The following is a 72089-nucleotide window of genomic DNA, read 5'->3' as shown; positions in this document are numbered from 1 at the left end:
CTGCAGGCTAAGGCTTTATTCACTACACCACAGCACCAGCCCCAAGGCTATGTTTTTACGGAATCTATACCCAAGTTTCTCCAAAACATCTCAAAACATTTACCGAGACGCTATTTTGCAAGGTGATGCATTTAATTTTCTGCCCACTTAAGCCTCTGGGCAGGGCTGTGCAAGAAATGGAGACCTCAATTCACGTATTCACAACACACTCATTTTTTAATAATCATTTCCAGGCATTATATTTGATTCTGCATTTTGAAATTAAAATTTTATGTTAAGCTTTTGGTATTAGTCACTGAACAGTTTTCTTTATTTCCTTTTGTTTCCCCAGAAACCTTTTATTTGAGGTATGCAATCTTCATTCATTTCACAAATACAAATTTAGGAACATAGTGATTCTTCCCACCCTACCTGCACTCCCATCCATCTTCCTCCTTCCTCTCTTACTGGCATTCTTATTTTTTCCTAAGATCTATTTTAAATTAACTTTCTATACCTCAGATTAACCCTATACTAAGTAAAATGTTCAATGAATTGTATGAAAAAAAAAAAACACAAACTTCCTGAACTGTTGAGACAAGGGCTGTTCAAAATCAACACATCTCCAAGTGACAATTTCACTTCTATAGATTATTTTTTAGGTACTCTATTACTTACCACATATTCCAATACACTCTTGAAGGGAAAGGAGGGCCAGTGCTGTGGTGTAGTGGGTGGGGCTGCTGCTTGCAGTGCTGGCATCCCACGTGAGCACTGGTTCAAGTCCCAGCTGCTCCACTTCTCATCCAGCTCTCTGCTATGGCCTGGGAAAGCAGTAGAAGATGCCCAAATCCTTGGGCCCCTGCACCCATGTGGGAGACCTGGAAGAAAATCCTGGCTCCTGGCTTCAGATCAGCATAGCTCCGGCTTTTGCGGCCAATTGGGGAGTGCACCAGCGGATGGAAGACCTCTCTCTCTCTCTGCCTCTCCTTCTCTCTCTCTGAAATTGTGACTTTCAAGTAAAATAAATAAATATTAAAAAAAGGAAAGGAGCCAGGCTTTCAACCAGCTCTGTGTTCCCCCATGTTCTTTGTGCTATCTCATATTCCCAACACTAAAGAAACAAAGAGAAGAGTAAAATCAGCTCCTGCCAGCAGGGCCACCTTCATGGGTGTGGTTGCACACAGCCCTAGCTCAGAGACTTCCACACTTGGTTTGGGGTTCTTCTGTCATTGCCTTGAAATTATTAATTCCTAAACAATGAAGCCCATTTTTCATTTTATTATGATCTCAGCAAATTATACTGTGGGTCTTGAGTGTAAGTATAGCATGTAGGGGAAGAAACAATGCCTTTAAAGTCAACTTGAGGAGCCGTTGCTGTGGCATAGCGGGTTAAGCCACCACCTGCAGTGCCAGCATCCTATGTGGGCATGGTTTCAAGTCCCAGCTGCTCCATTCCCAATCCAGCTCTCTGCTATGGCCTGGGAAAGCAGTGGAAGAAGGCCCAACTCTCTGGGCCCCTGTACCTGTATGGAAGACCCAGAAAGAGCTCCCGGCTTCAGATCAACGAAGCTCCGATCATTGCAGCCAATTGGGGTATGAACCAGTGGATGGAAGAGCTTCCTCACTCTCTCTCTCTCTCTCTCTCTCTCGGCCTCTCATTCTCTCTCTGCATAACTCTGACTTTCAAATAAATAAATAAATCTTAAAAAAAATAAAGTCAACTTGAGGATGGTGGGAGAAAGAAGGCAGCTTTGTCAGTAGCTGCCTAGATAATCAGTCATAAAATTGATCTAAAGGCATTCTAGATATTTCAGGAAAGCGCTCAGATTTTTGTCATTTTTCTTCAGGGGAGATAGAAGTGAGATATAGCATTTGTCCCTTTTCCCTTCATATTTAAATGTTTCCCCTATTAATCTGTTTAATATTTGGAAGTGGGAAGTAATATTTCATACCAAATAAGAACTCTATTAGAAGAAACACTCTTGCCAGTTCCCAAAGAAGTCTCACATTTGGTGTCAGTTGACAGCATCCATTCAAGCTCTTTTCTTGCTTCAAAGAAATTAGCTGCTTTTCTCAAATCTAGAACACTGAATGACTGTAAAGACCAAGTCCGCTGGAAATGCAAAGGAGACTCACCTCTCCTAAGTTTTAAAATCCCCAGAAATCCTATGGATTTGAAAAAGAAAAAAAATTATTTTGCTGCTTTATTTATTTATTTTTTTTTTTGACAGGCAGAGTGGACAGTGAGAGAGAGAGACAGAGAGAGAAAGGTCTTCCTTTGCCGTTGGTTCACCCTCCAATGGCCGCCGCTGCAGCCGGCGCACCGCGCTGATCCGATGGCAGGAGCCAGGATCCAGGTGCTTTTCCTGGTCTCCCATGGGGTGCAGGGCCCAAGCACCTGGGCCATCCTCCACTGCACTCCCTGGCCATAGCAGAGAGCTGGCCTGGAAGAGGGGCAACCGGGACAGAATCCGGCGCCCCAACCGGGACTAGAACCCGGTGTGCCGGCGCCGCAAAGTGGAGGATTAGCCTATTGAGCCACGGCGCCGGCTATTTTGCTGCTTTAAACATCAACAATGCTCTCAGAGCCAACAGATAAAGATCTGGAATGCTGGGATCATTACCTGTGAGTTATAATAGTTATCCAACACTTCTGATAATCATCCCTTGTTAACATTGGCATTGGTGGGAAGAGTTCATCCCTTACAAGACAGTGACTACAAAGAACATGTGAGATTTTGCAGCCAGCCATGCACTGGAAGACTTGACTTCGGATGTGGGTGGAAGCCTGGAACTTCTGGAGGGAAGTTCTACTAATACCAACTAATTCCAACTTCTTAATTCCAACTTCTTAACTACAACGTGATAATGTACTTGGAATTCTAACACTGGAATATCATTCTTTGGGGTTAGAAATTGCTTTAGGGGTGGTGCTGTGTCTTACTAGGCTAAGCCTCTGCCTGTGGCTCCAACATCCCACATGGGTGCCAGGTATTCCTTGACTGATCCAACTCTCAGCTATGGCCTGGGAAAGCAGCAGAAGATGGCCCAAGCCCTTGGGCCCCTGCACCTGTTTGGGAGACCCAGAGGAAGCTCCTGGCTCCTGGCTTCTGATTGGCTCAGCTTCAGCCAATGCAGCCATTTGGGGAGTGAACCAGCAGATGGAAGACCTTTCTCTTTGTCTCTCCCTCTCTGTCTGTAATTCTACCTCTCAAATAAATAAATAAAATCTTAAAAAATAAAAAATAAGCCGGCGCCGTGGCTCAATAGGCTAATCCTCCACCTAGCGGCGCCGGCACACCGGGTTCTAGTCCCGGTTGGGGCGCCGGATTCTGTCCCGGTTGCCCCTCTTCCAGGCCAGCTCTCTGCTATGGCCAGGGAGTGCAGTGGAGGATGGCCCAGGTGCTTGGGCCCTGCACCCCATGGGAGACCAGGAAAAGCACCTGGCTCCTGGCTCCTGCCAGGATCAGCGCGGTGCGCCGGCTGCAGCGGCGGCCATTGGAGGGTGAACCAACGGCAAAGGAAGACCTTTCTCTCTCTGTCTCTCTCTCTCACTGTCCACTCTGCCTGTCAAAAAAAAAAATAAAATAAAATAAAATAAAATAAAAAATAATTTTTAAAAAGAAATTGCTTTATTAAACATCCTATCTTCATTGGTAACATTTACAAACAGATTCTTTTCTATATGGTTTGTAGGGAGGGAGAAGAGCAGGATTTCCAAAGGGGAATGAAAGTAAGTGAAGGCCACATTAAAAGAAGAAATTAAGCTTGGGACGGGTGCTGTGGTGCAGCGGGTTAAAGCCCTGGCCTGGGGCGCCAGCATCCCACATGGGCACCAGTTCTAGTCCCGGCTGCTCCTCTTCTGATTCAGCTCTCTGCTGTGGCCTGGGATAGCAGTGGAAGATGGCCCAAGTCCTTGGGCCCTGCACCTGTGTGGGAGGCCCAGAAGAAGCTCCTGGCTCCTGGCTTCAGATCGGCACAGCTCTGGTTGTTGCGGCCATCTGGGGAGTGAACCAGTGGATGGAAGACCTCTCTCTCTGTCTCTACCTCTCTCTGTAACTCTGTCTTTCAAATAAATAAATCTTAAAAGATATTAAGCTGCAAAAAATACAGTTTTTTCCACTCTTTTCTTCCCATTCAAGCCTCATAATTTTGCCTAAAACTAATGCAAAAATCTGATTTAGTGACCATGGCACAAGTAGAAACTTTAACATCAACAATATCAAGAATTATTAACAGTAAATTTTTTTTGGACAGGCAGAGTGGACAATGAGAGAGAGAGACAGAGAGAAAGGTCTTCCTTTGCCGTTGGTTTACCCTCCAATGGCCGCCGCGGCCAGTGAGCTGTGGCCGGTGCACTGCACTGATCCGATGGCAGGAGCCAGGTACTTATCCTGGTCTCCCATGGGGTGCAGGGCCCAAGCACTTGGGCCATCCTCCACTGCCCTCCCTGGCCACAGCAGAGAGCTAGCCTGGAAGAGGGGCAACCGGGACAGAATCTGGCGCCCCGACCGGGACTAGAACCCGGTGTGCCGGCGCCGCAAGGCGGAGGATTAGCCTAGTGAGCCGCGGTGCTGGCCAACAATAAATTATTTTTGAGTGCTGTGGATTATATTTTACTGGATCTATATTTTACATTATCTCATTTAATTCTCAAATCAAGTATATGGACATATTTGTATCAGTTCCATGACTTTCAGTTGCAAGGGTGAGAGAATTCAAAATGGTTTGAAAAATAAAAGAAATCCATTATGTCAAATAACAATACATGCAGAGCTGGATGGATGGAGGATAAAGTAATCTAACAATTCAATAATGACAGAAATGTTTCTTTAAAACTTCAGTTCTGCCCTTGCAGCACTGTTCAAGAATTTTCCACTTATGTTTTTGGAAATAGCTCACATGATCCAAAGAACAAAAGATAGAATAGAAAACAATATATATAGTATATTGATTTTCCCTGAAATTATTTGAAAAGAGTAGAGAACAACAATAATTTCACCAAAACCCTATATTTAAATGAGAAGAGTCAAAGTCAGATATGTACACTAAGTGAATTAAAATTATTAGATGACTGTTTTTGCCTAACTGGAAGAAAATGTTATTTTGATTACACAAGCTTCAGAGGAAAAGAAGAGCTAAATATTGTATATGAGTTAAACTGTTGGCAGTATTCTATACAAATACTGGCAAATAGACAAGGAGGTTAAAAAGCCTCCTAATGAATTGAGGACCTGAACGTACTAATATGTTAGCAAGAGGAAGACTCAGTTTTAGTTTTCATTCCTCATTTTTGCTTTCCTTTCCAATACACCACTGTTCCCATGCTTGCTTAAATTTTGCTTCTCAGGTTCTTCAAATGGATATTTTTTTAAGTCAAGCACAGTGAAAGATGGTTACAACGGAGATGAGTTTTAACACTCTGGTATATCTATAATAGAGTTATCAATGGATCAGGTAATGTCATTTTTTTTCCCAAAAAGAAATGGCTAGATATTTCGGTAAGCTTGAATATTTCAAAAAGATTCCAAGTGTATTAAATGGTGTATATTTTTCCAATAAAGTGATTTTTTTTGCATATGATCATTTTGAACATAAATATACATTAATATTAAATGTGCATCATGTATTTTATAGTTTCAAAGGAGAAATTTTTAACAATTACTATAAATAAGTACTTGTCACTTGATTCTGTGAGACATTTCACATTTAGATCATAGAAAAAGACAATAAGGAAATGTAAGTAGAATTGGTTAAGATTTTATGAATTTAAAGAATTCTAAGAAGACTGTTATATATTCTTACATAAGCTAGAAGTGGCAATTGGGAAATATAAAAAAATGATGGGACATGAAAGAGTAGTTTTGAACTCTGAAGCTTCTCAAAGGAAGGAAATGAGATGAGATAACCTCTTTCCTGGGACCCTGGACGCTGAGTGACAAAGAAGTTGTAGAGAGGGGATAGCAGAAAATGGACTTCAATTTCTTCCACTACAGTGAAGGTAGAAATCAAAATGGCTGGAGTTGCTGTTTCTCTTTTTTAAATATTTCTGGCCATTATACATAGGAGGGAATTCTTAGTAAATATCTTGTTAAATAAATGAATCAAGCAATGACATGGATGGCAATGTCACTAGAATCAACAAGACTTTCCAAAGGGCTTTTAAGGTAGACATTTTAGCTTTCTACAATGCTAAAAGAGATGGTTCTGAAATGAAACTGGCTAAAAAATTAATTTCTCACTCTGAAATACAAATTAAAATATAATCTGAATTTATTCAAAAAAGGTAATGAAATGGGATTGGGCCAATGAGGTCCTGAGGCAAAAAAAAAAAAAAAAAAAATTTGTGTTGCTAACAGCTTGTGTGTTTTATTCTCTAAATGGTTTCCATTTACTTATCTAATTTCCTCTTCAATGGAATGTGTGCCATGGAATGTGATCCAAGGAGAGTCTGTATGTCTAGTCCTTCTGAAAAAGTGAGTCTGATATAGCATCCACAGAAATCTACAATGAGCAGAAACATGGAAACAATCATTGCTGAAAATTGAATTAAAATATAGGTTTATTTTGGTGCAAAATCTTTGTTTAAAATTTATTTATTTATTTGAAAGGGAGGGTTACACAGAGGCTGAGAGAGAGAGAGGGAGAGAGAGAGATGGTTGCAACGGCCATAGTTGTGCTGATCCAAAGCTAGGAGCCAGGAGCTTCTACCAGGTCTCCCAGGTGGGTGCAGGGCCCAAGAACTTGAGATATCTTTCACTGCTTTCCCAGGCCATAGCAGAGAGCTGTACTGGAAGCGGAGCAGCTGGAACTCGAACCGGCATCCATATGGGATGGGGACACTGCAGGTGGACACTTTATCCTCTATGCCACAGCACCCGCCCCAGGAAATACATTTGAGGGCAAATCCCCAGTGACCTAAAGAACTCCCAATAGAACCATTTTCAGACGCCATAATTCGATCATATCTTTATCCTTCAGCCATTATTAGGACTTCAGAGTTTAAATATCTGCATGAATTTGAAGTCAAGTTCTGTTCCATCTATAACAGTGTCCCACTTTGAATAATAAAATATATAATTATTAACCACTTTAATAAGAGGGGAGATGATTTAGTTTGAATATAATGAAAGAAGTCTTTTAGAAAGTGAGCTTTCAGCTGAAACATAAGAATGTCAATGAGGTGCCAGGAGAAGAGTGTAGGATGAGGTGGAAAAGAGGGAGGAAGCCGCAAGCACAAAGTCCAGGGGTTGAAGGAGTTCAACCCATTTCAGGACCACACAGATCTTCAGCGAGTAGACAGCATTTTGTCTGAAGGACAATAGCAGAGTATACAGAACACTGGAAATAATTTTTTAGGGTTAGGATTTATAGCAATAGGAAACCACTGAGCTACAATGATAGTAATAGCTATTGTCCAGGATGTGCCACTACCTGTTTTACAAATGTTAAAGATATTAACTTACTTAACTGTACAACATTTGAATAAGTAGTACCATATCTCCCGTTTCTCAGATTAGGTCATGGAAGCACAAACGTGGCAATTTGCCCAAAGTCAGAAGTCAAGAAAGTGGTTGATTGACTTCCCACCAGGAAGGCTAGCTCTGGAGTCTGCTCTGCTAGTCAGGAGAGTAAACATTTTGTAATAACCTCATTGTACCCAAAGAATCCCAAAGATTTGAAATTTGTTACATAATAATTAGATGAGAGTGACACATTGAACTTCCTATTTGTTTCCCTCTCCAGGTTAAAGTTCTTGTTTGCAGAACAATCGAGTATGTTCCTGTTAAATAAAATATGAGAGGACACACATATGTATGTGTAGATATTAAATAACATAAAGGAAATATAAAAAGTTGCTAACTTTTCTCTGAGGATTTATTGTAATGGACAAATGCAAGGGTGAGGAATTTTAGTTTTCATTCTGAACTATTGATTTCTTTTGTGAAAGTACTTTTAACAATAAAATCAAAAAGTAACAATTAACATCCACAATCCTGCAGTAAGAAACACATAATGGTTTTTGTATTGGGCCCAAGCTACTTGTAAGAAAAGAATCACTTAATATCAGTCTTCACTTGTCCTGTGAGAACAGAGTAATTGGAAAAGACATCAAACAAACCACATAGAATGTTTGTTTGAACAAGAAATTAAGTATGTGCCTATGGCCAAGGTACTGTACGTTCTGAAAGACAGTATCATCATGCTCATTCCCAGCAAAGAGAAACTGAGGAGAATCCAGTGCTATCACCATCAATAGACAATGCAGCATTATCAGGACAATTTCCAGGTAGTATAAAATGATGTCAAACAAAGTTCTAGTAAAATTTTAATATAGTTGGGCTAAGTTTTACTTAAATTCCTTATATTTTACTATTTCTAAGACATTATTTAGATTGGTAGACTCAATCAAGGCCAAACAATTTTTATGCTTCATCAATGATTTTATATCTGTAATATGGGGCTGGATATATACACTTTTACTGAATCATGGTAGTGAATTTCAGATCACAGTATCTTTCCTAGATTATAAAGAAAAAACTGTCCTTTCTCTAAGTTAAGTTTTCAGTCTTCCCCTTTCACTTAATTAGGCAAACAAACTGAAAATTTACTTTGCTTTATAGATAATCTTGGGTCTAAATTTGTGTCCATTGGATATTTGGTACCTTCCATAATATTCATTGAAATGCTTTTTTTCTCAGAATAAAACTTCTGAATAGTGCCCATGTGTGCAATGTGCTAGAATGACAAAGACTTACTTATTATGGTTAATGATAATGATTAGAATGCTATAAGACTTGAAGTCTATAATAGGAATCTAGGATTTCCTAAGAAATCCACAAATTCTGGGGTGTCTTAGCCCCTCAGATCCTCAGACCCTAAGTTGTACTGATCCTTGTACATAAGGTGTGTTCTTTTGATTTCTGAAGTTGTTGCTTTTCTGTTATTCTGCAAAGGGTAGGTGCTACTAGGATGTGAAATACTCCATTTAATATTTCTGTCAGATTCAGTTGACAGCATGGCATGTTTCTGACTTCTAGCATTGGGTTTATGACCCAACACACTTTAAAAACTTACAGATATGGAGATCTAGGAACACAGCCCTTTCCTTTATTCAACAGGAATTTTGTTAGGTTTCATATTTAGAGAATCTTTTTATGTCTTTGCATTCATAGCATATTTTTCCAAATGCTAATACAATACTAATAACATTCATTTTTATTTCTTTTGTTGAATTTCTCTCATTCTAATTATATGTTTTGATGAGTTATTATTATTTATTATTATTATTAGAGTTCAAACACTGAACAGTCTCCAACATGTGTCATGGGTAGAATATGTGTCCTGTCTCATCCTACAAAAATGAAAAAACAACCATATCCATTCTTCAGAACCTAGGATAAAGACATAAATAACAAAACTACCAACATGCAAAAAAAACAAAAAACTGAACAGCAACATGGATATATTCCTAAACACAACTCTTTCTTCCTCAACAAAAGACAATCAAAATGGATTACAGTAAATACAAATGATACAGTCTCATCCAGAGCAATCCTTGGGAGACTCAATCACAATTCAAATCCACTTACAGCATGTTTTGGGCCCATGCTTACTCCTTACACTCCAGAAAGGATGACAATTTTAAAAGGTTTTGAGAATATAGATGAATACTCTATATTTGAAAATTTATACGACTTTTACAAATTAGTAGCTAATATTCTTGAGAGAGAGAGAGAGGAAATAGAGTAAATAGAATAGTTTCCCTATGATTTCTAATTACTAAAATGAGAAGTAGATTACATACATCTGTAGAATATATATCTGCAGACATATTCATCTTGGATGAGACTATGAAAAGCTTAAGAAACTATTTGACAATCATTGTCATGAATCTCCGCCTTATATCCAATTTACAAATGAGGAACTACCAGGTAAGCAATTCATGAAATAATCAGAAAGGGAATTTTTTAAACTATTAGTCCAGAATACCATTGAGTCTCATAATTTTATATCTGTCAAAAGTGACTGCACACTGAGGTCTGAGAAACCCATCACAAAAAATGTGGAAAGCGTAAAAACCTGAATACTTTCCTCCTAAGACAAAGACCAGGCACGGATGTGCTCTTTACAGATCCTACACAACATTTTTATGGAAGCCATAGATAGTGTCATAAGACAAGAAAATGAAATTAAAGCATACATACATAAGAGAAAAGAAGAAAGATAATGGTCTCTATGGAAGTTAAAATTATCATAGTCTCTAAATTTCTTTAATCTTCCTTTTCTTCTACATTAGTTCTGATTATCTAAAAGTTTTTTTCAAACCATTCATTTACTTCAGCCCAACTCGCCCTTGAGGCCAACGGGGGAGTGATACAGCAGATGGAAGACCCCTCCCCCCACCTCTCTCTCTGCCTCTCCTTCTCTCTCTGTGTAAGTCTGACTTTCAAATAAATCTTAAAAAAAAACGAAAGAAAAGAAAGGACTGTACTGATATATGCTATAATGCATGTTAAATTGTCACAAGTCAAAAGCAAAGAAAAATTTGAAAGCATTGTCTATACATGAAAGGAAAACACAAGATTACATGACAACTTATAAAATAAGAAAAATGTTTGTTTATTATATACCAGGTAGAGTGAATATCCAAAATATGCATGGAATCCTACACTTCAATAGCCAAAATCAGATAGCCTGATTTAAAAATGAAAAAAGAAACTAGGTATTACTCCAAAGAAGACATAGAAGTGGCCAATATGAAAAGATGCCCAACATCACTAATTATCAAGGAACTGCAAATGAAAACCATAATGAGATATATCCTCAGGCATGTTAGGAAAACTATCATAAGAATATTAAAAAGTGTTATTAAGTATGCAGAGAAAAGTTAATTCTTGCATACTGTTGGTAGGAGTGGAAATTTGTATAGCCAGTACAGAGAACAGTACGCGGGTCTTCAAAAAAGTGAAAATAGAACTACTGTATTTCAAAATTACTCAAAAAGTACCATATATAAAATCTATTCAAAGCAGTAAAACATTTTCAAAAGCAGAAATGGTTAGTAGCCATTTACATGAAACAAAATTTGTGGCTTTTCCAGCTATCCCTTTAGTAAGCTTACCTCTAACCTTATTATTCTAGCTCAGTGCTGCTTAGTACTTCCAGGCCACTTTTCAGCACTATCCATAGTACTTAACAGAAATATAGATGCTGGGACAGGCATTGGGCCTAGCAGATGAAATGCTTATTAGGACACCGACATTCCACATCAGAGTGCCTGGGTTTGATTATTAGTTCTGGTTCCTGATTTCAGCTTTCTGCTAGTGCTGGTCTTGGAAAGCAGTAGTGATGGTTCAAATAGTTGGGTCCCTGTCACCCATGTGGGAGACCTGAACTGAGTTTCTAGCTCCTGGCTTCAAACCTGGCCAGGGGCCAAAGCAGGCATTTGGGGAGTGAACAACCAGCAAAGAAGGAATCTCTGTCTTTCAAATAAATAAACACACAAAATTAAAACTGAGCTCTCCCTGGTTTTTTTGAAAAACAAAACAAAACAAAAACAAAATTGACACACCATTGGCCCAACTAACTAAAAAATGACAAGACCCAAAGCAATAAAATCAGAGACGAAAAAGGAAATGTAACAACAGACTCCACAGAAATAAAAAGAATCATCAGAAATTACTACAAGGACTTGTATGCCAGCAAACAGGGAAATCTATCAGAATCCTGGACACATGCAACCTACATAAATTGAACCATGAAGACATAGAAAACCTAAACAGACCCATAACTGAGACAAAAATTGAATCAGTAATAAAGGCCCTCCCAACAAGGAAAAGCCCAGGACCAGAAGGATTCACTGCTGAATTCTACCAGACATTTAAAGAAGAACTAACTCCAATTCTTCTCAAACTATTCAGAACAATCGAAAGAGAGGGAACCCTCCCAAATTCTTTCTATGAAGCCAGCATCACCTTAATCCCTAAGCCAGAGAAAGATGCAACATTGAAAGAAAATTACAGACCAATTTCCCTGACGAACATAGATGCAAAAATCCTCAATAACATTCTGGCCAATAGAATGCAACAACACATCAGAAAGATCCTCCACCCAGACCAAGCGGGATTTATCCCTGGTATGCAGGGATGGTTCAATGTGCGCAAATCAATCAATGTGATATACCACATTAACAGACTGCAGAAGAAAAACCATATGATTATCTCAACTGATGCAGAGAAAGCATTTAATAAAATTCAACACCCTTTCATGATGAAAACTCTAAGCAAACTGGGTATGGAAGGAACATCCCTCAATACAATCAAAGCAATTTATGAAAAACCCAAGGCCAACATCCTATTGAATGGGGAAAAGTTGGAAGCATTTCCACTGAGATCTGGTACCAGACAGGGATGCCCACTCTCACCACTGCTGTTCAATATAGTTCTGGAAGTTTTAGCCAGAGCCATTAGGCAAGAAAAAGAAATTAAAGAGATACAAATTGGGAAGGAAGAACTCAAACTATCCCTCTTTGCAGATGATATGATTCTTTATTTAGGGGATCCAAAGAACTCTACTAAGAGACTATTGGAACTCATAGAAGATTTTGGAAAAGTAGCAGGGTATAAAATCAATGCACAAAAATCAACAGCCTTTGTATACACAGACAATGCCATGGCTGAAAAAGAATTTCTAACATCAATCCCATTCACAATAGCTACAAAAACAATCAAATACCTTGGAATAAACTTAACCAAGGACGTTAAAGATCTCTACAATGAAAATTACAAAACCTTAAAGAAAGAAACAGAAGAGGATACCAAAAAATGGAAAAATCTTCAATGCTCATGGATTGGAAGAATCAATATCATCAAAATGTCCATTCTCCCAAAAGCAATTTATAGAGTCAATGGAATACCAACCAAAATACCAAAGACCTTCTTCTCAGATCTGGAAAAAATGATGCTGAAATTCATATGGAGGACCAGGAGACCTCAAATAGCTAAAGCAATCTTGTACAACAAAAACAAAGCCGGAGGCATCACAATACCAAACTTCAGGACATACTATAGGGCAGAACTTCCATTTTGACAATGACCTCGTTTAAATAAGATCGGAGTCGGCGAACTCAAAAGGCTTCCATAGCCTTGGAAACTCATGACAAGAGCCTAGGGAGATTACTGATGCCATAAACAAGAGTGTCAAATTGTTAAGTAAACAGCAGGAGTCACTGTGTATTTACTCCTCATGTAGGATCTCTGTCCTTAATGTGTTGCTCAATGTGAATTAATGCTGTAACTAGTACTGAAACAGTATTTTACACTTTGTGTTTCTGTGTGGGTGCAAACTGTTGAAATCTTTACTTAATATGTACTAAATCAATCTTCTGTATATGAAGATAACTGAAAATGAATCTTCAAGCGAATGGAATGGGAGAGGGAGCAGGAGATGGGAGGGTTGCGGGTGGGAGGGAAGTTATGTGGGGGAAAAAGCCACTGTAATCCAAAAGCTGTACTTTGGAAATTTATATTTATTAAATAAAAGTTTTAAAAAAAGAACTACTGTATAATCTAACAATCCTACTTCTGTGTATATAACCAAAAGAAATTCAATCAGTATGTCAAATGAGAGGTATCTACACTTAGATATTCATCTCAGCATTGTGCATAATAGTCAAAATAGGAAGGTAACTTAAGTGTTCATTGATGAATGAATGGATAAAATAATTCCTGGGGTTTTATCCATGAATACAATTAATATTGAAAATATTTCCATTGCTTATATATATATAGTCAAATTTCAGCAGTTTCACCCAATGCTACAAAAGGGTGACACCAGCTGCAATTATTATACAACATTTTTGAGACAATGTTTATAAGGCTGAACATGTTAAATATTTAGGAACATGTAAAATCAAATTTAAAAATTAATGGCAGTATTGTTACTAAATACATTAAATATCCACATACTTTAATTTCATATACAGAGATTAGCGGAGTGATTATTGCTTGTTTATAATGACTTTATTTTTAAGCTGCCAGTTGCAGTGAAATTTAAGGCAATTTCTTCCACAAGCTAATAATTTTTTAAAATGTTATTTACAATATTAAATTGCTTAGCAAAATCAACTAGAACTGATGCCATGTGGTGCAGTTTTACTTACTACAAATTCAATTCAATTTATGTTTTTAATCAGGGACAATATAGTAAAACAAAGTTTTATTCTATATTCGAGACACTTCTTAAAACTATATGGAAATTTTATGTCTCCATGAAGTTAAAGGTTTAATATTCTCCACTCAATTGAGCAACCAATTAAATTCACTGAACCTTGTCCTCCATAGAAAATTCTATCCAAAAAAGTACCCCATCTGACAGTATCTGCTTAGAGCTACAGTTTCTCAAAACATTAAAAAAATGATTTTCTCTATTTGCAGAAAGCCAGAATGACATGTAATTAATATTCCCATGCATACATGATGGATTGACATCTGCTAAATTTGAAGAAGATAAAGTCTGGGAAAAGAACCTATCCTTTGCAGCATTATCTGTTGTTCTGAAAGCTTTTATAATTGAAAACATGAAAAAAACAAAATGTATTCACAATTACAACCCGTACACATGCATATATACACGTGTACACATACAACCTTCACTGTTCCTACTATTTTAACTATGATCCAAATTTGAGTCTGGTAGGCAGAATAAAATCCACATTTTACTCCATGGAACCTGGAAATATGCTACCTTCCATGTGAAAGAGATTTTTCAGATGTGATAAGGCAGAAGAGGTTGAGATGAGGAGACTACCCTGGATTATCTGGATGGATCCAATGTAATCACACAAGTTCTTCAAAGGAGAGAATCTTTCCTGCCTGTGGTCAGAGGGAGAGATGACAAAGAAGGTTCAGAGGATGGAAGGAAATTCAGACAGAGAAACCACATGATGTATTTGAAGGTAGAGAAAGAGGGGTAGGCATGAAACAAGGGCTGTGGGTATTGTCTGGAAGCTGGGCATGGACTTTAGCTGACAGCTAATAAGGAAAAGGGGACCACAGTCCTACAATTGTAAGGGGGTCAATTTTTCTACCAACATGGGTGGGTAAGGAAACAGAAGTATCCTGATAGCCTTCAGAAAGGAATGCAGCCCGCTGACATCTTGACTTAGCCTAGTCTGGGCCATATCAGATATATGATCTCTGTAACTTCAAGGTAACAAATTTGAGTTGTTTGAAACACTAAATTCCTGATTATTTGAAAAAAAAAAAAAGAAAACCCATATACTAAAAAACAAAGGTACTTCAAAGATTTGTGGGAAATGGAATTTTAAAAATAAATTTATTTTGATGCAACAAGATTAAAATACAGGTGTACTTGTTATCTTCATAAAGTACATGAAACATGTACATTATGAAATATTTAAGCACAAATTTTAAAAATTGATTTGCAATATTTTTAACTTCATTTTTCACAAACTTTAAGAAATACTCTCAAAGATAAACAAGGAAACTCTGAACCATTAGAACAATCAAAGAAAAGTCTTTGTACACCTGCCATATTTAGATGGTGAGAGCATGAACCATGTTCTACTTCCCTTCTAGAACTAAATGACCTAATGTCAATTCCATAAAAGTCATAGCAGATTGTTACAAAGTAGCCCCACACATGAAAAAATAAAATAAAAAAGAGAAGACTGCTGGTGAAAGAAAGGGAAAATACCAAAAAAAAAAAAGAGAGAGAGAGAGAGAGAGAGAGAGAGAGAGAGAAAGAGAGAGGAGGAAGTACATTCCCAGGAGAGAGTTGGAGAGAATCTGCAGTGGAAATTCTACAGAAGGAAGAGGACTCCATGATCAATCTGGACAATGTGGATGTGCAGCAAAACAGACAACACACAAAACCCACATACCTGAGAGCTAGAGGAAATGCCAGCTTTGGAAAGTGTGCCACTGGTAATATAGCTAGAGGGAGAGCCTGGTGGACCACACTATCGTTGAGTCAGGCATGGACCTCTAATTGAGGGGCAGAGTACCAACCTAACCCAGTAGGAAAAAAAAGCATATTTCTTTCTCTCTATGCCCCAACAAGGGAGCCTGGCAACTGGTGGGGAAAAGGTGCCATTTTGACACCAGTAATGACTCTGGTGGCTCTTGTGACATGTGAGATCAGAGGATTTTACCAGAGGGAAAAAAAGTACACGTTGCCCACTGACACAGTCTGGCTGGGAAGGTTGACAGGGAGCTGGACAACCACATAGGACTGTGAGGTGCCCCCAGCTTCTCAAAATACCACAGGCTAGGGGGCTCAATCCACAAAGGTGGGGCATCACAGACAGCTGACTCAGAGAACATGTTAGCTCTCTACATGGACAGGACAAACAATTGGGGTGGGGTGAGTCCTCTGCAAACTGTGACAGTGGGAGCCCTGTATGCTGACACTGTGGGAACCCTGTGATTGCATGATAGGACACAGGATGTACCTATATCTCTGCACAATCACTGTGTCTGGTGCATGAGGTTTAGAGCTTCCTGATTTCCAGGGATAGGTCATTGTAGAGGGATCTGTGCTCACACTGAAAACTCCAGTGATTCTTTCTGTGGTTCATGTAACAGCACCAGTGAGTGCTGAACCCACTATGGGCTAACTATAGGCCTTGATCACATTGGAGGAGAGGAGGTTAAAGTTTGATCATATCCTCCCCCTCTGCTGACAATAGAGGAGATCTAACCCACTCAACTTGGATGTCACCCTGGATACCTTCCCCAAACTAGAATGATAACCAGAGCTCCCTGGCCACACCCAGCATAATCCACTGGGTATTCACTGAAAGAACAGACACTCCACTAAGCCACAGGAAAATAGTTCAAAGATAAAAACCAACAGAGGAGAAAACCAACAAGTATTAATACAAATGTCTAAAAATAAACACAGAAATTCAAGAAACAAGAATAAGGAAAACAACATGACTCCCCATAAGGAACACAACAGTACTTCAATATTAGAATATGAAGATGAAGATACTGATGAAATATCTTTTTTTTTTTGACAGACAGAGTGGACAGTGTGAGAGAGAGACAGAGAGACAGAGAGACAGAGAGACAGAGAGAAAGGTCTTCCAATGGCCACCGCGGCTGGCACGCTGCGGCCAGCGCATTGCACCTATCCGAAGGCAGGAGCCAGGTGCTTCTCCTGGTCTCCCAAAGGAATTCAAAAGAATGATTACAAGATTACTCAGAAGCAAATTCACAAGAAAAAAATCTATACAATACAAGGAGGAAAAATTTTCTCATCACATTGAGATTCTCAGGGGAAATCAAACTGAAATATTAGAAATGAAGATTCAATATTTCAAATAAAAATACAATGTAAAAAGTTATCAACAGACTTGGTGAGGCAGAAGAAAGAATATCCAAGCTAGAAAACAAATCTTTGGAAATATCTCAGCCAGTCAGACAAAAAAGGGAAGAAATTAGAAAAATTAAAACAGTGTTGGAGGGGCCAGTGCTGTGGCATAGTAGGCTAAGCATCCACTGAGGTGCCAGCACCTCATATGGGTGCCAGTTCATGTTTGGGCTGCCCCTCTTCTAATATAACTATCTATTGTGGCCTAGGAAAGCACTAGAAGATGGCCCAGGTGCTTGGACCCCTGCAACTATGTGGGAGACCTGGAAGCTCCTGTATCCTAGCTTCAGATCTGCCAAGCTTCAGATATTGCAGCTATTTGGGGAGTGAGCCAGCAGGTGGAAGACCTTTCTCTTTGTCTCTCCCTCTTTGTTTCTCTAACTCTGCCTCTAAAGTAAATAAATCTTTAAAAAGTATTGGAGATCTATGGGATATTATCAAATGACACAACATAAAAGTTTTAGGAGTTCCTGAAGATGTGGAAAGAGAATGGATTAGAAGGCCTAGTCAGAGAAATGATTACAGAAAACTTCCCTAATTTGGAGAAAGAAAGGGACATCAAAATACATGAGGCACATAGAACTCCTAATACACATGACCAGAAAAGATCTTCACCATGACACATTGTAGTCAAACTTTCAACAATAAAAATAAAGAAAAGATTCTAAAATGTGCATGAAAGAAATGCCAGATTACTTTAAGAGGCTCTCTAATTAGACTCACAGCTGATTTCTCATCTAAAACTCTTCAGGCTAAGAGAGAATGGAAAGACATATTCCAAGTATTAAAGGAAAAAAAAAACCTGTCAACTCAGAATACTATATCCTGCAAAGTTTATGAATGAAGGTGAAATGCAGACCCTCCATAACAAACAGAAATTGAAAGAATTTGTCATCACACATTAAGCCTTACAAATGGTTCTTAAGGATGTGTTTAACACAGAAACACAGAAAGGAAAGGTAGTCATCATTATGAAAGAATATGAAGCCAAAAAATTTCAAAATAAAAGCACACAGGAAATCCAAAGCAAACGTAGTAATAGTTATGGAAAAATGGCAGGGCCTAGTTGTTACTTATAAATAGTAACCTTGAATGTGACTGGCCCAAATTCTTCAAATAAAAAAATGTAGATTGGATGAATGAATTAGAAAAACATGACTCAGCTATTAGCTGCCTTTAAGAAACACATGTCACCAACAAAGATACACACAGAATGAAAATGAAAAGATGAAAAAGGTATTCCATGCTAACAGAAAGCAAAAATGAACCAGTGTAGTCATCCTAGTATCAGAAAAAATAGACTTTAACACAAAAACTGTTAAAAGAAATCCTTAATGGACAAGGTAGAAAATCTCTCTCGTGAAAATGAAATATTAAGGAGGAATCAAAATGAAACAAAACAACTAGTACAACAGGAAACTGTGATAGTGACTGAAGTGAAGAATTCAATAGATCAAATGACAAACACAATAGAGAGCCTTACAAACAGAATGGGTGAAGCAGAAGAGAGAATATCGGACTTAGAAGACAGAGAACAGGAAAGGATACAGTCAGACCAAAAAAAAGAAGAGGAAATTAGAAATCTAAAACATATTGTCAGGAATCTTCAGGATACTATTAAAAAACCCGACATTCGGGTTCTAGGAGTTCCTGAAGGCATGGAGAGGGAGAAAGGATTAGAAGGCCTTTTTAGTGAGATATTAGCAGAAATTTTCCCAAGTTTGGAGAAGGACAGAGAAATCCTAGTACAGGAACCTCACAGAACCCCTAATAAACACATAAGGAGTAACTACACATTGACTCCTGTTGTTGACTTAACAATTACACTCTTATTTATGGCGTCAGTAATCTCCCTAGGCTCTAGTCATGAGTTGCCAAGGCTATGGAAGCCTTTTGAGTTCGGTGACTTGGATCTTATTCTGACAGGGTCATAGTCAAAGTGGAAGTTTTCTCCTCCCTTCAGAGAAAGGTATGTCCTTCTTTGATGGATCTCACTCGCAGATATCTTTCATTTAGGTTTTGTTTGTTTGTTTGTTTTGCCAGAGTGTTTTGGCTTTCCATGCCTAAAATACTCTCATGGGCTCTTCAGCCATATATGAATGTCTTAAGGGCTGATTCTGAGGCCAGAGTGCTATTTAGGACATCTGCCATTCTATGTGTCTGCTATGTATCCCACTTCCCATGTTGGATCGTTCACTGCCTTTTTATTCTATCAGTTAGTATTCGCAGATACTAGTCTTGTTTGTGTGATCCCTTTGACTCTTAGACCTATCAGTGTGATCAATTGTGAACTGAAATTGATCAGTTGGACTAGTGAGATGGCATTGGTACATGCACCTTGATGGGGTTGTATTGGAATCCCCTGGCACGATTCTAACTCCACCTTTTGGAGCAAGTCCAATTGAGCATGTCCCAAATTGTACATCTCCTCCCTCTCATATTCCCACTGTTATATTTAACAGAGATCACTTTTCAGTTAAATTTAAACACCTAACAATAATTGTGTGTTAATTACAGAGTTCAACCAATAGTACTAGAACAAAACAAATACTAAAAGGGATAAAGTATTACATTGTACATCAACAGTCAGCACAAGGGCTGATTAAGTCACTGTTTCTCGTAGTGTCCATTTCACTTCAACAGGTTTCCCCTTTGGTGCTCAGTTAGTTGTCGCCAATCAGGGAGAACATATGATATTTGTCCCTTTGGGACTGGCTTAATTCACTCAGCATGATGTTTTCCAGATTCCTCCATTTTGTTGCAAATGACTAGATTTCATTGTTTTTGACTGCTGTAGAGTATTCTATAGAGTACATGTCCCATAATTTCTTTATCCAGTCTACTGTTGATGGGCATTTGGGTTGGTTCCAGGTCTTAGCTATTGTGAATTGAGCTGCAATAAACATTGAGGTGCAGACAGCTCTTTTATTTGCTGATAAAATAAAACTACAATTGTCCTGGTTTCTAACTCTGTTTCAATGATGTATTTTTAACTGTGTATTTAACTATGTATTTTAACTGGGTTTTCACTTTCATACTTTTCAAAACATACACAAGAAGAGATTAATTTGAGTGGTTAAATCAACATGCACATTACAACTACCAGATTAAGTAGTTACACAATATGTACAGATGGCTTGTTATTCATACTTCAATAAATTAATCACGTAGCTTGTAGAGAACAAATAATCTCATCCAGAGAAACTCACTGAATGAACATACTTTCATAACATAGGTAGACAGTGGGTGTGGAGTGCCGTGACTCAGACATGAAACCTAGGAGGGAAAAAGCGGGAAAATACCGGAGAGACTAGGAAAGAGCCTAGGGAAAAGCTGGACGGAAAAAGTGCCAGAAGAAGATAGGATTTAAAGCGAAAGTGAAAGCTAGAAGAAACTTAGACTTGGGTATGGACTGCGGGGAGAAGCTAGGAGAAATCTAAGGTTGAAAGCGAAAGTGAAAGCTAGAAGAAACAGACTTGGATACGGACTGTGGGACTGTGGGGAGAAGCCAGGAGAAATGAGAGAGAAATATTGTTGGAAGAAAGCTAGGAAATGTACCGGGTAGAGAAAAATGTAAGCTAGGGAAAATGAAGTGGCGGGGGTAGGCCGAAGTGGAGACATAAGCTTGGTTGGGATTCGTCAAGTCAGTTCGGGGAGCAAAAGACGGGAAGCCAAACCGAAAAGTGGAGACGTAAGCTAGGTTGGAAGTTGTCAGGTTAGCCCGGGGAACTTAGACTGAAAACTAAACCGGTAGCAGAAACATGAGCTAGGCCGTGATTCGCGGAAGCCGCCGAGCGCAGAGAAAAGCGCGCGGGGCACAAGCGGAGAGAGCGCGCGAGGCGCGAGTAGATAGGAGAGCGTGGGGCTGGCGCAGAGGCCGTGGTGCGGGCGCAAAGGGCACGGAGACCACGGAGCGTGCACGAAGCCAGGAAGCCGCACAGATGAGAGGAGCACGGGCTGAAGCCATGCAGAGCTGGGAAGCCGCCTCGGGGCGGGCCCCGGGAAGCCGTGGGGATAAGAGAAACAGAAGTATAGAAGTAAAATGAGAGAAACAGGAATGCTGGCAGATAGAAGTAAAATAAGAGAAATAAGAATGCCCGGAGATAGAGAAATAGAGAAAAATAAGGCCTCCCCACAACACGGCGATGAGAAAGCTCGGATTCGGTCTGCCTGATTAGTAAGGCGATAAGCACCTGCAGGCAGAGTATGCGCCCCAGGTCACCGAAGATAGGCACGAATCAACATCAGTAAGTTTCCCCACAATACGGCAATGAGAAGGCTCGGATTCGGTCTGCAGTAAGCACCTGTGGGCAGGTGAAGCAGAGCGTGCACTGCAGGGCACCGAACACAGGCACACATCAGCGCCTAAAAAACCTCCCTACAACATGGTGAAGAGAGGATCTGGATTTGGTTTGCGTGATTGGTAGGGCTTGTAAGCACCTGTAGGCAACTTGAGCAGAGCACAGTGTGCGCTGTGGGGCACCGAAGACAGGCACGTATCAATGCCAAAGAATAAAAAGAAAGGGGGAACTGTGGGGAGCAACTGAGACTAGACTAAGTTACTGGAATTAAGACTTATTCTATGCATCTGCTCTCCCACAATATGGCGCTGAGAGAGACCAAACAACTTCTATGCAGATGCCTCTCGCCAATTTGACTGATAAGCTGCAGGAGCTGATCCTGCTCCTGATTGGAGGAGAGCAGCGTGCTCAGCATGTGGGTAGCAGAGTTGGGATTGGTGGAAGAGGACTATAAAGGAGGAGAGAGACAACATGCACTAGGAACATCTGAAGGAACATCTGAAGGAACACCTGAAGGAACACCTGAGGAGCCCCTGAGAGAGCTGGCCGGCGGTGTGCTGCTCCTCCGCGGAAGCGGGGAAAGCGGCGGGGGGTGCCGGCCCCTCCACCTCTGTGGAGTCTTTAGGTAACTGAAGTATCCCTTGGGAAGCATTTCTCATGAGCAGGTTTGTTATGAGCTGAATTGGGCCTCCTTCTTTCCCTCTATCCCTCTCCTTCCTGTATCATCAAGTGGTCTCATTCCTCTGCACATGCTCTAACATTGCCAGCATTCATCTGATTCTAGAATAATTTGCCTCCTGATCCTGGACTTTGAACCTCCAAAACTGTAAGCCAAATTAAACCTTCTACCTTTCCAATTACCTTCCCTAAGGTATTTGTTGAAGTAACAAAAATCTAGCCAATAACACTGCTACGACAAATTCCCAAAAAATTAGTGGTTTAAAACAATGCAGATTTGTCATGTTATAGTTCCAGAGGCCAGAAGTCTAAAATGGATTTTACATGACTAAAGTCTATAGGTCAGCAAGACTGAGTTCTTTATGAAAGCTCCATGAGGGAATCTGTCCCTTGCCGTTCCCAGCTCCCAGATGCCACATGCATTCTTTAGCTCTTCAAAGCACATTACTGCAACCTGTTTCCATCATCACATCTGTTTTTTGACTCTGACACTCTCCTGATTTCTTCTTACAAGGGCCCATATGATACATTGAATTTACCTAGGCAATCCAGAATAAACTTTCCTTCTCAAAATCCTAATTTTATTGCCTAACTTCTTCTCCCATGTAAAGTAGCATATTCATAGATTAGCAGATTCTGGGGATTAGCAGATAGAAATCTTTGGTGAGAAGGATTTGTAGTTCTGTCTAACATAGTTTATGTGTCTAGTTTACCAACTATAAGATATAATTTATATCTCTCATCTTTTTATCTCTAGAATGGAAATTTTTATAAATCTCAATGTTGTAAGATTTCAAGGAGAGAATGAAGATAAAGTATTTAGTGCATTGGCTGGCATACAATATCAATGAGTGATAGTTTATATATATATATATATATATACATACATATATATATATATATATATGTCATCATTATTATTGGAAGTAGTGAATCTAACAGACTGGTTCTTCCATTCAGTCTGATGATAGATACATAAACCATAGAAATATAAAAGCTTTAATTTTATTTACTTAAATGCTGAGTCACCTGCTTTTAATTTCTACTAGAGTACTTCAACAAGTTCATGAAAAATAGAATTAAAAAGATGAGTGTTTCTTGGTGCAAGAAAATTTTGAGAACAGTCATTTTCAATGAACTGTTTGAAGACCCCTCATCTGGCAGACCAATATGATTTGTTTCTCTTAAAGGAAAATAATAATGCAACAAAAAGTGGGAACTAGAAGGAGTACTCATTCAGTAATCTCTGGCAGTAGGAATTTTAATCAGAGCTCATTTCACACCTGAGGGCACATCGATCCAGACACTCTGCAGAGCCTGTCCTTGTGCACTCACTGACAGGGCACATTTGTAGGGTTTTTAGCTGCTTGATGCAGTAGTAATCAGTTCACTGGGTGATGAGAAGGGAACATGTACTCATATCTAGTAGATGATTACACTCTCTCACACATATGCACACACACATACTCTCACACACACAATGTCAAAGAAAAGCAGCACATCAGCAAAGTACTTTGACCAATTATCTCAAATAGGATGTATGTACAATTCATAAAAATAAGTTTGTTCCATACTACTTGCTTATGAAAATTGTTGAAAGGCAACTGCATTGTGTAGGCATATCAAACTATATAAATGCATATTACTAAGCAAGCATTTTAACTTTTTCCTAAATAATTAATGCATATCTATGTACCTATTCTGTCTTTAGAAGTCTTCCCAACTCAAGAACTTACCTGTATATCTAAACTAATCCCAGTTGTCCTTATAGAAAGAAAAATGCCAAATATACTGTGTATTTGTCTGTATAAAGAATATCACAACATTTGAAGATTGTAATAAAAGTCATACTAAAGTTTATAGCAATATGGCAATCCCATTGTCAACTGTTCATTTAAAGCTTAATGGTATTTAACTTCATCCACTATGAAGACAGTGTTCAACTTTTGGCTGTTCTATGAATTGATTTGTTTTGCTGTGAGTTGGGGAAAGTTAGCAAGTAATTGAACAAGTTCATTTAGAAAACATGCATTGAGCATCTATTATATAACATGAGAATACATACATAATGAGAATGAACAAATGAACATGAACCCTAACTCCCATAGACTTCACATGTAGGAGAAATAGAGAATGAACAAATAAACTATAATTTGTTGAACCACAAAAAATTAGAAACCAAATTTTGATATAGTATGGACAAAATTTTATTGAAAATATGTTCAAATATATCTGTACATATTTTGAAGTACATATAAAAATTAGAAAATATGTTTAAATATTAACAGTATTTTCTCACAATAAAATTATGTTAAACAAAAATGAAGTAGAAGAAAATAAATAATTTGTAAGGAAAAAATAAATAAAAATAAAGTAAGATAAAGTAACTTGAAGATAGAGAAACAATGAGAAGTTATACTTTAGATTGAGTATGAAGTGTCTGTTATCACGTGATGGCCACAATGTCTTCCTGTTGAACATAGCCAATTCTATAGAAAACTGAAATCAGACAAGCCCACTCTCATGACTATATTAGAGCAAGACAAAAACAGGACAAAATGGTAAATGTGTCTGAACATAGATAAAGACAAACACACTGCAAATCACAAAAATGACCAAACATCCTCTTTGTTCAGCTAACATATACAAGCATTTATTCTTGTAGGTGCTTTCCAGACTATACCTTCAATTCTTACTGCATTCCTCCTAGTTAAATCTATTGAGGAACTAGATTGTAAAACTGTCCCTACTTTCTTACAGCCTCCTATATAGAAGTGAAATTGTGCTTCATTGAATTCTCCCCAAAATGAACTATCACAAACCTCATCCCTGTTATAAGCTCCTTCCAAACTCCTGCACTGACACACCATGTGGGTGCCTGTAGCATGTCACTTCCCTCACTGCAATTCAGTCAAGAAACTTGACCCTGCCTGTAGTTGTGCTCTTGCTAGCCTTTGGTTACAAGGCATGGACTACAGAAGTCGCCTCTGATGAATGGACAATTGATAGCTAAATCAAGTCAGAAAATTAACTACTTCATCAAGTGAGGAGAGGGGGAATAATAGAATAAAGTCAAGATCATATTTATGGGGTTCAAGAAAGAGCAAGAATACAGAGAGAGTTAGATCTGAGTAAGTGAAAAAAAAAAAAGGGAGGAAAAGAGGTCAGGGTCCTGACTGAAATGTCTTGCATTCCCCAGTGATATTATATGCCCTACCTTTCAATAGAGATGGGACCTTGGGGAGGTAATTTGGGTTAGATGAGATCATGAGAGTGGGGTCCAGTCCCATAAAATTTGTGCCATTATTCAGAGAGACACCAGGGAGACTGTTCCCTCTGTCCATTCACATGCACAAGGAAAGGCTGTGTGAACAGACAATGATGGTGGCCATCTGCAAACCAGAAATAGAGCCATCACCAGACTCCAACCATGCCAGAATCCTGATCTCAGACATCCAGCCTGCAGAACTGTGAAAAGATAAGTTTCTGTTATTTAAGATCCAAAATCTGTCATATTTTGTTTTGGCAACCCAAGCAGACTGAAGTTAGGGTTCTGAATCTTTTCACCATAAATGTGTTAAATGTTTGAACAGATAGATATAGGTGTTCTGATTGGGCATTACACAATGTATACATGTATTGAAACATCACATAGTAACATGTCAATATGTACAATTGTGTATGCCTCTTAAAGTGTTTTAATAAATTTATAGAATACAGATTTATTTAAGTGCAAGTGAGTTGGAAATCTTTGGAGAATTTTTAGATGGAGATGACCTGACTTACATTTTTCTTGCTTGCTTGCTTGCTTTCTTGTTTGCATCCATTTCATACATACAACTTTAGGAACATAGTAATTCTTCCCACCAAACCTGCCCTCCCACCCACACTCCTACCCCTCTTTCTCTTCCCTCTCCTGTTCCCAGTATTGTTTTTTACTAAGATACATTTTTCTTTTAACTTTATACACAGGAGATTAACACTATTCGAGGTAAAGAGTTCAGCACTTTGTATGAGGAAGAAAAAAAAGAAAAACAGAAAACAGAAACAAAAACTGTTCCTCAACAGTCCATATAAGGGCTATTCAAAGTCATTGCATCTCAAAGGTAATTTCACTTTTTTTAAAAGAAAATTCATTATCTTTAAAGACGAACCCAATAATAATGCATCTTTTGCAAACACTTAGACATAACTATAACTTATGAAACATAAGTATATCCTCCACCTAACACACTAAAATGAAGTAATTCTTTGAGAACAAGTTTTACTATTATCATAATACAACTCTTTGAGGACAGAGGTTCTGCATGGGAAGTTAGTTCACAGTGACTTCTGTTGTTTATTTAACAATTAACACTTATGTATGATGTCAGTGATCACCCGAGGCTTTTGACATGAGCTGCCTAGGATGTGGAAGCCTTTTGTATCCACAAACTCCTTCAGTATTTTGATAAGGCCATAGGTAAAGTGGAAGCTCTCTCTTCCCTTCAGAGGAAAGAACACCCTTATTTGGTGGCTGCTTCATTCCACTGGAGTTTCACCCACAGAAGTCCTTCATGCAGAACATTTTTTGCCACAGTGTCTTGGCTTTTCATGCCTGAAATTCTCTCTTGGACTTTTCAGCCAGACCAGAATGCCTTAAGCACTGATTCTGAGGTCAGAGTGCCACTTAAGGCAATTGTCATTCTATGAGTCTGCTGTATGAACTGCTTCCCATGTTGGAACATCCACTCATTTTTAATTCTATTATTATTACCAAACACTTAGTCCTATTTATATGACCATTTTAACACTTAATCCTATCCATATGATCTCTATAACACTTAAAATGCTGGCTTACATTTTAATAGGATAATTCTGGCTGGTCTATTAAGAATACATTGTAAGAAACTCAAGAAAAGAAGCATTGGATCCAGTAAGGAACTCCAATAATAGATGATGGTGTCTTTATTTAGGGTAGTAGCAGGAATAAACGTGGTGAGAAGTAGTAGGTGATCAGAATAGAATAGTCTACAGAAGTCTTGTCTTTATAGATGAATACTTTTTGAAAATGGGGCCCATTTGCTGCCCCATTTGATGTGGGCCACAAGAAAGATAGACGGACAAGTAAAATATTACTTTAAATTCTCAGATAATGTATGAATTGAACTACCATTTTACTTACATACATGAGTATTATGTCAAGGGGATTAAGAATGTGGGAGACTATAAGTTAAGATCTCAATTTTGTACAAGTTAAATTTGGAACACCTAGTCTGCATTCAAGAGGAGATACCAAATGAACAAATTCCTAAACCTGAAGCTTAGAGAATGAAAATTATGAAAATAAATGTAAGAAGTATTATTCAGTTTGATAATGACTACATTGAAAGTCATGAGAATGAGTGAGCCAGAGAATCAGAAGACCAACGAAAAAACCCTGGGACACTCCAAAGGCTGCGAAGGAGTAGGCAGAGAAAGAGTCAATTAGGTAAAAAAAAAAAAAAAAAAAAAGCCATGGACATGTCATGTCCTACATGAAGCCATGCTCTGTGATATCATCAATTGCCTAATGATATGAATGTCACATGACAAGTGTACCTGATAAGAACAACTCATGAGCCCATTCCAGAATGTCTCATGTGGATCCCACAAGATGCTAATTGAAATCCTGTGTATGGCAAAATAAGCTTAGTTTATATTTTAAATCTTAATCCCTCTTCCTTTTTCTCTGAACTTAATGCAGCTTAGTCCAACTGATTGCTAAGCAAGTGTTTCTAACAGTGCGGTTAAAAATTTCCTGGGGGCCAGCACTGTGGCTCACTAGGCTAATCCTCCGCCTTGTGGCGCTGGCACAATGGGTTCTAGTCCTGATCGGGGCGCTGGATTCTGTCCTGGTTGCCCCTCTTCCAGGCCAGCTCTCTGCTGTGGCCAGGGAGTTCAGTGGAGGATGGCCCAAGTGCTTGGGCCCTGCACCCCTGGGAGACCAGGATAAGTACCTGGCTCCTTCCATCGGATCAGCACGGTTTGCTGGCCATAGCGCACCGGCCACGGCGGCCATTGGAGGGTGATCCAACGGCAAAGGAAGACCTTTCTCTATGTCTCTCTCTCTCACTGTCCACTCTGCCTGTCAAAAATAATAATAATAAAAAAAATTTTCCTGGGTGGTCATTTAGAAGTGTGCACTGCTGGACCCCAACACAGATCTGCTGAAACAGAGATTCTGACAGTGGCCTCCCGGAACTTAGATTTTTAATAAGTTTCCAACTGGGACAGTCATGGACACTAAGGTGGGGAACAATGGGCTGTTTCTCTAGTCTCATCTGACATGAAAAAGGAAAGGAATTCATCTGAAATAACTAACTTAAAGGCTTTACAATGGACCAAGGATCTTTCAGAGAGAATGGCTAAGCAAAGACTATATTTTTAGCTGGTGGGACTACCTCTTTTGGCCATTCATTATTCTATTAGCTTCTATAGAGAATCTTCTATATAGAAATCTTCTATATAGCAAATCTTCTATATAGAAAATCTTCTATACAGGAAATCTTCTATATAGAAATCTTCTATATAGAAAATAGGTGAGTGTATAGTGCTTTTATCTGAAGATATCGTGGCACCAACATGCAAATATGCTTGCATTTGCTGTGTCACTATCAGAATTTCCTATTCTAGTTTAGATACAAACAAAACTCAAGCCATTGCTTGCAGAAATTATAACATGCCAATGATGAAATCTGGCAGCTATACTGTGAAGAGACATACCCTCTTGATGAGCTACTTTTGCAGACTTTCTTTTCACTGTTGAATACATAAGTGCCCTCCACTAGTGGGTTCTGAATTGACTAGATTTGACTATAAATAAAGAAAGATGAATGGTTAAGAACATCTTTAGCAAAGTGGTTTTGAGCAGCTATAATAATAATCACTTCCAACATTTATGAGTATGTATATGTGACAGGCACAATAGTAAGGCAAACACTGTTTCATTTAATCTTTTCAATAGCACTGGGTTATGATTAAGTTGATTTTGGAAAGTGCTGAACATTGGGAAGCAGGTGAAATGGAGTGGAGAAGGCAGGGTGTTTATCAGGGAACACCCTTGGGATCAACATTAGTTGAAAGGAAAGCAAAGAAGCAGCTGCAGCCAGACAGAGGGGAAGAAACTGAGCTGTGATGCAACTTTAGTGACAGGCTCAAAAACCTGGGAATGCTGAAGTTAGCATGGCCCCTCAGACATGTTTTGAATTGAGTGTCTATGGCTAAGTCTATAAGACTGAGCATCAGTCACTGAGTGTGGACCACCCTGGTAAAAGGCTTGACCATGGGTGAAGAGGCTATGTGAAAGTGAAGCAGTCCATAGCACTGTTGACACCTGAATGTTGTGGGTAAAGAATAGTTCCTAAATTGGGACAACACCTGCTTCGTTGAAGAGGTTTAAGGTGTTGACTTCAGGATCTCAAGACATTACAGGATTTGTGAAGGAGCTGAGAAATTTAACAAGGGATATTCTGATTCCACAACTAGCTGCCTAAAACATGCAGAATTTTACAAATGCCTTTTTACAGCAGAGGTGAGTTGTTAAGAAATGGGCAGTGGTTATCTTCAGGATTCATTTACATGGTTGTCTTCAGAGTATTAGAATATCAACTAACCATTGTTTGCTCAGAAAAAAATTTTAAGCTTTCCTCATTTCAACCATATGGCCAGGTATTGTATGTAAGGCTACTTTGGAAAATTAATGAAAAAATAGACTTAAAAGATAAAATTTTTGGAGCTGATGTTGTGGCATAACAGGTTAAGATGCCATCTGTGTTGCTGGCAGCTCACACATTGATTTGAGTCCCAGATTTTCCACTTATGATCCAGTTCCCTTCTAATGCACCTGGGAAAGCAGTGGAAATGACCCAAGTGATTGGACCCCTACACTCACATGGGAAACCCAGATGATGATCTGGGTTCCTGGCTTCAGCCTAGCCCAGCCCTGAGTATTATGTCCATTTGCAGAGTGAACCAGTGGTTGGAAAATCTCTTTCTCTGTCTCTCCCTCCCTGTCTGTAACTCTACCTCTTAAATTAATAAATAAATAAATCTTTTTTTAAAAAAAGACTCTTGGTAGGAAAAGGCGGGGAGGGCAAAAGTGGACAGTTGTCAGGGATCAGCATGTTGCTTGGGACTGTGTTCAGAATAATTAGGTATTACTAAGCTGGCCCATTTCCTGCCTGGGGCCATGGCATTGTTTATTTAAAAATTATTTAACAGGAAGTGAGAATGTTTGAGCATTCTAATATGAGTTCCTGAAGGCAATTTCTTAAGAAGCAGTCATGAGCACAGTTGTTGGAAAACATGGAGTGCTGGCTTTCAAAGAAGGTGTGCGTATATTAAGGGGTGTATTTATTTACAAATCATTATTTTATTGGCTTAAATAGACAATAAATGCATGACTAAGACTACATGAGGATGAATCAGTGACATTTCTGCCTGGGTGGTTCAGTTACAATTTTATCATTTCTAGATTAGATTGCAGTAATTACTCGTACTTTCTGTTTGAATAATAAATGAGCTAGATTCTGGTCAAATTAATGCCCAAACCTACACCAGGCCCAGTATTCTCAGCAACACTTTGAGAAAATAATGACAGAATGAATTATACTTAAAAATAACTTTTCATTCTTCTGCAAAAGAGTGTGTTGCTCTGTTCTGCTCCAGGGCAGAGGAGGCTGATGGGTACATAAATAATTAGTGAGATCCTGACAAACAGCTAATAGCTGCTTTCAGGAAAAAGCCTGTTGTTAAGTTATTGGAAGTCAAGATGGGTTGAAGTATGCACAGATGGAAGCCAGACATCTGCAAAATTACTCCTCTTTGTTATTGGATTTGTTTTAAGACCAAATTGTATTGCAGTGTTCCTCAAAATAGTCTCCTTCTATCCAACAGAGAAAACACTGCAGAGGTGAAGCTTGATTTATTATAAAACACAGATAGGCATTCATTGCTTAATGACAGGGAAACATTCTGAGAAATGCATCATTTGCTGATTTTGTGTCAAGCAAACATCTTAGAATACCCTTACAAAAATCTAGATGGTTTAGAAGGTACTCCTACAGCATGTTAATTTACTGAATACTGTTGGCCATTGTAACACAATTCTAAGTATTTATGTGCCCAAACATAGGAAGTGTACAGTTAAAATACGGTATAAAAATGTAAACTGTATGCCTGTATGGGGCATTTACCATGAATAGAGCTTGTAGGACTGGAAGTTGCTCTTGGTGAGTGAGTGAATGAGTGAGTGACGAGTGAACATGAAGGTGTAGGGCTTTATTGTGCACTGCCACAGCCCTTATAAACACAGGGTAGTTAGGCTACACTTAATTATTTAAATCATTTCTTTTCTTTTTTTAAATAAAAAAGCCATAAATTTATTACAAACCTAGAAGTACCAGAATGTCACCAATATGGAAACAATCACCAGTCTTGCTTTTATTCTCTTCCAGATATGTCATTTATTTTCAATATAAGCTTAGCTTACTATAACTTCATTTTATAACCATTTTAAAATTTTTGAATCTTTTGTAATAACATTTAGTTTAAAAAACAAACACATGCATAGTTACACAAAAATATTTTTGCTTAACCTTTATCTTATCAATTTTTTCAACTTTTCAATATTGCAAAACTTTTTTTTTAAAGCCTAAGAAAAAAACACACACATTAGCCAAGACCTAAACAGAATCAAGACCATTAGTATCAACGTCTTCCATTTTAGCAAAATATAACAATGGCATATATTAGATTTAGAGACATATGTGTGAATATCATCCAGAGAAAAGAGAAGCTTGGGCAAATCTGAACCTTGCTTGGCAGACCACGACAGACACAATAATGAGATGGTACCCACTAAACATCATCCTCCACCATCTTGAGCTCTGACTACAATAGGTGGCTGGAAATTTTCCGCTTGACATTCCTTTACTACATAGTGATCCCTAGGCAATCTCCCATCCTCCAAGTTTCTTTTTTTTAATCATAGCATACCTAGTACATAAATATGTATTAACTGAATGAAAGGATTGAAAAAATTTAAAGTGCGCCACGGCTCACTAGGCTAATCCTCCTCCTGCGGCTCCGGCACCCCGGGTTCTAGTTCCGGTTGGGACTCGGGATTCTGTCCCAGTTGTTCCTCTTCCAGTCCAGCTCTCTGCTGTGACCTGGGAGTGCAGTGAAGGATGGCCCAGGTCCTTGGGCCCTACACCCGCATGGGAGACTTGGAGGAAGCACCTGGCTCCTGGCTTCAGATGGGCGCAGCGTGCCAGCCATAGCAGCCACTTGGGGGGGTGAACCAACGGAAAAAGGAAGACCTTTCTGTCTTTCTCTCTCTCACTGTCTAATTCTGCCTGTCAAAAAAAATTAAAGATAGAAAATTTGGAGAATTAAATTAAAGAAAGCTTTTAAATCACCTGCAATTTCACCCACTGCACTGAGGCAGTCAGAATCACCATACTGATAAAATTGTTTCCAAACTTTTCATACAAACAAATACAAACATAAGCACATATACAAGATGCCTTTTTAAATTTTGTGTCTTTTAATTTTATTATACATTGAAAACTTTTCTTAATGATCAAAAAATCATCAAAAGGGTCTTTTAATAATTACACGATTTTTCAGAATAAAAAAGTACTGCCATTCACAGAACTATTCATCTTATTGTTAAACATTCAGTTTGATTGAAATGTTATAATGCACTTTTATATAAAATATTTCACTGAAAATCAAATTACTCCTTTAAGATATATTTTTATAAGTTGAAATATATGGTTTACATATGGTTACCTGTCCTAGTATACATCTGCAACTGGTATTATTTATGACTTGGTGGCCAGTTTTCTTATGGAATAATGATATTTTCTTTTTATTGATATATAAAAGTTCTCTATGTATAAGGACCATGATAATATTTTATCCAGCATATTTATTGTATGTGTTTTCGCCAGCTATTGGTCTGCCCTTTAGTTTTTGTACCAGTTTTGACATGGGTTAATTTAATTCAAATCTAGTATTCCTTTGTGATTTCTTTCATTGCTTTTATGTTATACGCAATTTCTTTCTTGTAAAGTACTGGTTACATTAGGCTTTGAATTCCTGTGCTTCTGGAATCTTTTCCAAGAAGTTTTTCCTATGCCAATGTTTTGAACAGTTTTCCCAATGTTCTCTAGTGATTTGATGGTATCAGGTCATAAACTTAGGTCTTTAATTCATTTGAGTGGACTTTTGTATAAGGGTAAGGTAAGGGTCTAGTTTCATACTTCTGCATGAGAAGATCCAGTTCCTCCAACACCATTGGTTAAAGTGATTGACCTTTCCATCAGAGATTGACTTTTGCTCATTTGTCAAAGATAAGGTTGTAGCAGATGCAAGGATTGTCTTCCAGAGTTTCTATTCTGTTCCATTGGTCTACAAGTCTATTTTTGTGCCAATAACAGGCTGTTTTGTTTATAACTGCCCTGTGTTATGTCTTGAAATTGTGATGTCTCCAGCTTTATTTGTATTATATAAGATTACTTTAGCTAGTCTCTTGTGTTTTCATATGAATTTTAGCATTACTTTTCCTAGATCTGCAAAGAATGTCATTGGCATTTTGATTGGGATTGTATTGAATCTGTAAATTAGTTTGGTAGTATGGACATTTTGATAATCTTCCATGAACATGGAAGATTTTTGCATTTTTAATGACTTTATTTATTTAGTGTTTTGTAATTTTCATTGTAGAGATCTTTGACGTTCTTAGTTAAATTTATTCAAAGATTTTTTTTTTTTGGAGCTACTGTGAATGGGACTGATCTTCAAAGTTCTTTTTCAGCCATAACATTTTCTGTGTATACAAAGCCTATTGATTTTACATCCTGCCACTTTACCAAACTCTTTTATAAGTTCCAGTAGTCTCTCACTGGAGTCTTTTGGATCCAATATATAAAGGATCATGTCATCTGCAAATAGGGATATTTTGATTTCTTCCTTCCCAATTTGTATTCCTTTGATTTCTTTTGCTGGCCTAATGGCTCTGGGTTAAACTTGCCGGACTATATTGAATAGCAATGGTGAAAATGGGTATCCTTTTCTGGTTCCAGAACTCAGGGTGAATGCTTCCAGCTTTTCCCCATTCTGTAAAATGCTGGTCATGGGTTTATCATATATTGCCTTGATTGTGTTGAGGAATGTTCCTTCTATACCCAATTTGCATAAGGTTTTCATTATGAAAGGATATTGTATTCTATCAAATGCTTTCTCTGCATCTATAGAGATAACCATATGTTTTTTGTTCTTCAGTTTGTTAATGTGATGTATCACATTTATTGATTTGTGAATGTTGAACCATCCCTGCAAACCAGAAAATTTGGAATTAGTTCTTTAAATGTATGGTAGAATTCAGCAATAAAGCCATCTGGTCCCGAGCTTTTTATTGAGGAGGCAGGGGGTTATTACTGATTCAATTTCTATCTTGATTATTGCTCTGTTTGGGTTATCTATGTCCTCATAACTCAATTTTGATAGATTGTCTGTGTCTAGGAATCTATATATTTCTTCTATGTTTCCCATTTTGTTGGCATGCAGCTCTTTGTAGTAGTTCCTGATGATTCTTTTTATTTCTGTGGTATCTGTCATTATATTTCCTTTTTCATATCTGATTGTACTAATTTGGGTCTTTTCCCCTATTTTTTGTTTAGTTGCACCAAAAGTGTATCAATTTTATTTATCTTTTAAAAAACCAGCTCTTTATTATATTGATTTTTATATTTTTATTTTAATTTTTATTTTTTCTCTAATTTTATTTATTTCTTCCTATTAATTTTGGATTCAGTTTGTGATTGTTTTTCTAGGTTCTTAAGATGCATTGATAGCTCATTTATTTGGTACCTTTCCAATTTCTCACGTAGGCACTGACTGCTATAAACTTCCCGCTTAACACCGCTTTTGCTGTATCCCGTAAGTTTTGAATTATGTATTGTAATATTCATTTGTTTCCAGAAATCTTTTGATTTTCCTTTGATTTTTCCTATGACATGATGTTCATTTAAGGGTATGTTGTTCAGTCTCCATGTGTTTGCATATGGTCTAGAGATTCTTTAGTTGTTTATTTCCAGCTTTATTCCATTGTGGTCAAAGAAGATGTATGGTATGATTTCAATTTTTTTGAATGTGTTGAGACATGCTTTATGGCCTAACAAATGGTCTATCCTAGGAAAAGATTCATGCACTGATGAGAAGAGTGTGAATTCTGCGACTGTGAGGTGAATGTTCTGTAGATATCTGTTTGGTCCATTTGTTCGATAGCGTCAATTAATTCAGTTGTTTCCTTGCTGATTTTTCTGTCTAGTTGATCTGTCCATTGCTGAAAGTGGGGTATTAAGGTCCCCTGTTATTATTGTATTGGAGTCTATGTCTCCCTTTAGGTTCATTAACATTTTTTTTTTAATTCTCAGGTGTCCTGTAATTGAGTGCATATACATTTATTATAGTCACATTTTCCTTTGAATTGATCCCTTAATCATTACATAATGCCCTCCTTTGTCTCTTTTGACAGTTTTTGTGTTAAAGTCTACTTTGATATTAGGATGGCTACACCAGCTCTTTGTTGGTTTCTGCTAGCATCGAATATCTTTTTCCCTCCTTTCACTTTCAGTTTGCATATATCTTTGTTGGTGAGATCTGTTTCTTGTAGGCAGCAAATAGATGGGTCTTGTTTTTTGATCCACTCAGCCAATCAGTGTCTTTTAATGGGAGAGTTGAGGTCGTTTACAATCAAGGTGACTATTGATAAGTAATGATTTAGCCCTGCCATTTTCCCATAAATAATCCTATTGTTTACTTTGGATTTCCTTTGTATTTATACTTGGGATTTTCTGCCTTCTCATTCTTTCATCATGATAGTTATCTTTCTGTTTTTCTGTGTGTAACACATCCTTAAGCATCTTTTGTAAGTCTGGACAAGTGATGACAAATTCTTTCAAATTCTGCTTGTTGTGGAAGGTCTTTATTTCATAAATTTATTTTATTTATTTATTTTATTTCATAAATATATTCATAAATGAGAGCCTTGCAGGGTTCAGTATTCTGGGTTGACATGTTTTTTCTTTTAAGACTTGTACTATATCTCCTCATTCCCTTCTAGCCTGTAAAGCTTCTGATGAGAAGTCAGCTCTGAGTCCAGTTCAATATCCTCTGAAAGTAATCTGGAATTTCTCTCATGCACACTTTAGAATATTTTCTTGATGTTTTACTGTGGAAAGCGACTATAATGTGTTGTGGTGAAGACCTTTTCTTGACATGTCTATTAGGAGTTCTATGTGCTTCCTGTACTTGGACATCATTTTTTTTGTCCAAATTGGGGAAGTTTTCTCTGGTTATTTTATTAAATGGGTCTTCTAGTCCAGTTTCTTTCCATACCTTCAGGAACTACTAAGACCTGTATGTTGGGTCGTTTCATAGTATCCAGTAGACTTGCAACACTATTTTTAAGTTTTCTATTTTCTTTTTTTCCATTCTTTTATTTAATAAATATGAATTTACAAAGTGAAACTTTTGCATTGTTGTGGCTTCCCCCCCAACCTCCCTCCCTCCCGCAGCCATCCCATCTCCCACTCCCCCTCCCATCCCACACTTCATTGAGTTTCATTTTCAATTATCTTTATATACAGAAGATCAACTTAGTATATACTAAGCCAAGATTTCAACAGACAGCACCCACGCAACCGTACAAGATATAGAGTACTGTTTGACTAGTAGTGTAACTTTAACTCTCATAGTAAAACACATTATGGACAGAGATGCTATGTGGGGAGCACATGCCCAGTTACTCCCGTTGTTGATTTAACAATTGAGGATACAAATTCTTTCAGTTTCTTTTCTTTTCTTTCTTTTTTTTTTTTTTGTGAAGTGAGCCACACAATAAGAGCACTCTCTCACTCTGTCCCTCTCTCTCAAATAATCAGTGAAACAATTTTAAAAAGTAGTGTTCTGTGGTGTGTGGGTGGCTACATGGGATTTTGCCCTTTGGTATTTTGCAGAATTTGATGTTCTTTTGTTTTTAATAATTTTTTGGGGAGTGGGAGTGATTTTTTCATTGAGGTCTGACCTGAGAAATGCTTTACCCACTGGGTGAGAACACAGTCCCTTCCTGCCTAATGTCACCATACTGCAGTGTGACAAGTGGGTGCCCTTACGAGTCATTCTAAGCTAACTTCAGCCAAATTTGAAAACACTGGATGTCATTTCTGGGAACTTCTATTTAGTAAATATAAATTTCCAAAGTACATTTTATGTATTACAATGGCTTTTCCCCCCATAACTTCCCTCCCACCCACACCCCTCACATCTCCTGCTCCTTCTCCAATTCCATTTACATCAAGATTCATTTTTAATTATCTTTATATACAGAAGATCATTTTAGTATATATTAAGTAAAGATTTCAACAATTTGCTCCCACACAGAAACAAAAAGTGAAAAATACTGTTTGAGTGTTTGAGTACTAGTTATAGCATTAAATCACAATGTACAGCACACTAAGGACGAAGATCCTACATGAGGAGTAAGTGCACACACAGTGACTCCTGTTGTTGACTTAACAAATTGACACTCTTGTTTATGGCGTCAGTAATCTCCCTAGCATCAAAACCAATCTCTGGAGTAAGGACAGTCTATTCAATAAATGGTGCTGGGAAAACTGGATTTCCATGTGCAGAAGCATGAAGCAAGACCCCTACCTTTCACCTTACACAAAAATTCACTCAACATGGATTAAAGGCCTAAATCTACAACCTGACACCATCAAACTATTAGAGAACATTGGAGAAATCCTGCAAGATATAGGTACCAGCAAAAACTTCTTGGAAAAGACCCTGGAATCACAGGCAGTCAAAGCCAAAATTAACTATTGGGATTGCATCAAATTGAGAAGTTTCTGTACTGCAAAAGAAACAGGAAAGTGAAGAGGCAACCAACAGAATGGGAAAAAATATTTGCAAACTAACCAACAGATAAAGGGTTAATAACAGAATCTACAAAGAGACCAAGAAACTCCACAACATCAAAACAAACAACCCACTTAAGAGATGGGCCAAGGTTTAGATCTGTAATTGATGCACAGTTATTCTTAAGTGTTGAAAATTAACTGAAATGTGATCCCTGTTGAACATGGTGGTGGGAATGGGAGAGGGAAGAGATGTATAATTTGGGACATGCTCAGGCGGACTTGCCCCAAGTGGTGGAGTTGGAAGCATACCAGGGGATTCCAATTCAATCCCATCGAGGTGGCATGTACCAATGCCATCTCACTGTTCCAGGTGATCAGTTTCAGTTCACAGTTGGTCATGGTGAAGGGACTGGGAGTCAAAGGGAGCACATAGACAAGTCTAGTACCTGCTAAAGCTAACTGATGGAGTAAATAAAGGGGAGAGTGATCCAACATGGGAAGTGAGATACTCAGCAGACTCATAGAATGGCAGATGTCCTAAATAGCACTCTGGCCTCAGAATCAGCCCTAAAGGCATTCGGATCTGGCTGAAAAGCTCATGAGAGTATTTCAGGCATGGAAAGCCAAGACACTCTGGCAAAAGATCTCTGCAAGTGAGATCCCAGTGGAAAGAACAGGTCATCAAAGAAGGAGGTACCTTTCTCTGAAGGGAGGAGAGAACCTCCACTTTGACTATGACCTTGTCTAAACAAGATAAGAGTCGGAGAACTCAGAGGGCTTCCATAGCCTTGGAAACTCATGACTGGAGCATAGGGAGATTACTGATGCCATAGACAGGAGTGTCAATTGGTAAAGTCAACAACAGGAGTCACTGTGCACTTACTCCTCATGTAGGATCTCTATCCTTAATGTGCTGTACATTGAGGCTTAATGCTATAACGAGTACTCAAACAGTGTATTTCACTTTGTGTTTCTATGGGGGTGCAAACTGTTGAAATCCTTGCTTGGTGCATACTAGGCTGATCCTCTGTAAAAAAAAAAAAAAAAAAGAAGTTGTCAATTCCCAGCTTGACTCTCACTGGGATTAAGCATGACGGTGGGTCTGATCTGATTTCATCATCATTTAAAAAAAATCATCTATTATTTTTCACTTTATGTTTCTGTGTGGGAGCAAACTGTTGAAATCCTTACTTAATGTATGCTAAGCTGATCTTCTGTATATTAAGATAATCGAAAATGAATCTTTATGTGAGTGGAAGGGGAGAGGGAGTGGGAAAGGGGAGGGTTGTGGGTGGGAGGGACGGTGTGGGGGGGAGGCCATTGTAATCCATAAGTTGTACTTTGGAAAATTATATGCATTAAATAAAAGTTTAAAAAAAAAAAAAGAACTATACATACTACAATAAAATACCAAGGTATTATATGGTACTATAATGTTTCTACAGAAATATTACAAACTCATGTATTTGTTGAACATAGAAAAATTTAATAAATATACTGAAAAAATCAAAAAAAAAAAAAAAAAGAGATGGGCCAAGGCCCTCAATAAACATTTTTTAAAAGAGGAAATCCAAATGGCCAACAGACACATGAAAAAATGTTCAGGATCACTAGCAATCAGGGAAATGCAAATCAAAACCACAATGAGGTTTCACCTCACCCTGGTTAGAATGGCTCACATACAGAAATCTACCAACAACAGATGCTGGCTAGAATGTTGGATTTGTTTCTGAATAATCCTATGTTTAATTTTTTGAATTTCATTGCTGGCATTTCCTCAATCTCTTCATCTTTACATTCTGATATTGAAATGTTGTTGTGTTCCTTTGGGGAGGTCATGGTGTCTTCCTTATTCTTGTTTCTTTAATTTCTGCATTTATTTTTAGGCATTTGTGAAATTGACTTTTTTTTTCTTCTGATCATTTTTATCTTTGAGCTTTTCCTCTGTGGCTAAGTGGAATGTCTGCATTTTCAGTGAATAGCAAGAGGTGTGTGGTGTGTGTGGTTAGGGAGGTGTAGTCAATGCTCTAGAGTGTGGCAAGTATCCAGGTTAACATTCAAGTTGGGTAGATCTCAATACCCAGCTATACCTTGTACCTTCACATGTAAACCACCAAGTACCCATGGTCTCAGCACAAAAGGTTCCCACAGTTGCTGGATCCAGAGGTTTCACTCCAATCTGCCAGCCTTCCAGTTAACAGAGAGGCAGATGTTCCCTGAGACAGCTCCACCTAGTCTTGACCCTGGGAGGCTGTAGCCTCCCCACCATCCCATATGGCTGCCCAGCTACCTTCCAGCCAGGCTCAAAATCAGTAGGAACTTTGAACCATTCCCTCTGTTAATTTGTCTGAATCACATGTACATATAAGAGCCCATGGCTGACCATTGATGCCTGCCTGCCGGTGCTGTCAGCACTGCCATCTCAATCAGTTGCTATGGACACACAGAAAGGTTTCTGTAGCTGCTGCCCTAACCCAAAATGGAACCTTCCCTCTCTCAATCAGGCAGCAGGCACTGTTTTGGGGAAGTTGAGGGGAAGCAAACATCCCCCTCCACTTCCACTGGGTCTGTGGGCAACTGCCAGCAACCACCAGCCCCAAGGGCTCCAATCCAGACCATCACCATGCTCTCCCTCCACCTCTGTCACCATGGGTCTCTGCAGTCTGGTCTCACCTCCGTATCCGAACTACTGACTGCTCTGGCTCTAGGATGCTGCAGCTGTGCTAGTGCTTGTGCTGTGAGTCCACACCCTCCACACGGGCCCACACCTTTCTCTTCCTCCCATAGGACTTCCAGTTCAGTTTTCTCTCCAGTGCTCCCCTGAGTCTATACTTCCTACACGTTTCACTATTTATTCTTAGCCCAGCATAACATGTCACTCCCTTATCTGCCATTTTGAATCTCCTTCTCTGTATATATTATTAATTTTGTGAAAAAAAATTTTCCTTTTCATTAATGGAATCAATTTACATAAAACATTATATATTACATCTAATAAAGACTAATAAAAGAACACAGAAATGTCAATGACAGTTGGTAAATTAAACTTTATTTCATTATTTTTTATTTTAGGGATAACATTTTAATTTATGTTATAGTCAAAGGTTTACACTCCACTAAATAAAGAATTCAATAAATAAAAAGTAAAAAGACCATAGTTCAACAAGAATACAGGCAAGAACTATATATAATAATCAGTTGAAAAGATGTTGATTGAAATTGAAATTTTGTGTCAAGAAAATGAGTATGAAAATGCATTTTTGATTTACTATGTAGGTGTTATTGTTCTGCAGGTGCAGAAAGTAAAATTCTTGACTCACAGTTCAAGCATGTAGAAATAACCACAACACATTTCTACAGCTTCCCAATGTGACAGACACATTTTCCTGTCAATGATAATATCAGATTTAAAGGGAACACACAGTAAAACCAGGCCACTCTCACTGCCAATGAAATGATAAATATCAAAGGAATATGGTTTTCCATGTTTTACCAGGAGTTAGAAAAAATCCAAGGAACTTCAATGCAAAATAATCTGGCAGATGCAGCTAAATGAGAGGTACGAGCAAATGCTCAGAACTGTTCAACTTTGTAATGGATAGTAAATCCTTAGAAAGACCAAATCCAGACCAAGACAATTTGATCATTTAGATAAGAAGAAAAAGAATGCTGTGCATGATATTAAAGAATATATGAACATCAGAATGATGTGTGCTTGATATCTATTTGTGCATATGCACTGAGTGTAAATCTATTCATTTTAATTGTTATAGACTAGTCCATTACATCACTCTGTGATGCTTTATTTATCCATTTCCAGTTGATCACCACACAAAGTATATCCCACTTTTACTCTAAAACTAATACTGAAAAGAATATGGCATTATACATTTCCCCATGACAAGCACAATTTCTTCAAGGGATAGGTCAGCCAGAATTGCTAAAATGAAGGCAGCTATAAATCTTCAGCTTCCCTGCATATTGCTAAATTGCTTTCCAAACTGGCTGGACTAATGTGTCCTCACATCAGCATTTATATGGGTTTGCATTTCCTGTACCATTACCAACACTTGGCTTAGCGACTTTATTTTTGCCTAATGAATGGGTGTGAAATATCATCCCATTGTTATAATTGGTATTTCCTAAATAGTAAGAGTAAGCATTTTATTCAGCTTATTTGCTATTTAGATTTCCTATAAGGTTAACTGATTTTGTTTTCTAATTTAGGATTCTCAGCACATTTTGAATATTATGAGTTAGCTATATGAATTACAAATTTCTTTTTCTTCTGTCTTACCTTCTTATTTTATGACTTTTTTTTTTGAGACAAGAAAGTTTTAAATCTTAATTTGCTCAAATTTAACAGATATTCCCCTAAGAAATCCTTTCTTAGGTTTCTCTCCAGGGTTTTTCAAAAATATAAAAATGTTCATAGTTTACATATAGGATTTTTGTTTGCATGGAAAATTATTTTTGTGTCTGAGGTATGGAAATAGTTTAGTTTTATTTTTCGATATAATATTTTATCTTACTGATTTGTAAAGCCCATTTTGTCATATGTCTGTGTGTCTATCCTTTTACCAACATCACTTCAAAATTATATAAACTTATTTATGACTTCAAAGAAGGAATTTGTTTCTTTAAGGACTGTCTTCTACTTTGTTTTCAATTTTAGTAAATTGGGTGGACTTTGCACTCAAAAGAGAAAATATAATTTTCAATATAATTGAAACATTGGAGATAAAATTATAACTGAATTCAAAACATTTTTTTCTTACTATGCCTTTTACAAATGTCATTTTACCATGTAATTTTTAAATGGAAATAATGAAAATCAGCTCCCCTGTCCACTTGGACTCTCACAGTATTGCAGGGAAAAAGTTATTCATTGAAATATTTAAACAAACTTCAATGAATTTAATTTCAGGTTCACCATTTAAAGATGGCAAGGAGGGGTGGGCATTTGGTGCAGCAGTTAAAACACCACTTGTCTGCATCCCATATCCAAGTGCCAGGACTGTAGTCCCTGCTCTTCTGATTCCAGCTTCCTGCTAATGTGTGCCCTGGGAAGGCAGCAGGTGACAGCCCAGTATCCACCCACATTGCATACCTAGACTGAGCTCCAGGACCCTGGCTTCAACTTGACATAGCCCCAGGCAGGTGAACCAGCCATAGGAGATCTCTCTCTCTCTCTCTCTCTAGCTCTAGTTCTATCTCAGAATTATACAGATTAACAGCAGAATTTTCATGTTTTCCTTAATTAAACACAGACTGAGAATCAACTTCAACTCCAAGAATTGTAAGGGCTATCTAATATTCTATCTAAGCACTATAACAGTCATTTTTATAAAACATAATGTAATTCATATCAGATGGATGTCAAGTACAAAGCCACCAGTGAAGATGAAGAAGCAAGAAGAGAGAGCTAAGAAAGCAGACCACCAAGAGGCAGAGCAGCCTTTGACCTGTCAGGTCCTGTCCTGGAGCATGTGTTTCATCAGCCCAAGCTAGCTCCAACAATTTGCAGGTTTGAGAGGAGAATCCAATAATTCTACCAATCAAAACTGCTAGTTTCCTTATTGTTCCAAGGCTGTCCTAGGACTGCTTCCTTTTACCACAATTTTAAAAATGTCGATGAAAAAAATTTGAAAAGAAACTTCTGCATATTTTACTATTTTGTTCCTACTTCATTACCTGTAATGGACAAATAGTGCTAAATATATAAATCAAATTTTAAGTTTATTCTTATATTATCATGTTCTCAGTCATGTAGCTCCACAGTTACATTAAACATTTAAATTTAAACTAGAATTGAATGCATATGATATTCTGGGCACTATGTTAAGAAATTACATATGGAATATTATTTTATTATTTAATCCTCTTAAAGAAATAAGTACACATGTAATTTACAGATGGAGAAACTACTGAGGCTCAGAGTGAATACATGAACTACCCAAGTTAAATATTAGATTCATTTACTCAGAAATGTATTTCAATAACCACCAGGCCACTTGACTCAGGGCTTGAATGAAAGTTGTTTTTTTTGTTTTTTTTTTTTTTGTTTGTTTGTTTGTTTGTTTGTTTTCTGGAGAAGCTTACATTTCAGAATGGGAACAGATAATAAATAAATCAAGTCAATGAATAACATGGAACTTCATATTAGGTTTGTGAGGGCAATAGATGAGCATTTTGTTAGAAAACCTTGCTTTCTATAGACTGACCCTGAGCTTCTCTGGGAAGCTGACATTTGATGTGTGGTCTATGAGGTAAAAAGGAGTCAGTGGTGGGAAAAGAATTGGGCAACTGCCCAAGTGATTCCAGCGGGTCTGATCCCACAGCCCATCCAGGCCCACAGTAGGCTGCTCTTCCACCAACTGGCTTTTGACTCACTCTGTCTGTTCAGGGCATCATTTTGCCTTTTTATATTTCCACATTAATTGATTTTCTAGGACACAACTCCTCAAGTACTACATGTGCATTTTTTTCAATAAATGTAAATGAATATTGTGGTTGCTAAATATTTAGAAATGTTAAATTACCACCCTGATATTTTTTCTAGTTCCGCACTCATCCACTGTTATAGCTTCAAAGACCTCCTATGAGACAGAGCTAGGTGAGGCTCTCTCCCCATCCACACACAGAAGACATTCTATTTATAACCTAGTGTCAGCCCAGCGATGAGCCTTTTCTTCCCTAAGGCAGTGTTTCTCAAACTTTAGTGTGCATTAGGGGTCAGCAAGAGCCTTGTTCCAATGCAGGTTCTTATTCAACAGGTCTAATACTCTAGGACTAACAAGCTCTCATATTACACTGAAGTTGTTGGTACGGGAACCATAACTTGAGTAGCAAAGCTTTAGATGAAAGCAAGGCTTGGCTGGCGCCGCAGCTCAATAGGCTAATCCTCCACCTATGGCGCTGGCACACTGGGTTCTTGTCCCGGTCGGGGCACCAGATTCTGTCCCGGTTGCCCCTCTTCCAGGCCAGCTCTCTGCTGTGGCCAGGGAGTGCAGTGGAGGATGGCCCAAGTGCTTGGGCCCTGCACCCACATGGGAGACCAGGAGAAGCACCTGGCTCCTGGCTTCGGATCAGCGCGGTGCGCAGGCTGCAGTGCGCCAGCCACGGCGGCCATTGGAGGGTGAACCAACGGCAAAGGAAGACCTTTCTCTCTGTCTCTCTCTCTCACTGTCCACTCTGCCTGTCCAAGAACAAACAAAACAACAAACAAACAAACAAAAAAAAAAAAAAAACAAAAAAACCAAGGCAGATGATCACAAAACAACAGTGAGTATGCAAAACTTACAGCTCACAAGTCAGAAATTCTACAAATTAACCCAAATAGAAAATACAGTAACGTATAGACTGGGGATTAAAATCTACCCAACTTTAAGCCAGAAACAAAGGCAGAATGGCTTCGGAGCACAGAGAGAACATCACAGGATTGTGCAAGCGGTTTCTGTTGATTTATCTACTTAATGGGCCCACCACTACTAGTCCTCAGATTGCTGATAAGACAAGCCTTGCAACATCACAGAAATATCAGGTTTAGGCTATGTTCTGAACTACTTATGATATCCTGGGAACTCTGTTAAAACTGATCCTACTTTAAAACAGACTGTGCTAAATTTTTCTTATTATGGGGGAAAAATCCATTGATATGGCACAGAAAAGACTACCCTTACTCAAGAACTTCCAATGACATAAGCATAATGCATGATACGAGTATCTTGTGCTTTTTAAAGGGACTGACATAAAAGTCTGAGACCCTCTGTAAATAGCAATAGATAAACACACTAGTAAGCACCACTGCCTGTCCTAGTTTTTGTAGAGTATACTTGGACAGCATATACTTTTAAGATTAAAAAAAAATGTTGAATATTTCATTATTATTCAAGTGTGGTGAGGCCAACAGCAGGAGATGACTGCTGAAAGAAATATATTTCATCTCAGTTCATATGAGGAAACATCACATCACATCATGGAGGGCCCCACAGAGGAGCCCCAGCATGGGCCAAGGGCAGGGGGAGTGAAGGGAAAATATAGGCAAGGCAAGGGCATCTATTTTGGCTTCTATGTGAAGGAATAGTCAAGACAGGGTAGGAAGGTTTAGATTTGCCTCATTTCATTCATTCCCATGAAATCTAAAGCATAGGGGCTGTCCTCAGTTGTCTGGTACCTGACTCCATATTGGAAAACAGTATGGAGAGTCCTCAAAACTAAAAATAGATACCAACAGTCCCACTGCTGTGAATATATCCAAAGGAAATGAAATCAGCAAGTGAAAGGAAGACCTTTCTCTCTGTCTCTCTCTCTCTCTCACTGTCCACTCTGCCTGTCAAAAAAAACAAAACAAAACAATAACATGATGTATTTTGAAATAAATATAATTCTAAACAATTAAAATTATATGTTTGTACCTGTACCTAAGAATACACACACACACACACATATACCTGGAGATAATTTATTTTCTTTTTCATTCATTCACTACTCTTTGCTTTCAGAATTTTGTTCATCTGTTTTTAAGTTTATAAAACTGGTCTTCATTTACTCCTGTGACCATTGCCTTGTCCATTTGCTCAGTTATCTTTTTCAGAACACATATCTCCTTCACTGTCAACTTGATTGTCTGTTAGATGTTCACCTCAAACCTCACCTTTCTTTACTCTTCTAAACATTGGAATTGCTCTCTGTGGTTTACTCACCCTTGGAAAATTTTTAAGGATACCCATAAGGAAGAAGGGACTGGAGATTAAGTAAATTTACAAAATGCTACATTTTAAATCTCTGTGGGATACTCATCATGCATATTAGACTTTAAGGCATTACAAACTCATACAAATAAATGTCTTGAAATTTTAAAGGAATTATCTAATGAAAGAAGGTAACCATTTCCTTATAAAGTTCCATAGCTCCACTTTCAGGGCACACATAGAACACTATTCCAAAGGACATCAACATCAGAATTGCTACCTTTGAGGGTATGGCAAATGATACACAACCTTGGTACCTCTTGATACTGTATCCCCAAGATTTGCTACTGATTCAGTAGATTCCAACTACTATGACTCTAATGATTAATAGCAGCAATTTTTTGAGATAAAGATATGGGTTTCTGAAAAGATCCCAAATGTGTCTGTGTACTGATTGTTTCCTAGCTGTCAGTCATTTCATTAATTTATACTTGAAAACAATCCTTGTGGCAGAAATTACTATTCCCATTTTATAGATAAGGCAAGTGAGACTTAGATAAGTAAAGGAAACTGTCCAAAGCATACAGCACTGTTTGTGAAATACAAACTCAAGATTAGCAACAAATTTCACCTTAACCACTACAGGAAACAACTCCATGTAGGAAAATTAATGAAACCAAGAGAATGAAGTGATGATTATAATTCAAAAAGCCATTAGGCAGAAAAAAGTGTATCATGTAAGGTATAACAATTGGCATTATGGGGAAGAGTATTTAAAGTTTACATGGAGCGTGCAGTGACTATCTATTTGGAAGTCAATGAAAAATTGATTTAGACACAGCCTCTGAGAAAGATCACTTAGATCTTCATCTAAATCCAAGCTTTCACTTCATTAAGAAACCATTCTTTAAAATGTGGCTTACGTGTCTCACACCTGGGTCACTGTCTGTCTTGATGCTCATCCTATTCTATGAAAAATTCCCTTCTTCAACATTGCTAAACTTATATACATCTCTGAAGCCCAGAGAACACATGTGTGGATAGAAGAGAGGAGCCATGAGCCATAAGTAAGAGCTGAAACCAACATTTCGAGACATTAGCCAAGCAAAGACTTCTTGGAAAAGATCCCAGAAGCATAGGCATTAAAAACAAAAATAGACAACTAGGATTATATCAAGCTAAGAAATTCAACACAACAAAGAAACAATTAACAAAGCATGAGACAACAGAATGGGAGAAAACTATGCATATAATAAAGGATTAATATCCAGAATATATAAGGAGTTCAAGAAACTTAGTAACAACAAAACAAACAATCCAGTTAATAAATTGGCAAAGGGAGCCAGCATTTTGGCATAGTGGTTAGAACTGCCACCTGCAACACTGGCATCTCATATGGGTCCCAATTCATGTCCCAATTCATGCTCCACTTCTGATCCAGCTCCCTGCTAATGGCCTGGGAAAATGAGTGGAGGATGACCCAAGTGCTTGGGCTCCTGCCACTCACATGGGAGACCTGGAAGGAGCTCCTGGCTCCTGGCTTTGGCCTGACCCAGAGCTGGTCATTGTAGCCATCTGGGATGGAAGATCTCTCTCTCTCTCTCGCTCTCGCTCTCTTTCTCTCTCTGACTTAAATAAATAAATCTTTAAGAAAATTATAAAAAATTTAAAATAGTAGAAGTTCAAGTTAATTGCCATGGCTGAAAACATTATTCCTAGGATACAGGAAACTTTCAACATACTCTTTTCTTTGACTGTATTTTCAAGTCAATATCAATTAATAAGAAAATTCTACCTCATTGGAACCAAATGACTATTATGCAATATTTGGACACTCCTAATTTAGAGACAGCTTTCAATTAACACAGGAAAGCATGAATAAAATTGCCTTATTCATATTAGTGAGGTCTTTCAATTCTGAAAATATACTGTAAAGAAGTATCACAAACTAGACGATTTAAATGATAGAAAAGTATTATCTCAGTTGTGGAGAATAGATAGAAGTCTGAGACGGAAGTTGCTTCCTATGAGGGGTAATTTCTTCCATAGCTCCACATAGCTTCTGATGAATAACTAGCAGCCTGTGGTACCTCTGGACTATAAGCATCACCCCAGTCTCTGCCTGCGTTTCAGTGTAACATTCTGCCTATGTATTTGACTCCAAACTATCCCCTTTTAAAAATAGATTGGTCATACTTAATTAGGGGCCCATTCAGTTCAATTGTTTCCTCACACTTATAGCTAATTACACCTGCAACAATACTATTTCCTAATCAGATCACATTGCGAGGTACGACCTCAAGATATGGGTTAGGAGGGACGACACAATCCTACCCACAACACACACTTACTTGGTTTCATTGTCTATAAGTGTCCTTTACAAAAACAGAAATGGTTGCAATGGTATTATTTTGCAGAAGATATTTAATTTTGAATTTGTTGTTAATCACCTTATATAATTTCAGAAGCCCGTAAACTTCTTTCATTTTCAAATGAACTACATGTGCACATTTATTATCTGTGAAATATTAAATTATCTACAATACAGGGAACAATATTTCACATTAAACCACAAATCATGGCAATTAATAGTCACACTTTGGATTTATAATGCGTTAATGGGCATTTTTCTGAAAGAATACCTTCATTATTCTGCCTTGCTTGAGTGGATACTTTAAATTTAATTTGGATTCCCTGAAGTCATATATATTGGCATTGGAATTTGCAGCTAATAATGTGGATGTTAGCAGGGATTCAATACTGATTAGAAAGTTTACTTAAGTAATTATGCTCCAATTCTATTTTCTTGAGTATCATAGCACTGTGGAAAATAAGAAGGCTTAAAATAATTTTAATGGAACTGGGAATTCTACAAATTTCAACTTTTAAAGAACCTCAATTCATATACTTAACGTTTTCTTATTTGTGTAGCTCTAATAAAAGATTGCTTCAAAGAGTTTGTGGAAAAATTAAATTGAAAGATGAGAATTAACTGTAAAGCTTATTTTCTTTTTTTTTTTTTTTTTTTTTTTTTTTTTTTTTTTTTTTGTGACAGGCAGAGTTAGACAGGGAGAGAGAGAGACAGAGAGAAAGATCTTCCCTCCGTTGGTTAACCCCCCAAGTGGCCAGCTGTGCCGATCCAAAGCCAGGAGCCAGGTGCTTCTCCTGGTCTCCCATGTGGGTGCAGGGCCCAAGTTCTTGGGCCATCCTCCACTGCCTTCCTGGGCCACAGCAGAGAGTTGGACTGGAAGAGGGGCAACCGGGACAGAATCCGGCCCCCCAACCGGGGCTAGAACCCGGAGTACCAGTGCCACAGGTGGAGGATTAGCCTAGTGAGCCGTGGCACCGGCCATAAAGCTTGTTTGCAAACAGTACTTTATTATTTGTGCGTCTGTGTGGTTCAAATTGTGGAAATCTGTACTTTAAGTATAGAGTTGTTCTTCTGTATACAAAGTTAATTAAAAATTAATCTTAATGAAGAATGAGATGGGAGAGAGAGTAAGAGGTGGGACAGGAGTAGGGATAGGAGGGTGTGTATGGGAGGAAGAACCGCTACATTCCTAAAGCTGTACCTATGAAATTTGTATTCATTAAATAAAAGCTTTCTTTAAAAAAAGAAAAGATAAGTCTTGGAGCAAAATGTTTTGAAATACATGAAGTTTTTTCATAATAAGTTTTCGATGAGCTTTTTGAAGATCCACTCAAATAGATGTAATTTTCTACAATTCAAAGGACTTGCAAACTTCTTGACTGTCTTTCCACAATTTCCAAAAATCACCAATTTACCTACTTTGTAATTTTATCTAAAACTTACATTGTCATGGAGAAAAAGCATTTGGCTCCTCATAGACTCTCACATAACTGGAGTACCCTCACAGAAAAATAAAAAATAAAGCTGACAAAAATAAATCAGCTTTAAAGTAATTTCTTAGTTGGAGGAATGGCCTTTATGATGTATCCTATCTTGATATAGATAAGATTAGATATTTCCAAGACACATTAGAGACCCAGTTGTGAATAACCAGTGAGAGATGGCAAACCTTGCTGCTGACTTCGCAAGTTACCCTGTTAAATGCCATATGGCAGTTGACCTAAACTGAGGCTTTTTTTTTTCTCCACTTATAAACTAAGTGAAGGACTGGGAGTTGGTCATTAGAGTGTTATCTCTTCTTCTCCCTTTCTTTGGACTTTGGATACTTCAGGGATCAAGGTTGGGCAGGCAGGATTCAACATTAATACTACTTTCTATATCATTGCTGCTTTGTAGACAAGAAATACCAACTGAAACGTAAGAGTAAAGAATAGCTATGTAGGTGAAGTAAACTGTGTGTTCTTCCAAGAATCCATTCTGAAGTTACATACTCATGTATTTTCTCAACTCCACATGTTTCTATAGAATGTCAATTTCATTTGATGTGCTTTCTGTATGTCCAATGTTTAGCACACTGTAATCCCCACCAGTTTTCTGCCTAAATAACCTCATAAACTCTGTAAAAGGCAACTTCACTGACCAGAAAATAAAAGGAAAACTGTGTTTTTTTAAATAAAATCTTATTGGGGATTTATACTGAACTACAGTTTTATTAGCTCTGTAATAAAAAAAATTCTCTGTCCTGTAACCCATTACACAAAAATTATCAAGGGCTGAATGTGACTAGAGATTTCTCTCTTATAAAGAGACAAGTATGTTAGCTCATCATGTTTCCAATGTGCTTTAACTGAATAGTGACACTTCAGACAGGGCATCCCAATTAGTCGCCCATAGGTAGCAATACAAACACATGCACTTTATGTACCTCCGTAAATCTGTCAATGAATTAAGGTGTGTTGCTTTCCCAATGTCTTTTCTGTTGTATTAGATCACATCAATGTATAATCATGCACATCTTTTGGTTGGGAAGGTGCTGTCTCTTTTCATGCCAATGCAAAGTTGTACCTACTGTACCAGTAGTAGGTAGGGGCCTGTATCTGAATTTCGGGTCTTTTTTTCTCCAGTAGTTTAAGAGAAAGGCAGCATCTTTACTAACAATAAGGTGTTCACACTATTCAGGTTTTATGATTGAGATAAGACTTTCAAAATTATCATCCTTTTGTAAACATCTCATGGGAACCTTCTTCTGTCGCTGTTATAGTTATTGAGTCCTCTTATGTCCTCAGTTTCTTACCTAATGGCTTTGGCGTATAACAGGGAAGAGTTACCTACCAAGTGAAAAAGACTGTAGAGAATCCACCTGTCGTTTGCTTTGTTTCAACAGTCACAAAATTCAAACTTACTGTATGTTGTTTCTTTTGCAACTAAATTCTGATACTAATATAACCTCAATGTAGAAAATAAAATAGATAATGTGTTATTGAGTACAAAACTCCTGTATACCCCCAATTAATTTCTCCAGTAATAATTGGCTAAGTGCATTTAAATAATTGGGAAATTAAAGTAAAGTTTGATGAAAAGTCAGGAAAGAATGTTTTCAAAAGTTTTCTTTCTCTTGAATTCATAGGCAGTGACATAATAAGATTGTAGTTTTTCACAGGGATATGTGTTATATATATGTGTGTGTGTATATACATACATATATATATATATATATGTATTACTTTCTGATAGTGAGGAACCGTTGAATGTCACATTTAGTACTGCTAAATGAAGTTAGGTTTTCTACCTGTACAGTCCCATGACAATATAGTAGATTGATATTCAATGTGTTTTTATCCCTCCTTCATAATCCCCTATCCCTCAAAAACTGGTTGAGTATTATCTAATACCAGTTACCTTCTCTGAAGATAATTTTAAAGCATAATTTAGTAAATAAAGTCATCATTGAAGAAATAGTGAAAATGCATTTTCCCCCCTAATTAACCAAGACTAAGTATTGGGTGCTTACTCTGTGAGATGCAATATATTCAAACCAAGAAGAGGCTAAATTGCAACTTTTGATTTACCTTGTCAACAATTTTCTCAGTCTATGATTTAAATTTCTATCAAAATAACACAGCTGAAATGTGATGTACTGAATGGATTGAGATGACTGATGGTTCCAGTTTGATCAGAGAATATATGTCTGTCCTAAAGTGGATTACCATTTTCTATTTGGAAATGTTACATCCTAATAGCAACCAGTTTTGACATTTTTTTACCTAGAAATATTTTATTTAAGGTATACAAACTTCATTCATTTCATATATACAAATTTAGGAACATGGTGCTTCTTCCCACCCTACCCTCACTTCGCCCAAACTCCCACATTTCTTCCTCCTTCTCCTATTCTCATTCTTGCTTTTACTAAGATCTGTTTTCAGTTGACTTTATACTCATAAGAGTAACCTATCACTAAGTAAAGTCTTCAGCAAATAGCGTGAAGAAAAATAAAAAAAAAACTTTATTCTTCAACAGTAAAGACAAAGGCTATTCAACATCATCATATCTCAAAGTGTCAGTTTCACTTCTCTAGATTATCTTTTAGATACTCTATTAGTTAATACAAATGAGGGAGAACATCTGGTATTTGTCTTTTTGGGACTGGCTTATTTTACTAAGTATAATTGTTTTCAGTTGTATCCATGTTGTTGCAAATGACTGGATTTCATTTTTTATGACTTAGTAGTATTCCATAGTATTTATATACCATAATTTCTTTACCCAGTCTTCAGTTGATGGACATCTGTGTTGATTCTACATCTTAGCTATTGTTAATGGAGCTGCAATAAAAATGGGGGTACAGATCACTCTTTTAAAGGATGGCTTCTTTTCATTTGGGTAAATTCCTAGGAGTGGGATTGCTAGGGCATATGGTAGGTATATTTACAGATTTCTGAGGTATCTTCATGCTGTAGTTCTGACATTTTTTAAGGTACACCTTGAATTGCCCATTTTTCCCTTAGGTTTGGATATTGACTTAGTAGCTCATGTTCGAAATGCATTAATTGTCCTTTCCTGACTTCCAGGCTTATGAATGTATTTTTTCACTGCCTGAAGTCTATTTCTTATCTCAATTGGGGGCAAGACAATTTATTGTCTTTATTTCTAAATTGGAGCTCCTCATTATTCTGAGTTTTCCTGGAAGTGAGACGTTGGCGTTATATTGTTTGTTGAGTTCCTCCATTAAAATGTAACACCTTGTGCTGCCATCATGGTGCACACTGTGAATGCTGCATTCCGTATAAGCATTAGATTGAGTCCCAACTGCTCCATTTCTGATCCAGCCCCCTGCTAATGTGACTGGGGAGGAAAGTGGAGAATGGCCCAAATGCTTGGACTCCTTCCATCCACATTAGAGATCAGGTGGAGTTCCAGGCTCCTAAGTTCAGCATGACCCAGCCCTAACCTTTGCAGTCATGTTGGAAGTGAACCAGAGGATAGAAGATATTTTTCTATCTTGCCCAGTATATCTCTCTATCTCTGTAACTATGCCTTTCAAATAAACATATAGGAAAATCTTTCAAAAAACAAAAAGAAAGAAAGTTGTCAGGGTTGGTGTCATGGCACAGTGGGTTAAACTGCCTTCTGCAATGCCAACATATCATTTCAGTATGCAGGTTCCAGCCCCAGTTGCTCCACTTCTGACCCTGCTCCTTGTTAACGCTCTTGGAAAGACAGTGGAAGATGATTCAAGTACTTGGGCCTCTGTCATCCATGTGGGAGACCCAGATGGAACTCTTGATTCCTGGCTTCAGCCTGATCCATCCCTGGCCATCATAGTCATTTGAGGAATTAGCAGATGAAAGATCTCTCTCTCTCTTGCTTTCACTCTCACTCTCACTCTCTCTCTCCCTGACTCTCCTATCCTCTCTCTCTGTAGCTCTGTCTTTCAAATAAAGAAAATAAATCCTTTTTTTAAAAAAATGGAAAAGACTAAGATAAGCAATAAGGAAATTTCCAAAGGAGGTCAGATGTCTCTTTCGGGAAGCTCCAGGGTCATGAACATCTCTTTGACCTTCATTCTCCCAGATCCATACCTAATTTTCCCAGAAAACCTAGTGCAAGATAGGGTGTGAATACTTAAATGTACATAAAAGGTATCTCTTTTACTGTATTGCTAAAACAGACACATGGCATATATACGTGGGAAAGTCATGTTCTAATTTGAAACCTGATATGGTAGTGTGGAATCAAGTTTTAAGGACTTCCAAGATTTGGCTATTTTAAGTTTATTACACTTAAATGTCCTAATGAATTAACCAAGCATGGCCATGCCAGAAACACTGTGCTACTTCAAGTTCATTGATCAACATTTCCAGCTGCAAGGAGGTAACTCGGTCTTACCTATTTCACTTGATGAACAATCTACCTTCTGAATGTTTTGAATCATATTTCTGCCTTAATCCATTCAGTTATTAATTTAGGTCTGAAATGTCTTCACTTTTTACCTTTCCTTTTCAATCTCTTGTAGGGTGAAGTATGGGTAGTGGAATACTTCTCAGATGTTCCTGTGCACTTACTACAATACTTATTGATGTTTCAGAATTGTTCTTGCTAAGATCTCCAGTAATCTCCAAAGTAATGTATTTCTTCAGCTCTATAATGCCAAAGGTTAAAATACACGTCATCATTTTAATAATAACCTATTAGGAAAAAAATGACATCAGAAAAACTGTACATTTTGATTGAAGGATACATAATTACAAATATTAAACTGTGAGCTTATCTTAGAATGAAAGAAAAATAAAGCAATGAATGACCGTTAATCCTTAACTCTTGAGCATTTGGTAGACTCTCTTGACATTCAGAACTTCCCTTTCTTCTAATCTTTTATTTGTCCAGTGCTTGCTTCTTCCCATCCCTCTTCACCTTTGTCATAAGCTCTCGTTACCTAACATCCCAAGCTCAGCACTTCAAACACAGACTTTTCCACATTTCTTTGCTTTTTCTCTCTTCTTGTTAAATCTGATTTATTCTCCTTGAGCAATATCATTCTCAGCCAAAATTATAAATACCACCTTACATTTAGAACACTTTCATCTTTTGCAATTAGTTAATTTTATATAAAAGGCGAAATGACAGAAGGGGAAGACAGAGAGATCATCCATCTACTGGTTCAATCCCCAAATGTTCAAAAGAGCCAGGCTGGGTCAGGCCAAAGCCAGGAGTGGAAAATTAAGTCTTGGTCTCTCATGTGGCTGCCAGGGGCCCCAATACTTGTGCCATCCCTCCTGCCTCCCAGGGTGTACATTAGCAGTACATTGGAATTGGAAGCAAGACCAGCGCTTGAATCCAGGCATTCCATATGAGATGTGGCTATCCCTAATGACATTTTTTTTAAACATTAATATTATTTTTTTACATTTTTCTTTTTTTTGCTTTCAGTCTTACTCATCTTACTCTTTTTCTTTAAGATTTATTTATTTATTTGAGATGCAGAGTTACAGACAAAGAGAGGGAGAGACAGACAGAGAGATCTTCCATCCACTGGTTCACTCCCCAAATTGTCACACTGGCCAGAGCTGAGCCAATCTGAAACCAGGAGCCAGGAGCTTCTTCTGGGTCTCCCATGTGGGTGCAGGGGCCCAAGGACTTGTGCCATCTTTTGCTGCTTTTCCAGGCTGTTAGCAGGTAGCTGGATCAGAAGCAGAACAGCAGGAACTCAAAGCAATGCTCATATGGGATGCCAGCATCCCAGGCAGAGGCTTAACCCACCATGCCACAGTGCTGAGCCCCCAAGTGTATCTTAACTGCTGCACCACTCCCATTTCACTTTGATCCTTAGGGATACATGTTTGCCTTGTTTTATACTTGTTTTTCTTCCATTAACCTATCCTTCTACTCCTCTAACTTCTAATGAGTATCCAAACACTAAATACTCAACTTGTCAGTTATTTACGGGTTTCCTCTTTTCTATGGATTCCATTAATTCTTAGTTCAGATTCATGCTACTTTTCAGTATATCACCAAAAGCACTTCTGATTCCCCATCTTAACTTTAGCAAATCCATTCTTCATATTAATACTTAAACAATTCTGCTAAGGTTCAAAGTTTGTTATGACCCGTTCACTGCTTAGAAACCTGCCTTGAGGCTCAATTGCTGACATAAGAAAATTTATAGTCCTTGATCAAGGCCACACCAAACTATTTAAAGCTTCCTAAGTACATATTGTTTCAAATCACGCTGTTCTTCCCTTTACCAAAACTATCATTCTCTTTAAACCAAATCATTCAGAAAATTCTTATTCAATGTACTAAAGACATTGGTAATGAAGAACAACCAACCAAGAGTTAACCAAACACATCCCTTCCTATTATCCCCTACACATGAACATGTCCCACAAATCTGAGATGCAAGGCAAAGGAAGAAATCTTGAATGAAATCTATTTAGCTTCTCAACTAGTTGATGCCTGAATTTGCCACTAGACATTTTAGTTAAGAGACCAACAAACTCCATTTTTTTCATGCTTAGATGTCTGTTAGGTACAACAGAATTAATATCAATTAGTATAGACAGCCCTTTTTTAACCATAAAGAAATATTAAATATTTAAGGACATTGGACATTATGCAAAATTGGACATTATGCAAAGCATTCATGTACCAAAGAATGATATAGTACCCATAAATATGTATAATTTTTAAATGATTTATTTATTTATTTGAAAGGTAGAGTTTCACAGAAAGAGAAGAGGAAGAGACAGAGAGAGAAATCTTCCATCTGCTGTTTCACTCCCCAAATGGCCAGCACTGGGCCAGGTTGAAGCCACAAGTCAGGAGTTTCTTCAGGGTCTCCCATATGGGTACAGAGGCCCACAGACTTGGGCCATCTTCTGCTGCTTTCTCAGGCCATTAACGGGAAACTGGGTCAGAAGTACAGCAGATAGGACTGGAACTGGTGCCCATATGGAATGCCTGTGTCACAGGTGGCTTTACCCGCTATACCACAACACTGGCCCCAATATGTACAATTTTATATGTCTGTTTATATACCTGTTGAATTTTATTTTAAAAATAAATTATATGTGTGAGAGAAAAGAAATAATAAATAAATTTATTACTCAAAAGTTATGTATGTTAATAAAAGCTGAGCAAAACTTGTGACTCATGCATCTCTTAGCATCATGCAATTATAATATAGTATCACCATAAAAATAGAGTGTAATTTGGGACATATCATTAAAGGTTATCTTTATATCTTTTCTGATTTCTACTGTTGTTCATTTTTTAATTTTTAAGCATAACAAGTGATAAGATGTCCCAAGAGAATTTGAGAGATGTTAGCAAAGAGTTAATTGATAGTTCGGTAGTTGGTGCTGGCCTTCTAAGCAAGAGAGTCCAGTTTACACTGGGCAGATGAACAAAGAAGATGAATATCTCTAACTGCTGTTCTCCCCATTCAGGAATGTCCAGTGATTGTTGACCCCAGTAAGGAAAGCACAGCATCTTTCACTAAGATGAGAAATCATTAAGCTCTTCTTCAAATACTAAGATAGGAATCATTCAGATGAATGCCTCTAATGGTCACTAGCCAAGTGCCGTGTCCAATGCAAACATGTTTGCCCAAGATCAAAGTGAAATAGGAGTGGTTTTATTAGAAGAAACTGAACAGAATTATATCTGGCTGTTGCTTTTGGGTTGGATCCCATTCCTCTTGATGCAGCTGTAACTTCCAGTAATGTTTTCGCTTCTACATTTTGGTTTTAGGAAGAAACCTAGGCCATTCAGCAAGTTGAAAAATTTTGAAGACTGAAGAAGGCAGATCATGGTAGAATGAAGCAATCCTAACAAGTAAAGGCACAGCATCCTCTATCTCTGAGGCACCCGTTTGTGAGGAATTTCAGTTGCACTAAGAGGTGCAAGACTGCCCCAACTTATGAGCTTGGACTGCAAGAACACACAGAATGCTAACTCACCTGTTGTTGTCCAGTGGAATTTTGATCTTCTAGCACCCGTTACTATGCTTTCACAGGTCTGCTGGGTTATGATGATTCAAGGGATAAAGAATAAGTGTTGAATGATGTGCTCTTTCGCATCTCAAATCTAATCTGTATGAAAATGCATGATATCTCAGAAATCCCTTGAATCTCTTAAGTTCTATTTCTCTATTATCCCTCAGTGATTCAGGAGAAGGTCTGAGAGAAGCAGGATCTGGCAGAGTTTAATATGGGGGGAATGATACACAGATGCAGTTCTCCAAGAATCTCTAACTTGAGCCACATTTTGTAATCACATTCTTACAACCTGCCCTACATCTTAAGAGCTCTAGTGACTCTGGACACCTCGCCAAGCAAGCAAACCATATCACCTCTGTCTACAGCCACATCTTGGCTCACTTTAAGACCTTGGCCCAGAAGGCTCGCTCCACCTCTTCTCATCTGGCTTTTATTTACCTGAATGTCTGCAGTGAGCTAAGTGTGTTTCCTCAGTGGTCCTATAAACCATTGGGTGCCAATCTCACTGTAAGCAGACTCACTTCTTAAACATAGATGTGCTTTTGCATCAGTGATTGAAAAAAGTAATTAAGCTCTGTATTTTTAGCAAATGACTTCAGAAGATTTTTTTTTTTTTGACAGGCAGAGTGGACAGTGAGAGAGAGAGACAGAAAGGTCTTCCTTTGCCGTTGGGTCACCCTCCAATGGCCGCCGCGGCCGGCGTGCTGCTTCTGGCGCACTGCGCTGATCCGATGGCAGGAGTCAGGTGCTTCTTCTGGTCTCCCATGTGGGTACAGGGCCCAAGCACTTGGGTCATCCTCCACTGCACTCCCAGGCCACAGCAGAGAGCTGGCCTGGAAGAGGGGCAAGCGGGACAGAATCCGGCGCCCCCACCAGGACTAGAACCCAGTGTGCCAGCGCCGCAAGGCGGAGGATTAGCCTAGTGAGCCGTGGCGCCAGCCTTCAGAAGATTCTTAAGCATAGCCTAAGATCATTGATGAGGTATGTACAGAAGACCCTCGAAACATGGCTGAGAAGTCCTTTGCATCTCTCTCTCTCTCTCTCTCTCTCTCTCTCTGAGATGTAAAATTTATTGAAGTCAGAGACTTCAAGTCAGAGTGGCATGGAGGGCGGCTCCAAGAGAGGCAAAATCTGAAGGGGCTGATGATACTATGTTTTTAAGCACAATTTTGGGGAAGAAAAAAGTTTATCAGCTTGACATTCAGTTACAAGACAGGGACAAAATCCATCAAAAGACCTGATTTGCAATCTTTTTACCCTGGCTGGCTTGCTCATAATAAAAAAAGAGCCATCAAAGAGTAGAATACCTAATTTGCTTTACAGTAAACTGTGAGCTCAGAAGGGTGGAGTCACCACTCCCTTGCTATTCTCATGAAAGATTGTAAGCTCCTAAGTAATGGGGAAGATACTTTTAATCTTGCTAATAGTAACTTTTTGGGAAAGCCAATGTTTTGCACCCTCAATTCCACTGGGGCCAACCTGACTGTCTATTAACCCATCTGACTCCTCACATTCCCTCCTCCAGAAGAATGGACCTAACTTCTGTTAGAGGGGTATGGGACGATGACCTCTCTGGCTACTTCAAGCTGAGTAGGGTTGAAGCATGGAATGGCAGTCAAGACAGGGCTCCAGCAGGAGGGAGACTCAGTGCCAACTTGCAGAAACTGCTTCCATCCAAGGTTTCATGTGCATGGACATCTAGAATTTCACTGTTTCATGTCTGGAGAAAACAAATCTAACAAGCAGATTAAACTCACAGGGTGTAAAACAAAGGACAGAGTTATTATTGGAGGATCTAAGAAAGGTGATGTCTAAACCACAAGGAAGTTTTTCCATTGAGAAGCAAATAGAAACTGACAGGAGAGGATTGATAATAATCAGGTAGGCTTGAAGGCCTGGCCAGGTATGAGGCCCAGACCTACATTTCTGTTCACATGGGGTGTTGAAAGAGGCAAACAAGGAAGGTGTGAACCTCCTTACGGAAGGCACCCTGTTGACTTCTATTACCCAGCTGGTTTGGGAGAAGAGCTGGCCTGAAGAGAAGGCAGGTGACATCTCTAAAGGAAATGAATGGTTGTGCATGCAATGTTACTGACCCTACTTGGTCATCCCCTCAGCAGTGGTGGTTACTTTGGAAGTTGGGTCAAGTAAAGGGTTTTTTTTCAGGTTGGAGCCAACATGGTCTGTGACTCTGACCCAGGAGTCCCTCAACCCCCAGGGCAGTTCCATTTCCAGCGACCTAGCTCTTGGCTAGCAGAGCCAGGGCTCTTCAGGAACAGACGTCTGTGTCCATCTGAAGCCCTGGCTGTCCACATTGAAAGCCAATGCCATTTGCAGTGGTCTGGCCTTCTGGGTCCCTTGATGGCAGGTCACTGGGTAAAGCGGTCACTAACTGGCCTGCCACCCATCTTTACATTGCTCATGCTGCCCAGCTTGCTGCTTTTCCTCCTGGTAAAGAAGAACACAGGGGCAGCCTTGAATGTCAGGCAGGGGGTGCTCTGTCCCATCTCTAATCTTTGGTGGCCTAAACTAGAAATCTATAGTCACAGTCATGTTCTGATAGTGGCTTTTCTGTGAAGTAGACAGAGCCAATGAGGAAAGCTGTGTCCTCACTTTAAAACAAACATAATGACCACTGCATACCTCTCTCAACAATCTTTCCATTACATTAGCTCTTTCTGGTATGTGGTTATTTCCCCATAGGATCTCATCCTTTTTGATGATAGAGCCCGCGTGGTACCACTCGTTGTGCCATTAGCACTTAACTCAGCATCTCACATCGATTAAGAGTCCAACAAATGTTTTTTGATTAGAACTGATTTCTAAAATATCATAGTGGATCTTTTATGTGAATAGTTTTTGATATTGATGAAAGTAAAAACAACTCCAGTATATAGACTCATAGTTGTAGCATATAAAAAGGCAACTGATTAGAGACAAGCAGCCAAATTCCAGATCCTATGATAAATGCTTTCCTTAAATTTACTTGATTAATATTCAGAAGAACCATGTGTTAGAAGTATTACTACCCCCTATTTTTAAGGCTGTTATTGAGGTTTAGGAAGGTTAAATATCCAAACAAACATGACACAGCTATTTAGCCAGTTTTATGCATTCTAAAGGCTATGCCTTAAATACTACATAGGAGTATACTAAATACATTTTTAAAAAAAGATTTATTTATTTATTTGAAAGTCATAGTTACCCAGAGAGAGAGGAGAGGCAGAGAGAGAGAGAGAGAGAGGAGAGAGAGAGGTCTTCCATCTGATGGTTCACTCCCCAGTTGGCTGCAGATCCAAGGCCAGGAGCCAGGAGCTTCTTCTAGGTCTCCCATGTGGGTGCAGGGGCCCAAGACTTGGTTCATCTTCTATTGCTTTCCCAGGCCACAGCAGAGATCTGGATCAGAAGTGGAGCAGCTGGGTCTTGAACCGGCGCTCATATGGGATGCCGGTGCTTCAGGCCAGGGCGTTAACCCACTGTGCCACAGCGCTGGCCCCTATAAATACATTTTTAAGGCAGCCACATGGCATAGAATCCATTGGAAATACTGTAAAGTGGTTCCACTGTCTTTGAAATTATGAAGATAAAATCTCACTACTAGTTATTCCAACCAACTGATCTACTGACTCAAGTTGCAGCTCCCACTGCCCTCCCCCCAAATTCTGATTTAGGCAACCCTTGATGTCTACGTAGTTGAAAATGTTGTGATGTCCTCGTTCAAGTAGAAAAAATGAGCATAATGTAATACTCATGTTTTCGTTCAATGCTCTTCTATTTTTCTTTGTGCAATGTTGCAGTAAGCAAAGCAAATAGGAATTGTAGTCAAGACCACTAGCTTTTTTTCATGAATAAAGTGATAAAAAGATTAGTGAATGCTGTATTTTCTTTTTTTAAAAAAGATTTTATTTATTTATTTGAGAGGTAGAGTTACAGACAGTGAGAGGGAGAGACAGAGAGAAAGGTCTTCTATCCGTTGGTTCACTCCCCAAATGGCTGCGACGGCCGGAGCTGCACCAATTTGAAGTCACATGGGTGCAGGGGCCCAAGGACTTGAGCCATCTTCCACTGCTTTCCCAGGCCATAGCAGAGAGCTGGATTGGAAGAGGAGCAGCCAGGACTAGAACTGGTTCCCATATGTGATGCTGGCACCGCAGGCGAAGGATCAACCTTCTGTGCCACCTTGTCGGCCCCAGTGCTGTATTTTCTAAGCTCTTTCATGTTTGAGGCCTATATTTTTATACTAATTCAATTTCAAAATCTCTGGATTATACTATGTTTTCCTCAGGACTTAGGTGCATTATCTCTGGCAACAGATTACAAAAAAATATAAGGACAACCTGTTTTTTTTTCCCACTTTGTATACAATGTGCTTTACCTGACAGCACATGAAAATATTACTGAAGTGAAAGACGTTCAGGCAGAAAATCCCCTGTGTTTATCATTCTTTATCAAATCTTGCAGAAATCTCGAGTGTCATCTCAAGATTTATATTCATGAACATTTCCTTTCCTGGAGTGACTTTGATGATTATGATCTGTGTCCATTTGTTCTGCCTTTCCCCCGGAGAACATCATTTTATAAATATCATCTTTCCGTTGTCCATTGGTGTCATCTTGTCCATAATTTTTTGTAGATCATTGATATATATAATTTTGTACAATTTCTTCAAGCATATAAAGAAGGAATCTGCTGAGCATCTTGAATTCACACATTTATGTCTTCCAACAAAAGGAAAAAAAATCGAGCAGTTACATACATAAATTTTTTCTCTTTCATATTTTCACCCTCTTCCTTGTCCGGGACTCCAATTACAAGTACACTAGATTTTTTATTTTTATCTTATATATTTCTGAGTTTCTGCATTTTTTTGAAGATTTGTTTTATTGATTCGAAAGGAAGAGTGGCCGGCGCCACGGCTCACTAGGCTAATCCTCCGCCTTGCGGCGCCGGCACACCGGGTTCTAGTCCTGGTCAGGGCACCGGATTCTGTCCTGGTTGCCCCTCTTCTAGGCCAGCTCTCTGCTGTGGCCCAGGGAGTGCAGTGGAGGATGGCCCAAGTGCTTGGGCCCTGCACCCCATGGGAGACCAGGAAAAGCACCTGGCTCCTGCCATCGGATCAGCGCGGTACGCCTGCTGTGGCAGCCATTGGAGGGTGAACCAACGGCAAAAGGAAGACCTTTCTCTCTGTCTCTCTCTCTCATTGTCCACTCTGCCTGTCAAAAAAAAAAAAAAAAAAAAAAGAAGGAAGGAAGGAAGGAAGGAAGGAAGGAAGGAAGGAAGGAAGGAAGGAAGAGTGACAGAGTGAAAGGCATATTCCATCTGTTGGTTCAGTCCCCAAATGGTCATGATGGTATCAGGCTGGAGCAGGCCAAAGCCAAGAACCTGGAAAACTATCATTGTCTCCCCACTTGGGTGTCAGGGGCCCAAGTACTTGAACCATTATCTGCTGCCTTCTAAAACACATTAGTAGGGAGCAGGATTGGAATTGGAGCAACTAGGACTCAAATAGGCCCTCATGTGGTGCCAATGTTGCAAGTTGCAGTTTAACCTACTGTACCACAGTTATGCATATTTCCAGTCTCCTTTCTATCAGGACTTCAGATTAAATATTTTCTTTTTTTATTATTTATTTGACAGATAGAGTTAGACAGTAAGAGAGAGACAAAGAGAAATGTCTTCCTTCCATTAGTTCACCCCCTAAATGGCCACTACAGCTGGAGCTACGCCTATCCGAAGCCAGGATCCAGGTGCTTCCTCCTGGTCCCCTAGTGTGGGTACAGGGTCCCAAGCCCTTGGGCCACCCTCCACTGCCTTCCTGGGCCACAGCAGAGAGCTGGACTGGAAGAGGAGCAACTGGGGACTAGAACCCCGCGCCCATATGGGATACCGGCACCACAGGCGGAGGATTAACCAAATGAGCCACAGCGCCGGCCCCTAAATATTTTCTAATAGATATTTCTTCAAGATCACTGAGTTTTTCTTCTGTCATTTCTAATCTGCTGGTAAGCCTATCTAGTGATTTCTTTTATTTTTGATTTTTTTGGTATTCAGAAGTTTCTTTTTATTCTTTTTAAACAGTTTCAATTCCTCTACTGAGATGTTCTATATTTTCATTTATTATAGGTATGTTTTCCCATACATTTAAAAATAAAACTGTTTTTACAACCACTTTAAAATTCTTGCCTGCCAATGCTAACATACTACTCATCTTGGAATGGGTTTCCACTCACTACCTTTCTCTTAAATGTGAAACAATTTTCTTGTTTCTTTAAATTTCTCTTTATATTCTACCCAGGGCATTAATATATATTGAAGAGAACAAATTCTTTCACTTTTTCTTGCAGAATAGCAGTATGTTGTTGTAATAGACAGAAAACTTGGTTGAACTGAAACTCCAAAACCTGATATCAAATTTAATTCTTTTAGACTTGGGTACTGCCTATAGTCTGTTCTGTGTCTGAACAGTTCATGTGTCAGACAGATATTTGGACAGAGTTTTCATGGACTGGGGGCTTCCTCTATGTGACCCACCCTCTTCTAGTCCCCATCTCACTTTACAGATGCAAGGTCTCCCAGTTGTCCATCCTTGGGTTCTTTAAGCTCGAAAGACTAGAGAACAAGTTCTTAGGTTCTAGCTGCCCTTGCTTGTTTCAGATTTGGGTATCTCAGATTAAAAGCCACAAAGCACAAGAAACCCACTTAGTACTTCTCTCTTCCTTTGTATGTCAGTTAAATACAATCAGTATCTGCTTGCTTTAGTTTGTTTTATGGTACATTCAGGTAATTACATTTTACATATCCTTCATGGCCTATATTTGTTATTTGTCTGAATCTTGAAAGTCTAGTAGCTACTTGGTTAATGCAATAGGAATAAGCCCAGGCAAGCTGGAGCTTTTTGTGACTCCTTTCCAGTATCCTACCTCTTCTCACCCCCTCCATCCTTAACCAAGACACCACCACATCCTACTTGAGTTACTGTGATACTCCAATGTGGAGCCCAGTTTCTATACAGCATCTCTGGTAGATAATTTTCGTCAAAGCAGCCAGAGTGATCTACTTGAAACAAGTCAGCTCAAGTCATTCATCAGTTCATAGTTTTTCCTATCTCCCCCAGAGTGAGATCCAGCATCTTTACTCTGTCTTACCAAGTCCCTCCCTGTCTGCTTACCATTAGTAGCTGTGATTTCTTCTGTCTCCCCCACCACACACACACACACACACACACACACACACTTAACTCTAGCAAGTTGCTGGCCACATCACTTTCCTAAAACCACCTCTAGTTAGTGCCCCCTTGGACCTTGGAGTCTCTGCACTTATTCTTCTCTCCACACTACATAATCGCTTCCAAGCTTTGACTCATTCCCACACCTCCTTTACATATTTGATTAACATCACTGTCTCAGCTGAGGCTTTACTTTTTTAAAAAAAAATTTTTTCTCTTTCTTTGAAAGACAGTTACAGAGAGCCAGATATTACATTTGCAGGTTCACTCCCCAAATGAATGCAACCCCTGGTGCTGGGGCAAGCTGAAACTATGAGCCTGGAACTCCATCCTAGTCTGCCATGTAGGTGGCAGGAACACAGGAATCTGCACCATCTTCCATTGCCTTCCCAGGTGCATTAACAGGAAGTTTGATCAGAAGCAGCCTGAACTCAAACCAGGACTCATATGAAATATCGGCATCACAGGCAGTGGATTATCCCTTTGTACCACAACACCGGTACCAAGTGAGGCCTTCTTTGACCATCTTATTTGATCCCATCTCTCTTAGTCTCAGACTTCACCCTCTATTTGCCTAGCTTTACTTTTCTCCATGGTGTGTGCCATCTTTCCCATTTATTCATCAATTGTTCATCCCTGCCAGTGAAATCTGAGTTCCACACAAGGCCCTTTCTCTATTTCACTCAGTGAAGCATGCCAGTGTCTAAGATAGTGTTTGGTGTTCATGGAAGACTCATAGAGTTTTTGAATGTATCATTAATTACATTGGCAAGGTCTTCAGCATCTAGATCAAAATATTCAACATAAAACTATCCTTGAGCTTATACATGAATAAATAAATGAATGAATATTCCAGTGATTCTTTCTGTGGCAGAGATTATACAATTTTTCTAATTATCTTGAATTCATGTACAACATCAAAACCTTCCTCCCAGGTAACCCAGTGCCCTCATGTTTAATAAGCTTTCCCTTATCTGAAAGCAGTATAAGTTTAAGTCAGCTGTTGGGCAGCTGCTTCATCACAGTAGTGGACTGTGTACCTCATACATTTTATACTGAACCAACGTCTGTGGAGTTTCTATAATTCTCTGTTAATCTTAATTGTGCCTTATTTGGAGTGAAAGTTCCCACATATCAACAAAACTGAAACTCTAGTCGAATCTTCTTGAGCTTTGTCTTTACAACCATTCAATAAACATAAGGGTGTCTGCTTATATATGGTTTAAAAAAAAAGAAAGAATCTCAGTGTAGTGTCACATGAATTTGAGCTGGAATCTTGGCTCTGCCCAACCCAAGACAAAGTATGTGACCTTGAGCTGCCTGCTGAATACATTTCTCATCTGGAAAATGTAAGAAGTATCCTATCAACCTATATGCTCTTTGTAGAAACTGCATAAAATAGGGTACATAATATGCCCAATACAAAAATGATTTTAAAAACTAATTTTCATTTTTATTCCTCTTCCTTTATGCTACCTTCATTTGTTTTATTTCTGCTTTTAGAAATACAAACCTTTTGTATCATTAACATGAATGACTAAATCCAGAAATTTTATTAAGTTAAAAATACTATCTTTGAGAGTTTCACGGGAGTCCAAGGTGGAAACATATTACTAAAAACTAGCAGACCCTGCACTCTGGTAAAGGCGTAAGTTTCAACAGTCTCATGGGTGCCCAAAGAAAGATTTTCAAGTCACTTGTATTGACCCAGTAATCTACTGACTTTCCTAAAAGTTCATCCAATTTTCTTATAAAGAAACATGAAAAAAAGCATCTTTAGTCTGTTTTGGGGAAAAAGAACAAACAGTATACTGAGCTTTCTCCAAGAACTATCTTTGCCCCCAGGAGAAGGGTTTCTGGGTAGCTAGACTCTGCAAATATTTGCTGAATAAATGAAAGAATAAATACACATATGAATTAATTAATTAATATTATTTCAGAGGCTGATAAGTGTCTCTGTGGTTTTGGTCTTTCAACAGCCACTTAGAAGGGAAAGGAGAGCTGGGAAGGCAGCCCTTTGAGCTGTGCAGGGTGTGCCTAGTTCTCTAAGCCTGGCACGCCAGTGAGAGACTACGTCACTGTTTTGCTACCTATTGCCATAGTAATCATGGGTATGGCCACAGTAGCTGAAGCCCAGTGTCAACATTGCCCCCATTTATCTGGTTGAGCCTTGTTCATCCCCAAAATTCATTCTTTTCTTCTTATCATTCTGGCATGTATTTGTATTTTTCCTGGGAAGGGATCCAAAGTAATTAATGAGATTGTGGTAGTGTATATAAAAAGGAAGAATCATAGAACTCATTTCCTTTATGAAAACTATATATTTCATCTCCCTTTCTTGGTGTTTAGTACAACACTTCTCGGTTTAAGAATGTCCCTTTCAAAAACTAAGAGAAGTTGCCATAGGGATTCTTCCATTAAACTTTAAGCAGAGATGACTTATCTTGTGAATTCCTTAAGATGTGATATCTTCCTCAATGTTTTTCAATTCATGTTATTTAAGATACTCCCTTAATAAGATGAATTTAAAAATCTATAATACATTTTAGTATAATTCAAATTGCCTTATACATCCTACAAAGGATTTTGTTACTAAAGGCCCTAGAGATATTTCATTAATTTGTAGGCCAACTGTCAAGATATTCTTCAACATTTATTGCAAGAGAAGAATAGTCATGAGGCTCTGTTAATTTTTCCCTCAGCCTTTGATGTTAATTTCTAATTTTATCATATATTTCTTCATTATAAATTATTATAAATTATTATTATTATACCATCATAGATTGCTACTAAAAAGAAAAGAGTTAATATATGCAAAATGATTGACAATGCTAGCTCCTTTTTATCATTATTAGTCAAATGTTATTTTATATTTAAAGTATTTCTTTACTCCATAGAGAAAAAACAACTCATTATCATTTCTGCTTTCCAACATTCAATCTCAATTTGTGACCACACAACATTCCATGAACTATGTGTTTTTATTGATGGGAATTAGCTGCATGTTAAAGGTTCAGACAAACAAGGATAAGAAAGATGAGGACAATATAAGCAGAAGGATGAAAGCAACATAATAAGAATCTGAATTTATTAATATTATATTGTAAGCTCACAGAAGACAGGGATTATACCATCTACGCATTTATTATTTGGGCATCTGGAGTATTGTCTTATGTATGATTAGTGCCCCAAAAATCTGAATGCAAAAATGAATGAATAGGTAGGGCTGGTGTTGTGGCAGAGTGGATTAGGCCTGTACTTACGATGCTGGTATCTTATATTGGCACAGGTTTGTGTCCCAGCTGCTCTGTGTCCTAGCTCCCTGTTTATGTACCTGGGAAATCAGTGGAAGATGGTCCAATTACTTGGGACTCTTCATTCATGTAGAAGACATGGAAGAAGCTACTAGCTCCTGGGTTTGAGCTGGCCCAGCCTTGGACATTGTGGCTATTTGTGGAGTGAACGAGCAGATGGAAGATCTCTCTCTTCCTCTCTTTGTGTGTAACTCTGCCTTTCTTTTTTTTTTCTTTTTGACAGGCAGAGTGGACAGTGAGAGAGAGAGAGAGAGAGACAGAGAGAAAGGTCTTCCTTTTTGCCGTTGGTTCACCCTCCAATGACTGCCGCGGCCAGCGCGCTGCAGCTGGCGCATCGCACTGATCCGAAGCCAGGAGCCAGGTGCTTTTCCTGGTCTCCCATGAGGGTGCAGGGCCCAAGGACTTGGGCCATCCTCCACTGCACTCCCGGGCCGTAGCAGAGAGCTGGCCTGGAAGAGGGGCAACCAGGACAGAATCCGGCGCCCCGACAGGGACTGGAACCCGTTGTGCCGGCGCCACAAGGCGGAGGATTAGCCTATTGAGCCACCGTGCCGGCGTAACTCTGCCTTTCAAATAAACAATAAACCTTTTTTTTTTTTTAATTTAAAAAATGGCAATTTGTTGACCCTCTGTTTTCTGCTGACCGGTGATGCATTTCCACACCTGTGCAATGTGAAAGTAAGTAGAGGCACCAGGAATGCTCATCCTTGGGCATGAAATGCCCTCCCTAGGGGATCATTCGTGTGGTGGTGTACAATCATTCACATGGTGGTGAACAAAGCAAAATGAACACCGTGCTTTTGAGAACCAAACATGGGAACCTAAGAGGTGTTTGGCTGATTTTTAAATAGAATACAAATTTTGAATAAATGGGATTAAGCTTGAGAAATTCAAGGTTTTTCCCACTTTTCACTTAGATCTAGACCCCCAGCACTGATTTTTCCCCACATATGCCTAGCTCTCAGCCCCATAAGTAGATATCTACATCTCTTTCTAAGCAATGCTGAAGAGCAGACTTCCTCAGACTTTTTGACCAGGATCCACTTAACTAAGAGGAAAATAAAAAGAAAATGCAGATTCTCTTTGATTTGCCATGGGATTGCATCCCTATAAGCCCATTGTCCATTGAAAATACCATCATGAGTGCACTTAATACACCCTGCCTACCAAGCATCATAGCTTACCTTAGCCTGCCTACCTTCAAGGTGTTCAGAACACCTACAGCAGCCTACAGTTACAAATCGCAAGAGAGTATTGTAGCACATGTTGGGAGCTTGATGAGAAGATCAAAATGCAAAATTTGAAGTATGACTTCTCACTCAGTTTTTGCCCCATTATAAAGCCAAATCATTGCAAGGCAGGGATGGTCTCTATGGTCTGCTTATTTCACTGTGCCATAGAAAAAGCTTTGTGATGGGAAGAACTAGAAAGGAACAAAAGAACAGCAAAACACTGTGGTAGCAATTTAGAAATTACTTAGAAACAGAGCTATCATGAAAATAATGCAACTTAAGAAAAATTCTACAAGTCAGCAGTACTGAATCAGAAAGCCACTGAAAACCATACCTGGCTTAAAACAATCATCAGATCAGGGAACTTTCTCTGAAAAATTAAGAAATTCCCTTTTCCTGAATGTGTTAGATGCTTTTGCCAATCGTCACTTGGCATGGAGCTTCTTAGCAGGTATTAAATAATTGTTCTCATGAAGCATAATAATTTTTAATTTATGGGCAACAAATTATAATCCTTAATAACTCACTTACGAAATTCTCCATTATTAGAAAATTGTTTGAACAAAGGAACGATGTGTGTAGGAATTCCAAACTTTTCTGAGTCCTGCAAAATGAGAAATGGAGATTCTGAACTGCCCTGGGTCTTTATATCTTGCTGTAAGATCAAAGGGTTGCTCCACCAGCCATGGTATACATTTTGGTGCCACCTGCTGGCAAGATGTGACATGAGCATACAGAAGTTTATAAGCCAAAGTACTTAGCACATGTATGATTCTATGTCAAAGACTCTGCTGAACACAGCAGATACAGTGGCAAGCAGAACAGAATAGCAGCTCCACTATTGGGGCTGGAAAGCAGTAGTCCAGGAATCACCACAGACGGACCAGAAGAAAAAGATCTTAGTCTCAGGGATCAAGGAGGACTTTCAATGTGGTAGAGTTCACTAGGTGAAGGGCAGGCTAAAGGAGAACAAGGAGAACACACTGCAGAGGAGGGAATCTGGTGCATTTGCGGAAGTAAGGTAAAGACATGGTGGCTGGCCCTTGAAAGCTGAAGGAAAGGTAGGGTGTTAATGGTGAGGAGATCCTAATGCTATCCATCCTTGTGATAACATTGCTTTACTTCCAGGAAGTTTGCTAAGTGTCCGTAGATATTAACCTTTCAATCCCCCTAAAAATTCTATGAAGAACAGATCACTATGAGCCTTGTTTTGTAGATGACGAACCTCAGATACAGAGACATTAATTTCTCCCAAGGGCCCAGCCAGTGATTCACAGTCAGGAATCGAATCCCACAGTCCTGGTCCAGAGTCCATACTGTTCACATCTACAGTGTGCTGCCCCTGGGGTGATGGGTGATCATGGCTGTGTGGGACATGCTAACTACAGCACCAGACAGCCATTGACATGGTCTAAGAAAAATACAACATGAACAGACTTG

This window comes from Oryctolagus cuniculus, chromosome 8 (genome assembly GCF_051225735.1).
Source record: "Oryctolagus cuniculus isolate XC-2025 breed Fujian yellow rabbit chromosome 8, ASM5122573v1, whole genome shotgun sequence".
NCBI lineage: Eukaryota > Metazoa > Chordata > Mammalia > Lagomorpha > Leporidae > Oryctolagus > Oryctolagus cuniculus.
Note: the sequence above shows the minus strand (reverse complement) of the source record.